Source organism: Schistocerca nitens, chromosome 7 (genome assembly GCF_023898315.1).
Source record: "Schistocerca nitens isolate TAMUIC-IGC-003100 chromosome 7, iqSchNite1.1, whole genome shotgun sequence".
In the NCBI taxonomy this organism is placed as follows: domain Eukaryota; kingdom Metazoa; phylum Arthropoda; class Insecta; order Orthoptera; family Acrididae; genus Schistocerca; species Schistocerca nitens.
The window spans coordinates 636,390,649-636,462,737 of record NC_064620.1 but is presented as its reverse complement, the minus strand read 5'-3'; the positions used below and the strand labels follow the sequence as shown (position 1 = coordinate 636,462,737).

The window sequence follows — 72,089 nt, the reverse complement described above, 5'->3', positions numbered from 1 at the left end:
CAAGTCGGCTGGAGGACGATGTACTGAATCGCGACGCGATTTGTGTGTTCCATCGTCATTAACAGGCGCTGAACGTTACAATTAACTGTCAGTTTTGCGTCGGATTCGAAAATCTAGACTCACAGGAGAAACACCATAAGGTGCCCGAGGCAGCACTAGACCCTTGGAGACAGGTCGGCCGGAGGACGATGTATTGAATCGCGACGCGATTTGTGTGTTCCATCGTCATTAACAGGCTCTGAACGTTACAATTAACTGTCAGTTTTGCGTCGGATTCGAAAATTAGACTCACAGGAGATCGACCATAAGGTGCCCGAGGCAGCAATAGACCCTTGGAGACAAGTCGGCCGGAGGACGATGTATTAAATCGCGACGCGATTTGTGTGTTCCATCGTCATTAACAGGCTCTGATCGTTACAATTAACTGTCAGTTTTGCGTCGGATTCGAAAATCTAGACCATTAGGTGCCCGGGGCCGCAATAGACCCTTGGAGACAGGTCGGCTGGAGGACGATGTATTGAATCGCGACGCAATTTGTGTGTTCCATCGTCATTAACAAGCGCTGAACCTTACAATTAACTGTCAGTTTTGCGTCGGATTCGAAAATCTAGACTCACAGAAGAACGACCATAAGGTGCCCGAGGCAGGACTAGACCCTTGGAGACAAGTCGGCTGGAGGACGATGTACTGAATCGCGACGCGATTTGTGTGTTCCATCGTCATTAACAGGCGCTGAACGTTACAATTAACTGTCAGTTTTGCGTCGGATTCGAAAATCTAGACTCACAGGAGAAACACCATAAGGTGCCCGAGGCAGCACTAGACCCTTGGAGACAGGTCGGCCGGAGGACGATGTATTGAATCGCGACGCGATTTGTGTGTTCCATCGTCATTAACAGGCTCTGAACGTTACAATTAACTGTCAGTTTTGCGTCGGATTCGAAAATTAGACTCACAGGAGATCGACCATAAGGTGCCCGAGGCAGCAATAGACCCTTGGAGACAGGTCGGCTGGAGGACGATGTATTGAATCGCGACGCAATTTGTGTGTTCCATCGTCATTAACAGGCTCTGAAGCTTACAATTAACTGTCAGTTTTGCGTCGGATTCGAAAATCTAGACTCACAGAAGAACGACCATAAGGTGCCCGAGGCAGCAATAGACCCTTGGAGACAGGTCGGCCGGAGGACGATGTATTGAATCGCGACGCAATTTCTGTGTTCCATCGTCATTAACAGGCTCTCAACCTTACAATTAACTGTCAGTTTTGCGTCGGTTTCGAAAATCTAGACTCACAGGAGAACGAACATAAGGTGTCCGAGGCAGCACTACACCCTTGGAGACAAGTCGGCTGGAGGACGATGTAATGAATCGCGACGCGATTTGCGTGTTCCATCGTCATTAACAGGCTCTGAACGTTACAATTAACTGTCAGTTTTGCGTCGGATTCGAAAATCTAGACCCACAGGAGATCGACCATAAGGTGCCCGAAGCAGCAATAGACCCTTGGAGACAGGTCGGCCGGAGGACGATGTATCGAATCGCGACGCAATTTGTGTGTTCCATCGTCATTAACAGGCTCTGAACCTTACAATTAACTGTCAGTTTTGCGTCGGATTCGAAAATCTAGACTCACAGGAGATCGACCATAAGGTGCCCGAGGCAGCAATAGACCCTTGGAGACAGGTCGGCCGGAGGACGATGTATTGAATCGCGACGCGATTTGTGTGTTCCATCGTCATTAACAGGCTCTGAACGATACAATTAACTGTCAGTTTTGCGTCGGATTCGAAAATTAGACTCACAGGAGATCGACCATAAGGTGCCCGAGGCAGTAATAGACCCTTGGAGACAGGTCGGCCGGAGGACGATGTATTGAATCGCGACGCGATTTGTGTGTTCCATCGTCATTAACAGGCTCTGAACGTTACAATTAACTGTCAGTTTTGCGTCGGATTCGAAAATCTAGACTCACAGGAGATCGACCATAAGGTACCCGAGGCAGCAATAGACCCTTGGAGACAGGTCGGCCGGAGGACGATGTATTGAATCGCGACTCAATTTGTGTGTTCCATTGTCATTAAGAGGCTCTGAACCTTACAATTAACTGTCAGTTTTGCGTCGGAATCGAAAATCTAGACTCACAGAAGAACGACCATAAGGTGCCCGAGGCAGCACTAGACCCTTGGAGACAAGTCGGCTGGAGGACGATGTATTGAGGCGCGACGCAATTTGTATGTTCCATCGTTATTAACAGGCTCTGAACGCTACAATTAACTGTCAGTTTTGCGTCGGATTCGAAAATCTAGACTCAGAGGAGAACGACCATAAGGTGCCCGAGGCAGCAATAGACCCTTGGAGACAGGTCGGCCGGAAGACGATGTATTGAATCGCGACGCAATTTGTGTGTTCCATCGTCATTAACAGGCTCAGAACCTTACTATTAACTGTCAGTTGTGCGTCGGATTCGAAAATCTAGACTCACAGGAGATCGACCATAAGGTGCCCGAGGCAGCAACAGACCCTTGGAGACAGGTCGGCCGGAGGACGATGTATTGAATCGCGACGCGATTTGTGTGTTCCATCGTCATTAATAGGCTCTGAACGTTACAATTAACTGTCAGTTTTGCGTCGGATTCGAAAAGCTAGACTCACAGGAGATCGACCATAAGGTGCCCGAGGCAGCAATAGACCCTTGGAGACAGGTCGGCCGGAGGACGATGTATTGAATCGCGACGCGATTTGTGTGTTCCATCGTCATTAACAGGCTCTGAACCTTACAATTAACTGTCAGTTTTGCGTCGGATTCGAAAATCTAGACTCACAGGAGAACGACCATAAGGTGCCCGAGGCAGCAATAGACCCTTGGAGACAGGTCGGCCGGAGGACGATGTATTGAATCGCGACGCGATTTGTGTGTTCCATCGTCATTAACAGGCTCTGAACGTTACAATTAACTGTCAGTTTTGCGTCGGATTCGAAAATTAGACTCACAGGAGATCGACCATAAGGTGCCCGAGGCAGCAATAGACCCTTGGAGACAAGTCGGCTGGAGGACGATGTATTGAATCGCGACGCAATTTGTGTGTTCCATCGTCATTAACAGGCTCTGAACCTTACAATTAACTGTCAGTTTTGCGTCGGATTCGAAAATCTAGACTCACAGAAGAAAGACCATAAGGTGCCCGAGGCAGGACTAGACCCTTGGAGACATGTCGGCTGGAGGACGATGTATTGAATCGCGACGGTGTTTGTGTGTTCGATCGTCATTAACAGGCTCTGAACGTTACAATTAACTGTCATTTTTGCGTCGGATTCGAAAATCTAGACTTACAGGAGATCGACCATAAGGTGCCCGAGGCAGCAATAGACCCTTGGAGACAGGTCGGCCGGAGGACGATGTATTGAATCGCGACGGTGTTTGTGTGTTCGATCGTCATTAACAGGCTCTGAACGTTACAATTAACTGTCATTTTTGCGTCGGATTCGAAAATCTAGACTCACAGGAGATCGACCATAAGGTGCCCGAGGCAGGAATAGACCCTTGGAGACAGGTCGGCCGGAGGACGATGTATTGAATCGCGACGCCATTTGTGTGTTCCATTGTCATTAAGAGGCTCTGAACCTTACAATTAACTGTCAGTTTTGCGTCGGATTCGAAAATCTAGACTCACAGAAGAACGACCATAAGGTGCCCGAGGCAGGACTAGACCCTTGGAGACAAGTCGGCTGGAGGACGATGTATTGAATCGCGACGCGATTTGTGTGTTCCATCGTCATTAACAGGCGCTGAACGTTACAATTAACTTTCAGTTTTGCGTCGGATTCGAAAATCTAGACTCACAGGAGAAACACCATAAGGTGCCCTAGGCAGCACTAGACCCTTGGAGACAGGTCGGCCGGAGGAAGATGTATTGAATCGCGACGCGATTTGTGTGTTCCATCGTCATTAACAGGCTCTGAACGTTACAATTAACTGTCAGTTTTGCGTCGGATTCGAAAATTAGCCTCACAGGAGATCGACCATAAGGTGCCCGAGGCAGCAATAGACCCTTGGAGACAAGTCGGCCGGAGGACGATGTATTAAATCGCGACGCGATTTGTGTGTTCCATCGTCATTAACAGGCTCTGATCGTTACAATTAACTGTCAGTTTTGCGTCGGATTCGAAAATCTAGACCATTAGGTGCCCAGGGCCGCAATAGACCCTTGGAGACAGGTCGGCTGGAGGACGATGTATTGAATCGCGACGCAATTTGTGTGTTCCATCGTCATTAACAAGCGCTGAACCTTACAATTAACTGTCAGTTTTGCGTCGGATTCGAAAATCTAGACTCACAGAAGAACGACCATAAGGTGCCCGAGGCAGGACTAGACCCTTGGAGACAAGTCGGCTGGAGGACGCTGTACTGAATCGCGACGCGATTTGTGTGTTCCATCGTCATTAACAGGCGCTGAACGTTACAATTAACTGTCAGTTTTGCGTCGGATTCGAAAATCTAGACTCACAGGAGAAACACCATAAGGTGCCCGAGGCAGCACTAGACCCTTGGAGACAGGTCGGCCGGAGGACGATGTATTGAATCGCGACGCGATTTGTGTGTTCCATCGTCATTAACAGGCTCTGAACGTTACAATTAACTGTCAGTTTTGCGTCGGATTCGAAAATTAGACTCACAGGAGATCGACCATAAGGTGTCCGAGGCAGCAATAGACCCTTGGAGACAAGTCGGCTGGAGGACGATGTATTGAATCGCGACGCAATTTGTGTGTTCCATCGTCATTAACAGGCTCTGAACCTTACAATTAACTGTCAGTTTTTGCGTCGGATTCGAAAATCTAGACTCACAGGAGATCGACCATAAGGTGCCCGAGGCAGCAATAGACCCTTGGAGACAGGTCGGCCGGAGGACGATGTATTGAATCGCGACGCAATTTGTGTGTTCCATCGTCATTAACAGGCTCTCAACCTTACAATTAACTGTCAGTTTTGCGTCGGTTTCGAAAATCTAGACTCACAGGAGAACGACCATAAGGTGCCCGAGGCAGCAATAGACCCTTGGAGACAGGTCGGCCGGAGGACGATGTATTGAATCGCGACGCGATTTGTGTGTTCCATCGTCATTAACAGGCTCTGAACCTTACAATTAACTGTCAGTTTTGCGTCGGATTCGAAAATCTAGACTTACAGGAGATCGACCATAAGGTGCCCGAGGCAGCAATAGACCCTTGGAGACAGGTCGGCCGGAGGACGATGTATTGAATCGCGACGGTGTTTGTGTGTTCGATCGTCATTAACAGGCTCTGAACGTTACAATTAACTGTCATTTTTGCGTCGGATTCGAAAATCTAGACTCACAGGAGATCGACCATAAGGTGCCCGAGGCAGGAATAGACCCTTGGAGACAGGTCGGCCGGAGGACGATGTATTGAATCGCGACGCCATTTGTGTGTTCCATTGTCATTAAGAGGCTCTGAACCTTACAATTAACTGTCAGTTTTGCGTCGGATTCGAAAATCTAGACTCACAGAAGAACGACCATAAGGTGCCCGAGGCAGGACTAGACCCTTGGAGACAAGTCGGCTGGAGGACGATGTATTGAATCGCGACGCGATTTGTGTGTTCCATCGTCATTAACAGGCGCTGAACGTTACAATTAACTGTCAGTTTTGCGTCGGATTCGAAAATCTAGACTCACAGGAGAAACACCATAAGGTGCCCTAGGCAGCACTAGACCCTTGGAGACAGGTCGGCCGGAGGAAGATGTATTGAATCGCGACGCGATTTGTGTGTTCCATCGTCATTAACAGGCTCTGAACGTTACAATTAACTGTCAGTTTTGCGTCGGATTCGAAAATTAGCCTCACAGGAGATCGACCATAAGGTGCCCGAGGCAGCAATAGACCCTTGGAGACAAGTCGGCCGGAGGACGATGTATTAAATCGCGACGCGATTTGTGTGTTCCATCGTCATTAACAGGCTCTGATCGTTACAATTAACTGTCAGTTTTGCGTCGGATTCGAAAATCTAGACCATTAGGTGCCCAGGGCCGCAATAGACCCTTGGAGACAGGTCGGCTGGAGGACGATGTATTGAATCGCGACGCAATTTGTGTGTTCCATCGTCATTAACAAGCGCTGAACCTTACAATTAACTGTCAGTTTTGCGTCGGATTCGAAAATCTAGACTCACAGAAGAACGACCATAAGGTGCCCGAGGCAGGACTAGACCCTTGGAGACAAGTCGGCTGGAGGACGCTGTACTGAATCGCGACGCGATTTGTGTGTTCCATCGTCATTAACAGGCGCTGAACGTTACAATTAACTGTCAGTTTTGCGTCGGATTCGAAAATCTAGACTCACAGGAGAAACACCATAAGGTGCCCGAGGCAGCACTAGACCCTTGGAGACAGGTCGGCCGGAGGACGATGTATTGAATCGCGACGCGATTTGTGTGTTCCATCGTCATTAACAGGCTCTGAACGTTACAATTAACTGTCAGTTTTGCGTCGGATTCGAAAATTAGACTCACAGGAGATCGACCATAAGGTGTCCGAGGCAGCAATAGACCCTTGGAGACAAGTCGGCTGGAGGACGATGTATTGAATCGCGACGCAATTTGTGTGTTCCATCGTCATTAACAGGCTCTGAACCTTACAATTAACTGTCAGTTTTTGCGTCGGATTCGAAAATCTAGACTCACAGGAGATCGACCATAAGGTGCCCGAGGCAGCAATAGACCCTTGGAGACAGGTCGGCCGGAGGACGATGTATTGAATCGCGACGCAATTTGTGTGTTCCATCGTCATTAACAGGCTCTCAACCTTACAATTAACTGTCAGTTTTGCGTCGGTTTCGAAAATCTAGACTCACAGGAGAACGACCATAAGGTGCCCGAGGCAGCAATAGACCCTTGGAGACAGGTCGGCCGGAGGACGATGTATTGAATCGCGACGCGATTTGTGTGTTCCATCGTCATTAACAGGCTCTGAACCTTACAATTAACTGTCAGTTTTGCGTCGGATTCGAAAATCTAGACTCACAGGAGATCGACCATAAGGTGCCCGAGGCAGCAATAGACCCTTGGAGACAGGTCGGCCGGAGGACGAAGTATCGAATCGCGACGCAATTTGTGTGTTCCATCGTCATTAACAGGCTCTGAACCTTACAATTAACTGTCAGTTTTGCGTCGGATTCGAAAATCTAGACTCACAGGAGATCGACCATAAGGTGCCCGAGGCAGCAATAGACCCTTGGAGACAGGTCGGCCGGAGGACGATGTATTGAATCGCGACGCGATTTGTGTGTTCCATCGTCATTAACAGGCTCTGAACGATACAATTAACTGTCAGTTTTGCGTCGGTTTCGAAAATCTAGACTCACAGGAGTTCGACCATAAGGTGCCCGAGGCAGCAATAGACCCTTGGAGACAGGTCGGCCGGAGGACGATGTATTGAATCGCGACGCAATTTTTGTGTTCCATTGTCTTTAAGAGGCTCTGAACCTTACAATTAACTGTAAGTTTTGCGTCGGATTCGAAAATCTAGACTCACAGAAGAACGACCATAAGGTGCCCGAGGCAGCAATAGACCCTTGGAGACAGGTCGGCCGGAGAACGATGTATTGAATCGCGACGCGATTTGTGTGTTCCATCGTCATTAACAGGCTCTGAACCTTACTATTAACTGTCAGTTTTGCGTCGGATTCGAAAATCTAGACTCACAGGAGAACGACCATAAGGTGACCGAGGCAGCAATAGACCCTTGGAGACAGGTCGGCCGGAGGACGATGTATTGAATCGCGACGCGATTTGTGTGTTCCATCGTCATTAACAGGCTCTGAACGTTACAATTGTCAGTTTTGCGTCGGATTCGAAAATTAGACTCACAGGAGATCGACCATAAGGTGCCCGAGGCAGCAATAGACCCTTGGAGACAGGTCGGCCGGAGGACGATGTATTGAATCGCGACGCAATTTGTGTGTTCCATCGTCATTAACAGGCTCTGAACCTTACTATTAACTGTCAGTTGTACGTCGGATTCGAAAATCTAGACTCACAGGAGATCGACCATAAGGTGCCCGAGGCAGCAACAGACCCTTGGAGACAGGTCGGCCGGAGGACGATGTATTGAATCGCGACGCGATTTGTGTGTTCCATCGTCATTAACAGGCTCTGAACGTTACAATTAACTGTCAGTTTTGCGTCGGATTCGAAAATCTAGACTCACAGGAGATCGACCATAAGGTGCCCGAGGCAGCAATAGACCCTTGGAGACAGGTCGGCTGGAGGACGATGTATTGAATCGCGACGCAATTTGTGTGTTCCATTGTCATTAAGAGGCTCTGAACCTTACAATTAACTGTAAGTTTTGCGTCGGATTCGAAAATCTAGACTCACAGAAGAACGACCATAAGGTGCCCGAGGCAGCAATAGACCCTTGGAGACAGGTCGGCCGGAGGACGATGTATTGAATCGCGACGCGATTTGTGTGTTCCATCGTCATTAACAGGCTCTGAACGTTACAATTAACTGTCAGTTTTGCGTCGGATTCGAAAATCTAGACTCACAGGAGATCGACCATAAGGTGCCCGAGGCAGCAATAGACCCTTGGAGACAGGTCGGCCGGAGGAAGATGTATTGAATCGCGACGCAATTTGTGTGTTCCATCGTCATTAACAGGCTCTGAACCTTTCAATTAACTGTCAGTTTTGCGACGGATTCGAAAATCTAGACTCACAGGAGATCGACCATAAGGTGCCCGAGGCAGCAATAGACCCTTGGAGACAGGTCGGCCGGAGGACGATGTATTGAATCGCGACGCAATTTGTGTGTTCCATCGTCATTAACAGGCTCTGAACCTTACAATTAACTGTCAGTTTTGCGTCGGATTCGAAAATCTAGACTCACAGGAGATCGACCATAAGGTGCCCGAGGCAGCAATAGACCCTTGGAGACAGGTCGGCCGGAGGACGATGTATTGAATCGCGACGGTGTTTGTGTGTTCCATCGTCATTAACAGGCTCTGAACGTTACAATTAACTGTCAGTTTTGCGTCGGATTCGAAAATCTAGACTCACAGGAGATCGACCATAAGGTGCCCGAGGCAGCAATAGACCCTTGGAGACAGGTCGGCCCGAGGACGATGTATTCAATCGCGACGCAATTAGTGTGTTCCATTGTCATTAAGAGGCTCTGAATCTTACAATTAACTGTCAGTTTTGCGTCGGATTCGAAAATCTAGACTCACAGAAGGACGACCATAAGGTGCCCGAGGCAGGACTAGACCCTTGGAGACAAGTCGGCTGGAGGACGATGTATTGAATCGCGACGCGATTTGTGTGTTCCATCGTCATTAACAGGCGCTGAACGTTACAATTAACTGTCAGTTTTGCGTCGGATTCGAAAATCTAGACTCACAGAAGAACGACCATAAGGTGCCCGAGGCAGGACTAGACCCTAGGAGACAAGTCGGCTGGAGGACGATGTACTGAATCGCGACGCGATTTGTGTGTTCCATCGTCATTAACAGGCGCTGAACGTTACAATTAACTGTCAGTTTTGCGTCGGATTCGAAAATCTAGACTCAGAGGAGAACGACCATAAGGTGCCCGAGGCAGAACTAGACCCTTGGAGACAAGTCGGCCGGAGGACGATGTATTGAATCGCGACGCGATTTGTGTGTTCCATTGGCATTAAGAGGCTCTGAACCTTACAATTAACTGTCAGTTTTGCGTCGGATTCGAAAATCTAGACTCACGGAAGAACGACCATAAGGTGCCCGAGGCAGCACTGGACCCTTGGAGACAAGTCGGCTGGAGGACGATGTATTGAATCGCGACGCAATTTGTGTGTTCCATCGTCATTAACAGGCTCTGAACGTTACAATTAACTGTCAGTTTTGCGTCGGTTTCGAAAATCTAGACTCACAGGAGAACGACCATAAGGTGCCCGAGGCAGCAATAGACCCTTGTAGACAGGTCGGCCGGAGGACGATGTATTGATTCGCGACTCAATTTGTGTGTTCCATTGTCATTAAGAGGCTCTGAACCTTACAATTAACTGTCAGTTTTGCGTCGGATTCGAAAATCTAGACTCACAGAAGAACGACCATAAGGTGCCCGAGGCAGCACTAGACCCTTGGAGGCAAGTCGGCTGGAGGACGATGTATTGAATCGCGACGCGATTTGTGTGTTCCATCGTCATTAACAGGCTCTGAACCTTACAATTAACTGTCAGTTTTGCGTCGGATTTGAAAATCTAGACTCACAGGAGAACGACCATAAGGTGCCCGAGGCAGCAATAGACCCTTTCAGACAGGTCGGCCGGAGGACGATGTATTGAATCGCGACGCAATTTGTGTGTTCCATCGTCATTAACAGGCTCTGAACCTTACAATTAACTGTCAGTTTTGCGTCGGATTCGAAAATCTAGACTCACAGGAAATCGACCATAAGGTGCCCGAGGCAGCAATAGACCCTATGAGACAGGTCGGCCGGAGGACGATGTATTGAATCGCGACGCGATTTGTGTGTTCCATCGACATTAACAGCCTCTGAACGTTACAATTAACTGTCAGTTTTGCGTCGGATTCGAAAATTAGACTCACAGGAGATCGACCATAAGGTGCCCGAGGCAGCAATAGACCCTTGGAGACAGGTCGGCCGGAGGACGATGTATTGAATCGCGACGCAATTTGTGTGTTCCATCGTCATTAACAGGCTCTGAACCTTACAATTAACTGTCAGTTTTACGTCGGATTCGAAAATCTAGACTCACAGGAGAACGACCATAAGGTACTCGAGGCAGCATTAGACCGTTGGAGACAAGTCGGCCGGAGGACGATGTATTGAATCGCGACACGATTTGTGTGTTCCATCGTCATTAACAGGCTCTGAACGTTACAATTAACTGTCAGTTTTCCGTCGGATTCGAAAATCTAGACTCACAGGAGATCGACCATAAGGTGCCCGAGGCAGCAATAGACCCTTGTAGACAGGTCGGCTGGAGGACGATGTATTGAATCGCGACGCGATTTGTGTGTTCCATTGTCATTAAGAGGCTCTGAACCTTACAATTAACTGTAAGTTTTGCGTCGGATTCGAAAATCTAGACTCACAGAAGAACGACCATAAGGTGCCCGAGGCAGCAATAGACCCTTGGAGACAGGTCGGCCGGAGGACGATGTATTGAATCGCGACGCGATTTGTGTGTTCCATCGTCATTAACAGGCTCTGAACCTTACAATTAACTGTCAGTTTTGCGTCGGATTCGAAAATCTGGACTCACAGGAGAACGACCATAAGGTGACCGAGGCAGCAATAGACCCTTGGAGACAGGTCGGCCGGAGGACGATGTATTGAATCGCGACTGTGTTTGTGTGTTCCATCGTCATTAACAGGCTCTGAACGTTACAATTAACTGTCATTTTTGCGTCGGATTCGAAAATCTAGACTCACAGGAGATCGACCATAAGGTGCCCGAGGCAGCAATAGACCCTTGGAGACAGGTCGGCCGGAGGACGTTGTATTGAATCGCGACGCAATTTGTGTGTTCCATTGTCATTAAGAGGCTCTGAACCTTACAATTAACTGTCATTTTTGCGTCGGATTCGAAAATCTAGACTCACAGAAGAACGACCATAAGGTGCCCGAGGCAGGACTAGACCCTTGGAGACAAGTCGGCTGGAGGACGATGTATTGAATCGCGACGCGATTTATGTGTTCCATCGTCATTAACAGGCGCTGAACGTTACAATTAACTGTCAGTTTTGCGTCGGATTCGAAAATCTAGACTCACAGAAGAACGAGCATAAGTTGCCCGAGGCAGGACTAGACCCTTGGAGACAAGTCGGCTGGAGGACGATGTACTGAATCGCGACGCGATTTGTGTGTTCCATCGTCATTAACAGGCGCTGAACGTTACAATTAACTGTCAGTTTTGCGTCGGATTCGAAAATCTAGACTCATAGGAGAACGACCATAAGGTGCCCGAGGCAGAACTAGACCCTTGGAGACAAGTCGGCCGGAGGACGATGTATTGAATCGCGACGCGATTTGTGTGTTCCATTGTCATTAAGAGGCTCTGAACCTTACAATTAACTGTCAGTTTTGCGACGGATTCGAAAATCTAGACTCACAGAAGAACGACCATAAGGTGCCCGAGGCAGCACTAGACCCTTGGAGACAAGTCGGCTGGAGGACGATGTATTGAATCGCGACGCAATTTGTGTGTTCCATCGTCATTAACAGGCTCTGAACGTTACAATTAACTGTCAGTTTTGCGTCGGTTTCGAAAATCTAGACTCACAGGAGAACGACCATAAGGTGCCCGAGGCAGCAATAGACCCTTGTAGACAGGTCGGCCGGAGGACGATGTATTGAATCGCGACTCAATTTGTGTGTTCCATTGTCATTAAGAGGCTCTGAACCTTACAATTAACTGTCAGTTTTGCGTCGGATTCGAAAATCTAGACTCACAGAAGAACGACCATAAGGTGCCCGAGGCAGCACTAGACCCTTGGAGACAAGTCGGCTGGAGGACGATGTATTGAATCGCGACGCGATTTGTGTGTTCCATCGTCATTAACAGGCTCTGAACCTTACAATTAACTGTCAGTTTTGCGTCGGATTTGAAAATCTAGACTCACAGGAGAACGACCATAAGGTGCCCGAGGCAGCAATAGACCCTTTCAGACAGGTCGGCCGGAGGACGATGTATTGAATCGCGACGCAATTTGTGTGTTCCATCGTCATTAACAGGCTCTGAACCCTACAATTAACTGTCAGTTTTGCGTCGGATTCGAAAATCTAGACTCACAGGAAATCGACCATAAGGTGCCCGAGGCAGCAATAGACCCTTGGAGACAGGTCGGCCGGAGGACGATGTATTGAATCGCGACGCGATTTGTGTGTTCCATCGTCATTAACAGCCTCTGAACGTTACAATTAACTGTCAGTTTTGCGTCGGATTCGAAAATTAGACTCACAGGAGATCGACCATAAGGTGCCCGAGGCAGCAATAGACCCTTGGAGACAGGTCGGCCGGAGGACGATGTATTCAATCGCGACGCAATTTGTGTGTTCCATCGTCTTTAACAGGCTCTGAACCTTACAATTAACTGTCAGTTTTACGTCGGATTCGAAAATCTAGACTCACAGGAGAACGACCATAAGGTACTCGAGGCAGCACTAGACCCTTGGAGACAAGTCGGCTGGAGGACGATGTATTGAATCGCGACGCGATTTGTGTGTTCCATCGTCATTAACAGGCTCTGAACGTTACAATTAACTGTCAGTTTTGCGTCGCATTCGAAAATGTAGGCTCACAGGAGATCGACCATAAGGTGCCCGAGGCAGCAACAGACCCTTGGAGACAGGTCGGCCGGAGGACGATGTATTGAATCGCGACGCGATTTGTGTGTTCCATCGTCATTAACAGGCTCTGAACGTTACAATTAACTGTCAGTTTTGCGTCGGATTCGAAAATCTAGACTCACAGGAGATCGACCATAAGGTGCCCGAGGCAGCAATAGACCCTTGGAGACAGGACGGCCGGAGGACGATGTATTGAATCGCGACGCAATTTGTGTGTTCCATCGTCATTAACAGGCTCTGAACCTTACTATTAACTGTCAGTTGTGCGTCGGATTCGAAAATCTAGACTCACAGGAGATCGACCATAAGGTGCCCGAGGCAGCAACAGACCCTTGGAGACAGGTCGGCCGGAGGACGATGTATTGAATCGCGACGCGATTTGTGTGTTCCATCGTCATTAACAGGCTCTGAACGTTACAATTAACTGTCAGTTTTGCGTCGGATTCGAAAATCTAGACTCACAGGAGATCGACCATAAGGTGCCCGAGGCAGCAATAGACCCTTGGAGACAGGTCGGCCGGAGGACGATGTATTGAATCGCGACGCGATTTGTGTGTTCCATCGTCATTAACAGGCTCTGAACCTTACAATTAACTGTCAGTTTTGCGTCGGATTCGAAAATCTAGACTCACAGGAGAACGACCATAAGGTGACCGAGGCAGCAATAGAACCTTGGAGACAGGTCGGCCGGAACACGATGTATTGAATCGCGACGCGATTTGTGTGTTCCATCGTCATTAACAGGCTCTGAACGTTACAATTAACTGTCAGTTTTGCGTCGGATTTGAAAATTAGACTCACAGGAGATCGACCATAAGGTGCCCGAGGCAGCAATAGTCCCTTTCAGACAGGTGGGCCGGAGGACGATCTATTGAATCGCGACGCAATTTGTGTGTTCCATTGTCATTAAGAGGCTCTGAACCTTACAATTAACTGTCAGTTTTGCGTCGGATTCGAAAATCTAGACTCACAGAAGAACGACCATAAGGTGCCCGAGGCAGGACTAGACCCTTGGAGACAAGTCGGCTGGAGGACGATGTATTGAATCGCGACGCGATTTGTGTGTTCCATCGTCATTAACAGGCTCTGAACGTTACAATTAACTGTCAGTTTTGCGTCGGATTCGAAAATCTAGACTCACAGGAGAACGACCATAAGGTGTCCGAGGCAGCACTAGACCCATGGAGACAGGTCGGCCGGAGGACGATGTATTGAATCGCGACGCAATTTGTGTGTTCCATTGTCATTAAGAGGCTCTGAACCATACAATTAACTGTCAGTTTTGCGTCGGATTCGAAAATCTAGACTCACAGGAGAATGACCATAAGGTGCCCGAGGCAGCACTAGACCCTTGGAGACAAGTCGGCTGGAGGACGATGTATTGAATCGCGACGCAATTTGTGTGTTCCATCGTCATTAACAGGCTCTGAACCTTACAATTAACTGTCAGTTTTGCGTCGGATTCGAAAATCTAGACTCACAGAAGAACGACCATAAGGTGCCCGAGGCAGCACTAGACCCTTGGAGACAAGTCGGCTGGAGGACGATGTATTGAATCGCGACGCAATTTGTGTGTTCCATCGTCATTAACAGGCGCTGAACGTTACAATTAACTGTCTGTCAGTTTTGCGTCGGATTCGAAAATCTAGACTCACAGAAGAACGACCATAAGGTGCCCGAGGCAGGACTAGACCCTTGGAGACAAGTCGGCTGGAGGACGATGTACTGAATCGCGACGAGATTTGTGTGTTCCATCGTAATTAACAGGCGCTGAACGTTACAATTAACTGTCAGTTTTGCGTCGGATTCGAAAATCTAGACTCACAGGAGAACGACCATAAGGTGCCCGAGGCAGCACTAGACCCTTGGAGACAAGTCGGCCGGAGGACTATGTATTGAATCGCGACGCGATTTGTGTGTTCCATTGTCATTAAGAGGCTCTGAACCTTACAATTAACTGTCAGTTTTGCGTCGGATTCGAAAATCTAGACTCACAGAAGAACGACCATAAGGTGCCCGAGGCAGCACTAGACACTTGGAGACAAGTCGGCTGGAGGACGATGTATTGAATCGCGACGCAATTTGTGTGTTCCATCGTCATTAACAGGCTCTGAACGTTACAATTAACTGTCAGCTTTGCGTCGGTTTCGAAAATCTAGACTCACAGGAGAACGACCATAAGGTGCCCGAGGCAGCAATAGACCCTTGTAGACAGGTCGGCCGGAGGACGATGTATTGAATCGCGACTCAATTTGTGTGTTCCATTGTCATTAAGAGGCTCTGAACCTTACAATTAACTGTCAGTTTTGCGTCGGATTCGAAAATCTAGACTCACAGAAGAACGACCATAAGGTGCCCGAGGCAGCACTAGACCCTTGGAGACAAGTCGGCTGGAGGACGATGTATTGAATCGCGACGCAATTTGTGTGTTCCATCGTCATTAACAGGCTCTGACGTTACAATTAACTGTCAGTTTTGCGTCGGATTTGAAAATCTAGACTCACAGGAGAACGACCATAAGGTGCCCGAGGCAGCAATAGACCCTTTCAGACAGGTCGGCCGGAGGACGATGTATTGAATCGCGACGCAATTTGTGTGTTCCATCGTCATTAACAGGCTCTGAACCTTACTATTAACTGTCAGTTGTGCGTCGGATTCGAAAATCTAGACTCACAGGAGATCGACCATAAGGTGCCCGAGGCAGCAACAGACCCTTGGAGACAGGTCGGCCGGAGGACGATGTATTGAATCGCGACGCGATTTGTGTGTTCCATCGTCATTAACAGGCTCTGAACGTTACAATTAACTGTCAGTTTTGCGTCGGATTCGAAAATCTAGACTCACAGGAGAACGACCATAAGGTGCCCGAGGCAGCAATAGACCCTTGGAGACAGGTCGGCCGGAGGACGATGTATTGAATCGCGACGCAATTTGTGTGTTCCATCGTCATTAACAGGCTCTGAACCTTACAATTAACTGTAAGTTTTGCGACGGAATCGAAAATCTAGCCTCACAGAAGAACGACCATAAGGTGCCCGAGGCAGCAATAGACCCTTGGAGACAGGTCGGCCGGAGGACGATGTATTGAATCGCGACGCAATTTGTTTGTTCCATCGTCATTAACAGGCTCTGAACCTTACTATTAACTGTCAGTTGTGCGTCGGATTCGAAAATCTAGACTCACAGGAGATCGACCATAAGGTGCCCGAGGCAGCAATAGACCCTTGGAGACAGGTCGGCCGGAGGACGATGTATTGAATCGCGACGCGATTTGTGTGTTCCATCGTCATTAACAGGCTCTGAACGTTACAATTAACTGTCAGTTTTGCGACGGATTCGAAAATCTAGACTCACAGGAGATCGACCATACGGTGCCCGAGGCAGCAATAGTCCCTTGGAGACAGGTTGGCCGGAGGACGATGTATTGAATCGCGACGCAATTTATGTGTTCCATCGTCATTAACAGGCTCTGAACCTTACAATTAACTGTCAGTTTTGCGTAGGATTCGAAAATCTAGATTCACAGGAGATCGACCATAAGGTGCCCGAGGCAGCAATAGACCCTTGGAGACAGGTCGGCCGGAGGACGATGTATTGAATCGCGACGGGATTTGTGTGTTCCATCGTCATTAACAGGCCCTGAACATTAGAATTAACTGTCATTTTTGCGTCGGATTCGAAAATCTAGACTCACAGGAGATCGACCATAAGGTGCCCGAGGCAGCAATAGACCCTTGGAGACAGGTCGGCCGGAGGACGATGTATTGAATCGCGACGCAATTTGTGTGTTCCATTGTCATTAAGAGGCTCTGAACCTTACAATTAACTGTCAGTTTTGCGTCGGATTCGAAAATCTAGACTCACAGAAGAACGACCATAAGGTGCCCGAGGCAGGACTAGGCCCTTGGAGACAAGTCGGCTGGAGGACGATGTATTGAATCGCGACGAGATTTGTGTGTTCCATCGTCATGAACAGGCTCTGAACGTTACAATTAACTGTCAGTTTTGCGTCGGATTCGAAAATCTAGACTCACAGGAGAACGACCATAAGGTGTCCGAGGCAGCACTAGACCCTTGGAGACAGGTCGGACGGAGGACGATGTATTGAATCGCGACGCAATTTGTGTGTTCCATTGTCATTAAGAGGCTCTGAACCTTACAATTAACTGTCAGTTTTGCGTCGGATTCGAAAATCTAGACTCACAGGAGAATGACCATAAGGTGCCCGAGGCAGCACTAGACCCTTGGAGACAAGTCGGCTGGAGGACGATGTATTGAATCGCGACGCAATTTGTGTGTTCCATCGTCATTAACAGGCTCTGAACGTTACAATTAACTGTCAGTTTTGCGTCGGTTTCGAAAATCTAGACTCACAGGAGAACGACCATAAGGTGCCCGAGGCAGCAATAGACCCTTGGAGACAGGTCGGCCGGAGGACGATGTATTGAATCGCGACGCAATTTATGTGTTCCATCGTCATTAACAGGCTCTGAACCTTACAATTAACTGTCAGTTTTGCGTAGGATTCGAAAATCTAGATTCACAGGAGATCGACCATAAGGTGCCCGAGGCAGCAATAGACCCTTGGAGACAGGTCGGCCGGAGGACGATGTATTGAATCGCGACGGGATTTGTGTGTTCCATCGTCATTAACAGGCTCTGAACTTTAGAATTAACTGTCATTTTTGCGTCGGATTCGAAAATCTAGACTCACAGGAGATCGACCATAAGGTGCCCGAGGCAGCAATAGACCCTTGGAGACAGGTCGGCCGGAGGACGATGTATTGAATCGCGACGCAATTTGTGTGTTCCATTGTCATTAAGAGGCTCTGAACCTTACAATTAACTGTCAGTTTTGCGTCGGATTCGAAAATCTAGACTCACAGAAGAACGACCATAAGGTGCCCGAGGCAGGACTAGGCCCTTGGAGACAAGTCGGCTGGAGGACGATGTATTGAATCGCGACGAGATTTGTGTGTTCCATCGTCATGAACAGGCTCTGAACGTTACAATTAACTGTCAGTTTTGCGTCGGATTCGAAAATCTAGACTCACAGGAGAACGACCATAAGGTGTCCGAGGCAGCACTAGACCCTTGGAGACAGGTCGGACGGAGGACGATGTATTGAATCGCGACGCAATTTGTGTGTTCCATCGTCATTAACAGGCTCTGAACCTTACAATTAACTGTCAGTTTAGCGTCGGATTCGAAAATCTAGACTCACAGGAGAACGACCATAAGGTGCCCGAGGCAGCACTAGACCCTTGGAGACAAGTCAGCTGGAGGATGATGTATTGAATCGCGACGTGATTTGTGTGTTCCATCGTCATTAACAGGCTCTGAACGTTACAATTAACTGTCAGTTTTGCGTCGGATTCGAAAATCTAGACTCACAGGAGATCGACCATAAGGTGCCCGAGGCAGCACTAGACCCTTGGAGACAGGTCGGCCGGAGGACGATGTATTGAATCGCGACGCGATTTGTGTGTTCCATTGTCATTAAGAGGCTCTGAACCTTACAATTAACTGTCAGTTTTCGTCGGATTCGAAAATCTAGACTCACAGAAGAACGACCATAAGGTGCCCGAGGCAGCACTAGACCCTTGGAGACAAGTCGGCTGGAGGACGATGTATTGAATCGCGACGCAATTTGTGTGTTCCATCGTCATTAACAGGCTCTCAACGTTACAATTAACTGTCAGTTTTGCGTCGGTTTCGAAAATCTAGACTCACAGGAGAACGACCATAAGGTGCCCGAGGCAGCAATAGACCCTTGTAGACAGGTCGGCCGGAGGACGATGTATTGAATCGCGACTCAATTTGTGTGTTCCATTGTCATTAAGAGGCTCTGAACCTTACAATTAACTGTCAGTTTTGCGTCGGATTCGAAAATCTAGACTCACAGAAGAACGACCATAAGGTGCCCGAGGCAGCACTAGACCCTTGGTGACAAGTCGGCTGGAGGACGATGTATTGAATCGCGACGCAATTTGTGTGTTCCATCGTCATTAACAGGCTCTGACGTTACAATTAACTGTCAGTTTTGCGTCGGATTTGAAAATCTAGACTCGCAGGAGAACGACCATAAGGTGCCCGAGGCAGCAATAGACCCTTTCAGACAGGTCGGCCGGAGGACGATGTATTGAATCGCGACGCAATTTGTGTGTTCCATCGTCATTAACAGGCTCTGAACCTTACTATTAACTGTCAGTTGTGCGTCGGATTCGAAAATCTAGACTCACAGGAGATCGACCATAAGGTGCCCGAGGCAGCAACAGACCCTTGGAGACAGGTCGGCCGGAGGACGATGTATTGAATCGCGACGCGATTTGTGTGTTCCATCGTCATTAACAGGCTCTGAACGTTACAATTAACTGTCAGTTTTGCGTCGGATTCGAAAATCTAGACTCACAGGAGAACGACCATAAGGTGCCCGAGGCAGCAATAGACCCTTGGAGACAGGTCGGCCGGAGGACGATGTATTGAATCGCGACGCAATTTGTGTGTTCCATCGTCATTAACAGTTTCTGAACCTTACAATTAACTGTAAGTTTTGCGTCGGAATCGAAAATCTAGCCTCACAGAAGAACAACCATAAGGTGCCCGAGGCAGCAATAGACCCTTGGAGACAGGTCGGCCGGAGGACGATGTATTGAATCGCGACGCAATTTGTTTGTTCCATCGTCATTAACAGGCTCTGAACCTTACTATTAACTGTCAGTTGTGCGTCGGATTCGAAAATCTAGACTCACAGGAGATAGACCATAAGGTGCCCGAGGCAGCAACAGACCCTTGGAGACAGGTCGGCCGGAGGACGATGTATTGAATCGCGACGCGATTTGTGTGTTCCATCGTCATTAACAGGCTCTGAACGTTACAATTAACTGTCAGTTTTGCGTCGGATGCGAAAATCTAGACTCACAGGAGATCGACCATAAGGTGCCCGAGGCAGCAATAGACCCTTGGAGACAGGTCGGCCGGAGGACGATGTATTGAATCGCGACGCGATTTGTGTGTTCCATTGTCATTAAGAGGCTCTGAACCTTACAATTAACTGTAAGTTTTGCGTTGGATTCGAAAATCTAGACTCACAGAAGAACGACCATAAGGTGCCCGAGGCAGCAATAGACCCTTGGAGACAGGTCGGCCGGAGGACGATGTATTGAATCGCGACGCGATTTGTGTGTTCCATCGTCATTAACAGGCTCTGAACGTTACAATTAACTGTCAGTTTTGCGACGGATTCGAAAATCTAGACTCACAGGAGATCGGCCATACGGTGCCCGAGGCAGCAATAGTCCCTTGGAGACAGGTCGGCCGGAGGACGATGTATTGAATCGCGACGCAATTTATGTGTTCCATCGTCATTAACAGGCTCTGAACCTTACAATTAACTGTCAGTTTTGCGTAGGATTCGAAAATCTAGACTCACAGCAGATCGACCATAAGGTGCCCGAGGCAGCAATAGACCCTTGGAGACAGGTCGGCCGGAGGACGATGTATTGAATCGCGACGGGATTTGTGTGTTCCATCGTCATTAACAGGCTCTGAACATTAGAATTAACTGTCATTTTTGCGTCGGATTCGAAAATCTAGACTCACAGGAGATCGACCATAAGGTGCCCGAGGCAGCAATAGACCCTTGGAGACAGGTCGGCCGGAGGACGATGTATTGAATCGCGACGCAATTTGTGTGTTCCATTGTCATTGAGAGGCTCTGAACCTTACAATTAACTGTCAGTTTTGCGTCGGATTCGAAAATCTAGACTCACAGAAGAACGACCATAAGGTGCCCGAGGCAGGACTAGGCCCTTGGAGACAAGTCGGCTGGAGGACGATGTATTGAATCGCGACGAGATTTGTGTGTTCCATAGTCATGAACAGGCTCTGAACGTTACAATTAACTGTCAGTTTTGCGTCGGATTCGAAAATCTAGACTCACAGGAGAACGACCATAAGGTGTCCGAGGCAGCACTAGACCCTTGGAGACAGGTCGGCCGGAGGACGATGTATTGAATCGCGACGCAATTTGTGTGTTCCATTGTCATTAAGAGGCTTTGATCCTTACAATTAACTGTCAGTTTTGCGTCGGATTCGAAAATCTAGACTCACAGGAGAATGACCATAAGGTGCCCGAGGCAGCACTAGACCCTTGGAGACAAGTCGGCTGGAGGACGATGTATTGAATCGCGACGCAATTTGTGTGTTCCATCGTCATTAACAGGCACTGAACGTTACAATTAACTGTCAGTTGTGCGTCGGTTTCGAAAATCTAGACTCACAGGAGAACGACCATAAGGTGCCCGAGGCAGCAATAGACCCTTTCAGACAGGTCGGCCGGAGGACGATGTATTGAATCGCGACGCAATTTGTGTGTTCCATCGTCATTAACAGGCTCTGAACCTTACAATTAACTGTCAGTTTAGCGTCGGATTCGAAAATCTAGACTCACAGGAGAACGACCATAAGGTGCCCGAGGCAGCACTAGACCCTTGGAGACAAGTCAGCTGGAGGATGATGTATTGAATCGCGACGTGATTTGTGTGTTCCATCGTCCTTAACAGGCTCTGAACGTTACAATTAACTGTCAGTTTTGCGTCGGATTCGAAAATCTAGACTCACAGGAGATCGACCATAAGGTGCTCGAGGCAGCACTAGACCCTTGGAGACAGGTCGGCCGGAGGACGATGTATTGAATCGCGACGCGATTTGTGTGTTCCATTGTCATTAAGAGGCTCTGAACCTTACGATTAACTGTCAGTTTTGCGTCGGATTCGAAAATCAAGACTCACAGGAGAACGACCATAAGGTGTCCGAGGCAGACAGGTCGGCCGGAGGACGATGTATTGAATCGCGACTCAATTTGTGTGTTCCATTGTCATTAAGAGGCTCTGAACCTTACAATTAACTGTCAGTTTTGCGTCGGATTCGAAAATTTAGACTCACAGGAGAACAAACATAAGGTGTCCGAGGCAGCACTACACCCTTGGAGATAAGTCGGCTGGAGGACGATGTATTGAATCGCGACGCAATTTGTGTGTTACATCGTCATTAACAGGCTCTGAACGTTACAATTAACTGTCAGTTTTGCGTCGGATTCGAAAATCTAGACTCAAAGGAGATCGACCATAAGGTGCCCGAGGCAGCACTAGACCCTTGGAGACAGGTCGGCCGGAGGACGATGTATTGAATCGCGACGCAATTTGTGTGTTCCATTGTCATTAAGAGGCTCTGAACCTTACGATTAACTGTCAGTTTTGCGTCGGATTCGAATATCTAGACTCACAGGAGAACGACCATAAGGTGCCCGAGGCAGCACTAGACCCTTGGAGACAAGTCGGCCGGAGGACGATGTATTGAATCGCGTCGCGATTTGTGTGTTCCATCGTCTTTAACAGGCTCTGAACGTTACAATTAACTGTCAGTTTTGCGTCGGATTCGAAAATCTAGACCATAAGGTGCCCGAGGCAGCAATATACCCTTGGAGACAGGCCGGCCGGAGGACGATGTATTGAATCGCGACGCAATTTGTGTGTTCCATCGTCATTAACAGGCTCTGAACGTTACAATTAACTGTCAGTTTTGCGTCGGATTCGAAAATCTAGACTCACAGGAGATCGACCATAAGGTGCCCGAGGAAGCAATAGACCTTGGAGACAGGTCGGCCGGAGGACGATGTATTGAATCGCGACGCAATTTGTGTGTTCCATCGTCATTAACAGGCTCTGAACCTTACAATTAACTGTCAGTTTTGCGTCGGATTCGAAAATCTAGACTCACAGGAGATCGACCATAAGGTGCCCGAGGCAGCAATAGACCCTTGGAGACAGGTCGGCCGGAGGACGATGTATTGAATCGCGACGCGATTTGTGTGTTCCATCGTCATTAACAGGCTCTGAACGTTACAATTAACTGTCAGTTTTGCGTCGGATTCGAAAATTAGACTCACAGGAGATCGACCATAAGGTGCCCGAGGCAGCAATAGACCCTTGGAGACAGGTCGGCCGGAGGACGATGTATTGAATCGCGACGCAATTTGTGTGTTCCATCGTCATTAACAGGCTCTGAACCTTACAATTAACTGTCAGTTTTGCGTCGGATTCGAAAATCTAGACTCACAGGAGATCGACCATAAGGTGCCCGAGGCAGCAATAGACCCTTGGAGACAGGTCGGCCGGAGGACGATGTATTGAATCGCGACGCAATTTGTGTGTTCCATCGTCATTAACAGGCTCTGAACCTTACAATTAACTGTCAGTTTTACGTCGGATTCGAAAATCTAGACTCACAGGAGAACGACCATAAGGTACTCGAGGCAGCACTAGACCCTTGGAGACAAGTTGGCTGGAGGACGATGTATTGAATCGCGATGCGATTTGTGTGTTCCATCGTCATTAACAGGCTCTGAACCTTACTATTAACTGTCAGTTGTGCGTCGGATTCGAAAATCTAGACTCACAGGAGATCGACCATAAGGTGCCCGAGGCAGCAACAGACCCTTGGAGACAGGTCGGCCGGAGGACGATGTATTGAATCGCGACGAGATTTGTGTGTTCCATCGTCATTAACAGGCTCTGAACGTTACAATTATCTGTCAGTTTTGCGTCGGATGCGAAAATCTAGACTCACAGGAGATCGACCAAAAGGTGCCCGAGGCAGCAATAGAGCCTTGGAGACAGGTCGGCCGGAGGACGATGTATTGAATCGCGACGCGATTTGTGTGTTCCATTGTCATTAAGAGGCTCTGAACCTTACAATTAACTGTAAGTTTTGCGTCGGATTCGAAACTCTAGACTCACAGAAGAACGACCATAAGGTGCCCGAGGCAGCAATAGACCCTTGGAGACAGGTCGGCCGGAGACGATGTATTGAATCGCGACGCGATTTGTGTGTTCCATCGTCATTAACAGGCTCTGAACCTTACAATTAACTGTCAGTTTGGCGTCGGATTCGAAAATCTAGACTCACAGGAGAACGACCATAAGGTGACCGAGGCAGCAATAGACCCTTGGAGACAGGTCGGCCGGAGGACGATGTATTGAATCGCGACGCGATTTTTGTGTTCCATCGTCATTAACAGGCTCTGAACGTTACAATTAACTGTCAGTTTTGCGTCGGATTCGAAAATTAGACTCACAGGAGATCGACCATAAGGTGCCCGAGGCAGCAATAGACCCTTGGAGACAGGTCGGCCGGAGGACGATGTATTGAATCGCGACGCAATTAGTGTGTTCCATCGTCATTAACAGGCTCTGAACCTTACAATTAACTGTCAGTTTTGCGTCGGATTCGAAAATCTAGACTCACAGGAGATCGACCATAAGGTGCCCGAGGCAGCAATAGACCCTTGGAGACAGGTCTGCCGGAGGACGATGTATTGAATCGCGACGCAATTTGTGTGTTCCATCGTCATTAACAGGCTCTGAACGTTACAATTAACTGTCAGTTTTGCGTCGGATTCGAAAATCTAGACTCACAGGAGATCGACCATAAGGTGCCCGAGGCAGCAATAGACCCTTGGAGACAGGTCGGCCGGAGGACGATGTATTGAATCGCGACGCAATTTGTGTGTACCATCGTCATTAACAGGCTCTGAAGCTTACAATTAACTGTCAGTTTTGCGTCGGATTCGAAAATCTAGACTCACAGGAGAACGACCATAAGGTGCCCGAGGCAGCACTAGACCCTTGGAGACAAGTCGGCTGGAGGACGATGTATTGAATCGCGACGTGATTTGTGTGTTCCATCGTCATTAACAGGCTCTGAACGTTACAATTAACTGTCAGTTTTGCATCGGATTCGAAAATCTAGACTCACAGGAGATCGACCATAAGGTGCCCGAGGCAGCAATAGACCCTTGGAGACAGGTCGGCCGGAGGACGATGTATTGAATCGCGACGCAATTTGTGTGTTCCATCGTCATTAACAGGCTCTGAACCTTACAATTAACTGTCAGTTTTGCGTCGGATTCGAAAATCTTGACTCACAGAAGAACGACCATAAGGTACCCGAGGCAGGACTAGACCCTTGGAGACAAGTCGGCTGGAGGACGATGTATTGAATCGCGACGCGATTTGTGTGTTCCATCGTCATTAACAGGCGCTGAACGTTACAATTAACTGTCAGTTTTGCGTCGGATTCGAAAATCTAGACTTACAGGAGAACGACCATAAGGTGTCCGAGGCAGCACTAGACCCTTGGAGACAGGTCGGCCGGAGGACGATGTATTGAATCGCGACGCAATTTGTGTGTTCCATTGTCATTAAGAGGCTCTGAAACTTACAATTAACTGTCAGTTTTGCGTCGGATTCGAAAATCTAGACTCACAGAAGAACGACCATAAGGTGCCCGAGGCAGCACTAGACCCTTGGAGACAAGTCGGCTGGAGGACGATGTATTGAATCGCGACGCAATTTGTGTGTTCCATCGTCATTAACAGGCTCTGAACGTTACAATTAACTGTCAGTTTTGCGTCGGTTTCGAAAATTAGACTCACAGGAGAACGACCATAAGGTGCCCGAGGCAGCAATAGACCCTTGGAGACAGGTCGGCCGGAGGACGATGTATTGAATCGCGACTCAATTTGTGTGTTCCATTGTCATTAAGAGGCTCTGAACCTTACAATTAATTGTCAGTTTTGCGTCGGATTCGAAAATCTAGACTCACAGAAGAACGACCATAAGGTGCCCGAGGCAGCACTAGACCCTTGGAGACAAGTCGGCTGGAGGACGATGTATTGAATCGCGACGCAATTTGTGTGTTCCATCGTCATTAACAGGCTCTGAACGTTACAATTAACTGTCAGTTTTGCGTCGGATTCGAAAATCTAGACTCACAGGAGAACGACCATAAGGTGCCCGAGGCAGCACTAGACCCTTGGAAACAAGTCGGCCGGAGGACGATGTATTGAATCGCGTCGCGATTTGTGTGTTCCATCGTCATTAACAGGCTCTGAACGTTACAATTAACTGTCAGTTTTGCGTCTGATTCGAAAATCTGGACCATAAGGTGCCCGAGGCAGCAATATACCCTTGGAGACAGGTCGGCCGGAGGACAATGTATTGAATCGCGTCGCAATTTGTGTGTTCCATCGTCATGATCAGGCTCTGAACGTTACAATTAACTGTCAAATGATAATTAAATGGACACCCTAGCTGCAAGCAGGCGTTGATACACTTCATTGGGGACATGTTGAAAATGTGTGCCCCGACCGGGACTCGAACCCGGGATCTCCTGCTTACATGGCAGACGCTCTATCCATCTGAGCCACCGCGGGCACAGAGTATAGTGCGTCTGCAGGGACTTATCCCTTGCACGCTCCCCGTGAGATCCACATTCCCAACATGTCCACACCACTACATTCGTAGTGCGCCTAATAGATGTTTGCCCATCATACTCATTACTCGTGGCAGATTAATCTACCAAGTCCCGTACGAGTTCGGGCATAGCGTGTGCGTTCGCACAAGAAGGTCAAAGGCCGGAAACTCATATTTTTTTTTTAACTATTTATGACGGTAGTATCTGTTCCCGAAAGAACAGTTACCGTCAGTGACCATGCAGCTTTGCTAGAAATCAAATGATAATTAAATGGACACCCTAGCTGCAAGCAGGCGTTGATACACTTCATTGGGGACATGTTGAAAATGGTGAGATCCACATTCCCAACATGTCCACACCACTACATTCGTAGTGCGCCTAATAGATGTTTGCCCATCATACTCATTACTCGTGGCAGATTAATCTACCAAGTCCCGTACGAGTTCGGGCATAGCGTGTGCGTTCGCACAAGAAGGTCAAAGGCCGGGAACTCATATTTTTTTTTAACTATTTAGGGTGTCCATTTAATTATCATTTGATTTCTAGCAAAGCTGCATGGTCACTGACGGTAACTGTTCTTTCGGGAACAGATACTACCGTCATAAATAGTTAAAAAAAAATATGAGTTCCCTGCCTTTGACCTTCTTGTGCGAACGCACACGCTATGCCCGAACTCGTACGGGACTTGGTAGATTAATCTGCCACGAGTAATGAGTATGATGGGCAAACATCTATTAGGCGCACTACGAATGTAGTGGTGTGGACATGTTGGGAATGTGGATCTCACGGGGAGCGTGCAAGGGATAAGTCCCTGCAGACGCACTATACTCTGTGCCCGCGGTGGCTCAGATGGATAGAGCGTCTGCCATGTAAGCAGGAGATCCCGGGTTCGAGTCCCGGTCGGGGCACACATTATCTACATGTCCCCAATGAAGTGTATCAACGCCTGCTTGCAGCTAGGGTGTCCATTTAATTATCATTTGATTTCTAGCAAAGCTGCATGGTCACTGACGGTAACTGTTCTTTCGGGAACAGATACTACCGTCATAAATAGTTAAAAAAAAATTAACTGTCAGTATTGCGTCGGATTCGAAAATCTAGACTCACAGGAGATCGACCATAAGGTGCCCGAGGCAGCAATAGACCCTTGGAGACAGGTCGGCCGGAGGACGATGTATTGAATCGCGACGCAATTTGTGTGTTCCATCGTCATTAACAGGCTCTGAACGTTACAATTAACTGTCAGTTTTGCGTCGGATTCGAAAATCTAGACTCACAGGAGATCGACCATAAGGTGCCCGAGGCAGCAATAGATCCTTGGAGACAGGTCGGCCGGAGAACGATGTATTGAATCGCGACGCAATTTGTGTGTTCCATCGTCATTAACAGGCTCTGAACCTTACAATTAACTGTCAGTTTTGCGTCGGATTCGAAAATCTTGACTCACAGGAGAACGACCATAAGGTGTCCGAGGCAGCACTACACCCTTGGAGATAAGTCGGCTAGAGGACGATGTATTGAATCGCGACGCAATTTGTGTGTTACATCGTCATTAACAGGCTCTGAACGTTACAATTAACTGTCAGTTTTGCGTCGGATTCGAAAATCTAGACTCACCGGAGATCGACCATAAGGTGCCCGAGGCAGCACTAGACCCTTGGAGACAGGTCGGCCGGAGGACGATGTATTGAATCGCGACGCGATTTGTGTGTTCCATCGTCATTAACAGGCTCTGAACGTTACAATTAACTGTCAGTTTTGCGTCGGATTCGAAAATCTAGACTCACAGGAGAACGACCATAAGGTGCCCGAGGCAGCATTAGACCCTTGGAGACAAGTCGGCCGGAGGACGATGTATTGAATCGCGTCGCGATTTGTGTGTTCCATCGTCGTTAACAGGCTCTGAACGTTACAATTAACTGTCAGTTTTGCGTCGGATTCGAAAATCTAGACCATAAGGTGCCCGAGGCAGCAATATACACTTGGAGACAGGTCGGCCGGAGGACGATGTATTGAATCGCGACGCAATTTGTGTGTTCCATCGTCATGAACAGGCTCTGAACGTTACAATTAACTGTCAGTTTTGCGTCGGATTCGAAAATCTAGACTCACAGGAGATCGACCATAAGGTGCCCGAGGCAGCAATAGACCCTTGGAGACAGGTCGGCCGGAGGACGATGTATTCAATCGCGACGCAATTTGTGTGTACCATCGTCATTAATAGGCTCTGAACCTTACAATTAACTGTCAGTTTTGCGTCGGATTCGAAAATCTAGACTCACAGGAGAACGACCATAAGGTGCCCGAGGCAGCACTAGACCCTTGGAGACAAGTCGGCTGGAGGACGATGTATTGAATCGCGACGTGATTTGTGTGTTTCATCGTCATTAACAGGCTCTGAACGTTACAATTAACTGTCAGTTTTGCGTCGGATTCGAAAATCTAGACTCACAGGAGATCGACCATAAGGTGCCCGAGGCAGCAATAGACCCTTGGAGACAAGTCGGCCGGAGGACGATGTATTGAATCGCGACGCAATTTGTGTGTTCCATCGTCATTAACAGGCTCTGAACCTTACAATTAACTGTCAGTTTTGCGTCGGATTCGAAAATCTTGACTCACAGGAGTACGACCATAAGGTGCCCGAGGCAGCACTAGACCCTTGGAGACAAGTCGGCTGGAGGACGATGTATTGAATCGCGACGCGATTTGTGTGTTCCATCGTCATTAACAGGCTCTGAACGTTACAATTAACTGTCAGTTTTGCGTCGGTTTCGAAAATTAGACTCACAGGAGAACGACCATAAGGTGCCCGAGGCAGCAATAGACCCTTGGAGACAGGTCGGCCGGAGGACGATGTATTGAATCGCGACTCAATTTGTGTGTTCCATTGTCATTAAGAGGCTCTGAACCTTACAATTAATTGTCAGTTTTGCGTCGGATTCGAAAATCTAGACTCACAGAAGAACGACCATAAGGTGCCCGAGGCAGCACTAGACCCTTGGAGACAAGTCGGCTGGAGGACGATGTATTGAATCGCGACGCAATTTGTGTGTTCCATCGTCATTAACAGGCTCTGAACGTTACAATTAACTGTCAGTTTTGCGTCGGATTCGAAAATCTAGACTCACAGGAGAACGACCATAAGGTGCCCGAGGCAGCACTAGACCCTTGGAAACAAGTCGGCCGGAGGACGATGTATTGAATCGCGTCGCGATTTGTGTGTTCCATCGTCATTAACAGGCTCTGAACGTTACAATTAACTGTCAGTTTTGCGTCTGATTCGAAAATCTGGACCATAAGGTGCCCGAGGCAGCAATATACCCTTGGAGACAGGTCGGCCGGAGGACAATGTATTGAATCGCGTCGCAATTTGTGTGTTCCATCGTCATGATCAGGCTCTGAACGTTACAATTAACTGTCAAATGATAATTAAATGGACACCCTAGCTGCAAGCAGGCGTTGATACACTTCATTGGGGACATGTTGAAAATGTGTGCCCCGACCGGGACTCGAACCCGGGATCTCCTGCTTACATGGCAGACGCTCTATCCATCTGAGCCACCGCGGGCACAGAGTATAGTGCGTCTGCAGGGACTTATCCCTTGCACGCTCCCCGTGAGATCCACATTCCCAACATGTCCACACCACTACATTCGTAGTGCGCCTAATAGATGTTTGCCCATCATACTCATTACTCGTGGCAGATTAATCTACCAAGTCCCGTACGAGTTCGGGCATAGCGTGTGCGTTCGCACAAGAAGGTCAAAGGCCGGAAACTCATATTTTTTTTTTAACTATTTATGACGGTAGTATCTGTTCCCGAAAGAACAGTTACCGTCAGTGACCATGCAGCTTTGCTAGAAATCAAATGATAATTAAATGGACACCCTAGCTGCAAGCAGGCGTTGATACACTTCATTGGGGACATGTTGAAAATGGTGAGATCCACATTCCCAACATGTCCACACCACTACATTCGTAGTGCGCCTAATAGATGTTTGCCCATCATACTCATTACTCGTGGCAGATTAATCTACCAAGTCCCGTACGAGTTCGGGCATAGCGTGTGCGTTCGCACAAGAAGGTCAAAGGCCGGGAACTCATATTTTTTTTTAACTATTTAGGGTGTCCATTTAATTATCATTTGATTTCTAGCAAAGCTGCATGGTCACTGACGGTAACTGTTCTTTCGGGAACAGATACTACCGTCATAAATAGTTAAAAAAAAATATGAGTTCCCTGCCTTTGACCTTCTTGTGCGAACGCACACGCTATGCCCGAACTCGTACGGGACTTGGTAGATTAATCTGCCACGAGTAATGAGTATGATGGGCAAACATCTATTAGGCGCACTACGAATGTAGTGGTGTGGACATGTTGGGAATGTGGATCTCACGGGGAGCGTGCAAGGGATAAGTCCCTGCAGACGCACTATACTCTGTGCCCGCGGTGGCTCAGATGGATAGAGCGTCTGCCATGTAAGCAGGAGATCCCGGGTTCGAGTCCCGGTCGGGGCACACATTATCTACATGTCCCCAATGAAGTGTATCAACGCCTGCTTGCAGCTAGGGTGTCCATTTAATTATCATTTGATTTCTAGCAAAGCTGCATGGTCACTGACGGTAACTGTTCTTTCGGGAACAGATACTACCGTCATAAATAGTTAAAAAAAAATTAACTGTCAGTATTGCGTCGGATTCGAAAATCTAGACTCACAGGAGATCGACCATAAGGTGCCCGAGGCAGCAATAGACCCTTGGAGACAGGTCGGCCGGAGGACGATGTATTGAATCGCGACGCAATTTGTGTGTTCCATCGTCATTAACAGGCTCTGAACGTTACAATTAACTGTCAGTTTTGCGTCGGATTCGAAAATCTAGACTCACAGGAGATCGACCATAAGGTGCCCGAGGCAGCAATAGATCCTTGGAGACAGGTCGGCCGGAGAACGATGTATTGAATCGCGATGCAATTTGTGTGTTCCATCGTCATTAACAGGCTCTGAACCTTACAATTAACTGTCAGTTTTGCGTCGGATTCGAAAATCTTGACTCACAGGAGAACGACCATAAGGTGTCCGAGGCAGCACTACACCCTTGGAGATAAGTCGGCTAGAGGACGATGTATTGAATCGCGACGCAATTTGTGTGTTACATCGTCATTAACAGGCTCTGAACGTTACAATTAACTGTCAGTTTTGCGTCGGATTCGAAAATCTAGACTCACCGGAGATCGACCATAAGGTGCCCGAGGCAGCACTAGACCCTTGGAGACAGGTCGGCCGGAGGACGATGTATTGAATCGCGACGCGATTTGTGTGTTCCATCGTCATTAACAGGCTCTGAACGTTACAATTAACTGTCAGTTTTGCGTCGGATTCGAAAATCTAGACTCACAGGAGAACGACCATAAGGTGCCCGAGGCAGCATTAGACCCTTGGAGACAAGTCGGCCGGAGGACGATGTATTGAATCGCGTCGCGATTTGTGTGTTCCATCGTCGTTAACAGGCTCTGAACGTTACAATTAACTGTCAGTTTTGCGTCGGATTCGAAAATCTAGACCATAAGGTGCCCGAGGCAGCAATATACACTTGGAGACAGGTCGGCCGGAGGACGATGTATTGAATCGCGACGCAATTTGTGTGTTCCATCGTCATGAACAGGCTCTGAACGTTACAATTAACTGTCAGTTTTGCGTCGGATTCGAAAATCTAGACTCACAGGAGATCGACCATAAGGTGCCCGAGGCAGCAATAGACCCTTGGAGACAGGTCGGCCGGAGGACGATGTATTCAATCGCGACGCAATTTGTGTGTACCATCGTCATTAATAGGCTCTGAACCTTACAATTAACTGTCAGTTTTGCGTCGGATTCGAAAATCTAGACTCACAGGAGAACGACCATAAGGTGCCCGAGGCAGCACTAGACCCTTGGAGACAAGTCGGCTGGAGGACGATGTATTGAATCGCGACGTGATTTGTGTGTTTCATCGTCATTAACAGGCTCTGAACGTTACAATTAACTGTCAGTTTTGCGTCGGATTCGAAAATCTAGACTCACAGGAGATCGACCATAAGGTGCCCGAGGCAGCAATAGACCCTTGGAGACAAGTCGGCCGGAGGACGATGTATTGAATCGCGACGCAATTTGTGTGTTCCATCGTCATTAACAGGCTCTGAACCTTACAATTAACTGTCAGTTTTGCGTCGGATTCGAAAATCTTGACTCACAGGAGTACGACCATAAGGTGCCCGAGGCAGCACTAGACCCTTGGAGACAAGTCGGCTGGAGGACGATGTATTGAATCGCGACGCGATTTGTGTGTTCCAATGTCATTAACAGGCTCAGAACGTTACAATTAACTGTCAGTTTTGCGTCGGATTCGAAAATCTAGACTCACAGGAGATCGACCATAAGGTGCCCCAGGCAGCAATAGACCCTTGGAGACAGGTCGGCCGGAGGACGATGTATTGAATCGCGACTCAATTTGTGTGTTCCATTGTCATTAAGAGGCTCTGAACCTTACAATTAACTGTCAGTTTTGCGTCGGATTCGAAAATCTAGACTCACAGAAGAACGACCATAAGGTGCCCGAGGCAGCACTAGACCCTTGGAGACAAGACGGCTGGAGGACGTTGTATTGAATCGCGACGCAATTTGTGTGTTCCATCGTCATTAACAGGCTCTGAACGTTACAATTAACTGTCAGTTTTGCGTCGGATTCGAAAATCCAGACTCACAGGAGAACGACCATAGGTGCCCGAGGCAGCAATAGACCCTTGGAGACAGGTCGGCCGGAGGACGATGTATTGAATCGCGACGCAATTTGTGTGTTCCATCGTCATTAACAAGCTCTGAACCTTACAATTAACTGTCAGTTGTGCGTCGGATTCGAAAATCTAGACTCACAGGAGATCGACCATAAGGTGCCCGAGGCAGCAATAGACCCTTGGAGACAAGTCGGCTGGAGGACGATGTATTGAATCGCGACGCAATTTGTGTGTTCCATCGTCATGAACAGGCTCTGAACGTTACAATTAACTGTCAGTTTTGCGTCGGATTCGAAAATCTAGACTCATTGGAGATCGACCATAAGGTGCCCGAGGCAGCAATAGACCCTTGGAGACAGGTCGGCCGGAGGACGATGTATTGAATCGCGACGCGATTTGTGTGTTCCATTGTCATTAAGAGGCTCTGAACCTTACAATTAACTGTAAGTTTTGCGTCGGATTCGAAAATTTAGACTCACAGAAGAACGACCATAAGGTGCCCGAGGCAGCACTAGACCCTTGGAGACAAGTCGGCTGGAGGACGATGTATTGAATCGCGACGCAATTTGTGTGTTCCATCGTCATTAACAGGCTCTGAACGTTACAATTAACTGTCAGTTTTGCGTCGGATTCGAAAGTCTAGACTCACAGGAGAACGACCATAAGGTGCCCGAGGCAGCAAAAGACCCTTGGAGACAGGTCGGCCTGAGGACGATGTATTGAATCGCGACGCAGTTTGTGTGTTCCATCGTCATGAACAGGCTCTGAACGTTACAATTAACTGTCAGTTTTGCGTCGGATTCGAAAATCTAGACTCACAGGAGATCGACCATAAGGTGCCCGAGGCAGCAATAGACTCTTCGAGACAGGTCGGCCGGAGGACGATGTATTGAATCGCGACGCGATTTGTGTGTTCCATCGTCATTAACAGGCTCTGAACCTTACAATTAACTGTCAGTTTTGCGTCGGATTCGAAAATCTAGACTCACAGGAGAACGACCATAAGGTGACCGAGGCAGCAATAGACCCTTGGAGACAGGTCGGCCGGAGGACGATGTATTGAATCGCGACGCGATTTGTGTGTTCCATCGTCATTAACAGGCTCTGAACGTTACAATTAACTGCAGTTTTTCGTCGGATTCGAAAATTAGACTCACAGGAGATCGACCATAAGGTGCCCGAGGCAGCAATAGACCCTTGGAGACAGGTCGGCCGGAGGACGATGTATTGAATCGCGACGCGATTTGTGTGTTCCATCGGCATTAACAGGCTCTGAACCTTACAATTAACTGTCAGTTTTGCGTCGGATTCAAAAATCTAGACTCACAGGAGATCGACCATAAGGTGCCCGAGGCAGCAATAGACCTTTGGAGACAGGTCGGCCGGAGGACGATGTATTGAATCGCGACGCAATTTGTGTGTTCCATCGTCATTAACAGGCTCTGAACCTTACAATTAACTGTCAGTTTTGCGTCGGATTCGAACATCTAGACTCACAGGAGAACGACCATAAGGTACCCGAGGCAGCACTAGACCCTTGGAGACAAGTCGGCTGGAGGACGATGTATTGAATCGCGACGCGATTTGTGTGTTCCATCGTCATTAACAGGCTCTGAACGTTACAATTAACTGTCAGTTTTGCGTCGGATTCGAAAATCGAGACTCACAGGAGATCGACCATAAGGTGCCCGAGGCAGCAATAGACCCTTGGAGACAGGTCGGCCGGAGGACGATGTATTGAATCGCGACGGGATTTGTGTGTTGCATCGTCATTAACAGGCTCTGAACGTTACAATTAACTGTCATTTTTGCGTCGGATTCGAAAATCTAGACTCACAGGAGATCGACCATAAGGTGCCCGAGGCAGCAATAGACCCATGGAGACAGGTCGCCCGGAGGACGATGTATTGAATCGCGACGCAATTGTGTGTTCCATTGTCATTAAGAGGCGCTGAACCTTACAATTAACTGTCAGTTTTGCGTCGGTTTCGAAAATCTAGACTCACAGAAGAACGACCATAAGGTGCCCGAGGCAGGACTAGACCCTTGGAGGCAAGTCGGCTGGAGGACGATGTATTGAATCGCGACGCGATTTGTGTGTTCCATCGTCATTAACAGGCTCTGAACGTTACAATTAACTGTCAGTTTTGCGTTGGATTCGAAAATCTAGACTCACAGGAGAACGACCTTAAGGTGTCCGAGGCAGCACTAGACCCTTGGAGACAAGTCGGCTGGAGGACGATGTATTGAATCGCGACGCAATTTGTGTGTAACATTGTCATTAACAGGCTCTGAACGTTACAATTAACTGTCAGTTTTGCGTCGGATTCGAAAATCTAGACTCACAGATGATCGACCATAAGGTGCCCGAGGCAGCAATAGACCCTTGGAGACAGGTCGGCCGGAGGACGATGTATTGAATCGCGACGCAGTTTGTGTGTTCCATTGTCATTATGAGGCTCTGAACCTTACGATTAACTGTCAGTTTTGCATCGGATTCGAAAATCTAGACTCACAGGAGAACGACCATAAGGTGCCCGAGGCAGCACTAGACCCTTGGAGACAAGTCGGCCGGAGGACGATGTATTGAATCGCGACGCGATTTGTGTGTTCCATCGTCATTAACAGGCTCTGAACGTTACAATTAACTGTCAGTTTTGCGTCGGATTCGAAAATCTAGACCATAAGGTGCCCGAGGCAGCAATAGACCCTTGGAGACAGGTCGGCCGGAGGACGATGTATTGAAACGCGACGCAATTTGTGTGTTCCATCGTCATTAACAGGCTCTGATCCTTACAATTAACTGTCAGTTATGCGTCGGATTCGAAAATCTAGACTCACAGGAGAACGACCATATGGTGCCCGTGGCAGCACTAGACCCTTGGAGACAAGTCGGTTGGAGGACGATGCATTGAATCGCGACGCGATTTGTGTGTTCCATCGTCATTAACAGGCTCTGAACGTTACAATTAACTGTCAGTTTTGCGCGGATTCGAAAATCTAGACTCACAGGAGATCGACCATAAGGTGCCCGAGGCAGCAATAGACCCTTGGAGACAGGTCGGCCGGAGGACGATGTATTGAATCGCGACTCAATTTGTGTTTTCCATTGTCATTAAGAGGCTCTGAACCTTACAATTAACTGTCAGTTTTGCGTCGGATTCGAAAATCTAGACTCACAGGAGAACGACCATAAGGTGCCCGCGGCAGCACTAGACACTTGGAGACAAGTCGGCTGGAGGACGATGTATTGATTCGCGACGCGATTTGTGTGTTCCATCGTCATTAACAGGCGCTGAACGTTACAATTAACTGTCAGTTTTGCGTCTGATTCGAAAATCTGGACCATAAGGTGCCCGAGGCAGCAATATACCCTTGGAGACAGGTCGGCCGGAGGACGATGTATTGAATCGCGACGCAATTTGTGTGTTCCATCGTCATGAACAGGCTCTGAACGTTACAATTAACTGTCAAATGATAATTAAATGGACACCCTAGCTGCAAGCAGGCGTTGATACACTTCATTGGGGACATGTTGATAATGTGTGCCCCGACCGGGACTCGAACCCGGGATCTCCTGCTTACATGGCAGACGCTCTATCCATCTGAGCCACCGCGGGCACAGAGTATAGTGCGTCTGCAGGGACTTATCCCTTGCACGCTCCCCGTGAGATCCACATTCCCAACATGTCCACACCACTACATTCGTAGTGCGCCTAATAGATGTTTGCCCATCATACTCATTACTCGTGGCAGATTAATCTACCAAGTCCCGTACGAGTTCGGGCATAGCGTGTGCGTTCGCACAAGAAGGTCAAAGGCCGGGAACTCATTTTTTTTTTTTAACTATTTATGACGGTAGTATCTGTTCCCGAAAGAACAGTTACCGTCAGTGACCATGCAGCTTTGCTAGAAATCAAATGATAATTAAATGGACACCCTAGCTGCAAGCAGGCGTTGATACACTTCATTGGGGACATGTTGAAAATGGTGAGATCCACATTCCCAACATGTCCACACCACTACATTCGTAGTGCGCCTAATAGATGTTTGCCCATCATACTCATTACTCGTGGCAGATTAATCTACCAAGTCCCGTACGAGTTCGGGCATAGCGTGAGCGTTCGCACAAGAAGGTCAAAGGCCGGGAACTCATATTTTTTTTTAACTATTTAGGGTGTCCATTTAATTATCATTTGATTTCTAGCAAAGCTGCATGGTCACTGATGGTAACTGTTCTTTCGGGAACAGATACTACCGTCATAAATAGTTAAAAAAAAATATGAGTTCCCGGCCTTTGACCTTCTTGTGCGAACGCACACGCTATGCCCGAACTCGTACGGGACTTGGTAGATTAATCTGCCACGAGTAATGAGTATGATGGGCAAACATCTATTAGGCGCACTACGAATGTAGTGGTGTGGACATGTTGGGAATGTGGATCTCACGGGGAGCGTGCAAGGGATAAGTCCCTGCAGACGCACTATACTCTGTGCCCGCGGTGGCTCAGATGGATAGAGCGTCTGCCATGTAAGCAGGAGATCCCGGGTTCGAGTCCCGGTCGGGGCACACATTATCTACATGTCCCCAATGAAGTGTATCAACGCCTGCTTGCAGCTAGGGTGTCCATTTAATTATCATTTGATTTCTAGCAAAGCTGCATGGTCACTGACGGTAACTGTTCTTTCGGGAACAGATACTACCGTCATAAATAGTTAAAAAAAAATTAACTGTCAGTATTGCGTCGGATTCGAAAATCTAGACTCACAGGAGATCGACCATAAGGTGCCCGAGGCAGCAATAGACCCTTGGAGACAGGTCGGCCGGAGGACGATGTATTGAATCGCGACGCAATTTGTGTGTTCCATCGTCATTAACAGGCTCTGAACGTTACAATTAACTGTCAGTTTTGCGTCGGATTCGAAAATCTAGACTCACAGGAGATCGACCATAAGGTGCCCGAGGCAGCAATAGACCCTTGGAGACAGGTCGGCCGGAGAACGATGTATTGAATCGCGACGCAATTTGTGTGTTCCATCGTCATTAACAGGCTCTGAACCTTACAATTAACTGTCAGTTTTGCGTCGGATTCGAAAATCTTGACTCACAGGAGAACGACCATAAGGTGTCCGAGGCAGCACTACACCCTTGGAGATAAGTCGGCTGGAGGACGATGTATTGAATCGCGACGCAATTTGTGTGTTACATCGTCATTAACAGGCTCTGAACGTTACAATTAACTGTCAGTTTTGCGTCGGATTCGAAAATCTAGACTCACCGGAGATAGACCATAAGGTGCCCGAGGCAGCACTAGACCCTTGGAGACAGGTCGGCCGGAGGACGATGTATTGAATCGCGACGCAATTTGTGTGTTCCATTGTCATTAAGAGGCTCTGAACCTTACGATTAACTGTCAGTTTTGCGTCGGATTCGAAAATCTAGACTCACAGGAGAACGACCATAAGGTGCCCGAGGCAGCACTAGACCCTTGGAGACAAGTCGGCCGGAGGACGATGTATTGAATCGCGTCGCGATTTGTGTGTTCCATCGTCGTTAACAGGCTCTGAACGTTACAATTAACTGTCAGTTTTGCGTCGGATTCGAAAATCTAGACCATAAGGTGCCCGAGGCAGCAATATACACTTGGAGACAGGTCGGCCGGAGGACGATGTATTGAATCGCGACGCAATTTGTGTGTTCCATCGTCATTAACAGGCTCTGAACGTTACAATTAACTGTCAGTTTTGCGTCGGATTCGAAAATCTAGATTCACAGGAGAACGACCATAGGTGCCCGAGGCAGCAATAGACCCTTGGAGACAGGTCGGCCGGAGGACGATGTATTTAATCGCGACGCAATTTGTGTGTTCCATCGTCATTAACAAGCTCTGAACCTTACAATTAACTGTCAGTTGTGCGTCGGATTCGAAAATCTAGACTCACAGGAGATCGACCATAAGGTGCCCGAGGCAGCAATAGACCCTTGGAGACAAGTCGGCTGGAGGACGATGTATTGAATCGCGACGCAATTTGTGTGTTCCATCGTCATGAACAGGCTCTGAACGTTACAATTAACTGTCAGTTTTGCGTCGGATTCGAAAATCTAGACTCATTGGAGATCGACCATAAGGTGCCCGAGGCAGGAATAGACCCTTGGAGACAGGTCGGCCGGAGGACGATGTATTGAATCGCGACGCGATTTGTGTGTTCCATTGTCATTAAGAGGCTCTGAACCTTACAATTAACTGTAACTTTTGCGTCGGATTCGAAAATCCAGACTCACAGAAGAACGACCATAAGGTGCCCGAGGCAGCACTAGACCCTTGGAGACAAGTCGGCTGGAGGACGATGTATTGAATCGCGACGCAATTTGTGTGTTCCATCGTCATTAACAGGCTCTGAACGTTACAATTAACTGTCAGTTTTGCGTCGGATTCGAAAGTCTATACTCACAGGAGAACGACCATAAGGTGCCCGAGGCAGCAATAGACCCTTGGAGACAGGTCGGCCGGAGGACGATGTATTGAATCGCGACGCAGTTTGTGTGTTCCATCGTCATGAACAGGCTCTGAACGTTAGAATTAACTGTCAGTTTTGTGTCGGATTCGAAAATCTAGACTCACAGGAGATCGACCATAAGGTGCCCGAGGCACCAATAGACTCTTCGAGACAGGTCGGCCGGAGGACGATGTATTGAATCGCGACGCGATTTGTGTGTTCCATCGTCATTAACAGGCTCTGAACCTTACAATTAACTGTCAGTTTTGCGTCGGATTCGAAAATCTAGACTCACAGGAGATCGACCATAAGGTGACCGAGGCAGCAATAGACCCTTGGAGACAGGTCGGCCGGAGGACGATGTATTGAATCGCGACGCGATTTGTGTGTTCCATCGTCATTAACAGCCTCTGAACGTTACAATTAACTGTCAGTTTTTCGTCGGATTCGAAAATTAGACTCACAGGAAATCGACCATAAGGTGCCCGAGGCAGCAATTGACCCTTGGAGACAGGTCGGCCGGAGGACGGTGTATTGAATCGCGACGCGATTTGTGTGTTCCATCGTCATTAACAGGCTCTGAACCTTACAATTAACTGTCAGTTTTGCGTCGGATTCGAAAATCTAGACTCACAGGAGATCGACCATAAGGTGCCCGAGGCAGCAATAGACCCTTGGAGACAGGTCGGCCGGAGGACGATGTATTGAATCGCGACGCAATTTGTGTGTTCCATCGTCATTAACAGGCTCTGAACCTTACAATTAACTGTCAGTTTTGCGTCGGATTCGAACATCTAGACTCACAGGAGAACGACCATAGGGTACCCGAGGCAGCACTAGACCCTTGGAGACAAGTCGGCTGGAGGACGATGTATTGAATCGCGACGCGATTTGTGTGTTCCATCGTCATTAACAGGCTCTGAACGTTACAATTAACTGTCAGTTTTGCGTCGGATTCGAAAATCGAGACTCACAGGAGATCGACCATAAGGTGCCCGAGGCAGCAATAGACCCTTGGAGACAGGTCGGCCGGAGGACGATGTATTGAATCGCGACGGGATTCGTGTGTTGCATCGTCATTAACAGGCTCTGAACGTTACAATTAACTGTCATTTTTGCGTCGGATTCGAAAATCTAGACTCACAGGAGATCGACCATAAGGTGCCCGAGGCAGCAATAGACCCTTGGAGACAGGTCGCCCGGAGGACGATGTATTGAATCGCGACGCAATTTGTGTGTTCCATTGTCATTAAGAGGCGCTGAACCTTACAATTAACTGTCAGTTTTGCGTCGGTTTCGAAAATCTAGACTCTCAGAAGAACGACCATAAGGTGCCCGAGGCAGGACTAGACCCTTGGAGACAAGTCGGCTGGAGGACGATGTATTGAATCGCGACGCGATTTGTGTGTTCCATCGCCATTAACAGGCGCTGGACGTTACAATTAACTGTCAGTTTTGCGTCGGATTCGAAAATCTAGACTCACAGGAGAACGACCTTAAGGTGTCCGAGGCAGCACTAGACCCTTGGAGACAAGTCGGCTGGAGGACGATGTATTGAATCGCGACGCAGTTTGTGTGTTCCATTGTCATTATGAGGCTCTGAACCTTACGATTAACTGTCAGTTTTGCGTCGGATTCGAAAATCTAGACTCACAGGAGAACGATCATAAGGTGCCCGAGGCAGCACTAGACCCTTGGAGACAAGTCGGCCGGAGGACGATGTATTGAATCGCGACGCGATTTGTGTGTTCCATCGTCATTAACAGGCTCTGAACGTTACAATTAACTGTCAGTTTTGCGTCGGATTCGAAAATCTAGACTCATTGGAGATCGACCATAAGGTGCCCGAGGCAGCAATAGACCCTTGGAGACAGGTCGGCCGGAGGACGATGTATTGAATCGCGACGCGATTTGTGTGTTCCATTGTCATTAAGAGGCTCTGAACCTTACAATTAACTGTAAGTTTTGCGTCGGATTCGAAAATCTAGACTCACAGAAGAACGACCATAAGGTGCCCGAGGCAGCACTAGACCCTTGGAGACAACTCGGCTGGAGGACGATGTATTGAATCGCGACGCAATTTGTGTGTTCCATCGTCATTAACAGGCTCTGAACGTTACAATTAACTGTCAGTTTTGCGTCGGATTCGAAAGTCTAGACTAACAGGAGAACGACCATAAGGTGCCCGAGGCAGCAATAGACCCTTGGAGACAGGTCGGCCGGAGGACGATGTATTGAATCGCGACGCAGTTTGTGTGTTCCATCGTCATGAACAGGCTCTGAACGTTACAATTAACTGTCAGTTTTGCGTCGGATTCGAAAATCTAGACTCACAGGAGATCGATCATAAGGTGCCCGAGGCAGCAATAGACTCTTCGAGACAGGTCGGCCGGAGGACGATGTATTGAATCGCGACGCGATTTGTGTGTTCCATCGTCATTAACAGGCTCTGAACCTTACAATTAACTGTCAGTTTTGCGTCGGATTCGAAAATCTAGACTCACAGGAGATCGACCATAAGGTGACCGAGGCAGCAATAGACCCTTGGAGACAGGTCGGCCGGAGGACGATGTATTGAATCGCGACGCAATTTGTGTGTTCCATCGTCATTAACAGGCTCTGAACCTTACAATTAACTGTCAGTTTTGCGTCGGATTCGAACATCTAGACTCACAGGAGAACGACCATAAGGTACCCGAGGCAGCACTAGACCCTTGGAGACAAGTCGGCTGGAGGACGATGTATTGAATCGCGACGCGATTTGTGTGTTCCATCGTCATTAACAGGCTCTGAACGTTACAATTAACTGTCAGTTTTGCGTCGGATTCGAAAATCGAGACTCACAGGAGATCGACCATAAGGTGCCCGAGGCAGCAATAGACCCTTGGAGACAGGTCGGCCGGAGGACGATGTATTGAATCGCGACGGGATTCGTGTGTTGCATCGTCATTAACAGGCTCTGAACGTTACAATTAACTGTCATTTTTGCGTCGGATTCGAAAATCTAGACTCACAGGAGATCGACCATAAGGTGCCCGAGGCAGCAATAGACCCTTGGAGACAGGTCGCCCGGAGGACGATGTATTGAATCGCGACGCAATTTGTGTGTTCCATTGTCATTAAGAGGCGCTGAACCTTACAATTAACTGTCAGTTTTGCGTCGGTTTCGAAAATCTAGACTCACAGAAGAACGACCATAAGGTGCCCGTGGCAGGACTAGACCCTTGGAGACAAGTCGGCTGGAGGACGATGTATTGAATCGCGACGCGATTTGTGTGTTCCATCGCCATTAACAGGCGCTGAACGTTACAATTAACTGTCACTTTTGCGTCGGATTGGAAAATCTAGACTCACAGGAGAACGACCTTAAGGTGTCCGAGGCAGCACTAGACCCTTGGAGACAAGTCGGCTGGAGGACGATGTATTGAATCGCGACGCAGTTTGTGTGTTCCATTGTCATTATGAGGCTCTGAACCTTACGATTAACTGTCAGTTTTGCGTCGGATTCGAAAATCTAGACTCACAGGAGAACGACCATAAGGTGCCCGAGGCAGCACTAGACCCTTGGAGACAAGTCGGCCGGAGGACGATGTATTGAATCGCGACGCGATTTGTGTGTTCCATCGTCATTAACAGGCTCTGAACGTTACAATTAACTGTCAGTTTTGCGTCGGATTCGAAAATCTAGACCGTAAGGTGCCCGAGGCAGCAATAGACCCTTGGAGACAGGTCGGCCGGAGGACGATGTATTGAAACGCGACGCAATTTGTGTGTTCCATCGTCATTAACAGGCTCTGATCTTTACAATTAACTGTCAGTTTTGCGTCGGATTCGAAAATCTAGACTCACAGGAGAACGACCATATGGTGCCCGTGGCAGCACTAGACCCTTGGAGACAAGTCGGTTGGAGGACGATGTATTGAATCGCGACGCGATTTGTGTGTTCCATCGTCATTAACAGGCTCTGAACGTTACAATTAACTGTCAGTTTTGCGTCGGATTCGAAAATCTAGACTCACAGGAGATCGACCATAAGGTGCCCGAGGCAGCGATAGACCCTTGGAGACAGGTCGGCCGGAGGACGATGTATTGAATCGCGACTCAATTTGTGTGTTCCATTGTCATTAAGAGGCTCTGAACCTTAAATTAACTGTCAGTTTTGCGTCGGATTCGAAAATCTAGACTCACAGAGGAACGACCATAAGGTGCCCGAGGCAGCACTAGACCCTTGGAGACAAGTCGGCTGGAGGACGATGTATTGAATCGCGACGCGATTTGTGTGTTCCATCGTCATTAACAGGCTCTGAACGTTACAATTAACTGTCAGTTTTGCGTCGGATTCGAAAATCTAGACTCACAGGAGATCGACCATAAGGTGCCCGAGGCAGCGATAGACCCTTGGAGACAGGTCGGCCGGAGGACGATGTATTGAATCGCGACTCAATTTGTGTGTTCCATTGTCATTAAGAGGCTCTGAACCTTAAATTAACTGTCAGTTTTGCGTCGGATTCGAAAATCTAGACTCACAGAGGAACGACCATAAGGTGCCCGAGGCAGCACTAGACCCTTGGAGACAAGTCGGCTGGAGGACGATGTATTGAATCGCGACGCGATTTGTGTGTTCCATCGTCATGAACAGGCTCTGAACGTTACAATTAACTGTCAGTTTTGCGTCGGATTCGAAAATCTAGACTCACAGAAGAACGACCATAAGGTGCCCGAGGCAGCAACAGACCCTTGGAGACAGGTCGGCCGGAGGACGATGTATTGAATCGCGACTCAATTTGTGTGTTCCATTGTCATTAAGAGGCTCTGAACCTTACAATTAACTGTCAGTTTTGCGTCGGATTCGAAAATCTAGACTCACAGAAGAACGACCATAAGGTGCCCGAGGCAGCACTAGACCCTTGGAGACAAGTCGGCTGGAGGACGATGTATTGAATCGCGACGCAATTTGTGTGTTCCATCGTCATTAACAGGCTCTGAACGTTACAATTAACTGTCAGTTTTGCGTCGGATTCGAAAATCTAGACTCACAGAGGAACGACCATAAGGTGCCCGAGGCAGCACTAGACCCTTGGAGACAAGTCGGCTGGAGGACGATGTATTGAATCGCGACGCGATTTGTGTGTTCCATCGTCATTAACAGGCTCTGAACGTTACAATTAACTGTCAGTTTTGCGTCGGATTCGAAAATCTAGACTCACAGGAGATCGACCATAAGGTGCCCGAGGCAGCGATAGACCCTTGGAGACAGGTCGGCCGGAGGACGATGTATTGAATCGCGACTCAATTTGTGTGTTCCATTGTCATTAAGAGGCTCTGAACCTTAAATTAACTGTCAGTTTTGCGTCGGATTCGAAAATCTAGACTCACAGAGGAACGACCATAAGGTGCCCGAGGCAGCACTAGACCCTTGGAGACAAGTCGGCTGGAGGACGATGTATTGAATCGCGACGCGATTTGTGTGTTCCATCGTCATGAACAGGCTCTGAACGTTACAATTAACTGTCAGTTTTGCGTCGGATTCGAAAATCTAGACTCACAGAAGAACGACCATAAGGTGCCCGAGGCAGCAACAGACCCTTGGAGACAGGTCGGCCGGAGGACGATGTATTGAATCGCGACTCAATTTGTGTGTTCCATTGTCATTAAGAGGCTCTGAACCTTACAATTAACTGTCAGTTTTGCGTCGGATTCGAAAATCTAGACTCACAGAAGAACGACCATAAGGTGCCCGAGGCAGCACTAGACCCTTGGAGACAAGTCGGCTGGAGGACGATGTATTGAATCGCGACGCAATTTGTGTGTTCCATCGTCATTAACAGGCTCTGAACGTTACAATTAACTGTCAGTTTTGCGTCGGATTCGAAAATCTAGACTCCCAGGAGAACGACCATAAGGTGCCCGAGGCAGCAATAGACCCTTGGAGACAGGTCGGCCGGAGGACGATGTATTGAATCGCGACGCAATTTGTGTGTTCCATCGTCATTAACAGGCTCTGAACCTTACAATTAACTGTCAGTTTTGCGTCGGATTCGAAAATCTAGACTCAGAGGAGATCGACCATAAGGTGCCCGAGGCAGCAATAGACCCTTGGAGACAGGTCGGCCGGAGGACGATTTATTGAATCGCGACGCGATTTGTGTGTTCCATCGTCATTAACAGGCTCTGAACGTTACAATTAACTGACAGTTTTGCGTCGGATTGGAAAATCTAGACTCACAGGAGATCGACCATAAGGTGCCCGAGGCAGCAATAGACCCTTGGAGACAGGTCGGCCGGAGGACGATGTATTGAATCGCGACGGGATTTGTGTGTTCCATCGTCATTAACAGGCTCTGAACGTTACAATTAACTGTCAGTTTTGCGTCGGATTCGAAAATCTAGACTCACAGGAGATCGACCATAAGGTGCCCGACGCAGCAATAGACCCTTGGATACAGGTCGGCCGGAGGACGATGTATTGAATCGCGACGCGATTTGTGTGTTCCATTGTCATTAAGAGGCACTGTACCTTACAATTAACTGTCAGTTTTGCGTCGGATTCGATAATCTAGACTCACAGGAGAACGACCATAAGGTGCCCGAGGCAGCAATAGACCCTTGGAGACAGGTCGGCCGGAGGACGATGTATTGAATCGCGACGCAATTTGTGTGTTCCATCGTCATTAACAAGCTCTGAACCTTACATTTAACTGTCAGTTGTGCGTCGGATTCGAAAATCTAGACTCACAGGAGATCGACCATAAGGTGCCCGAGGCAGCAATAGACCCTTGGAGACAGGTCGGCCGGAGGACGATGTATTGAATCGCGACGCGATTTGTGTGTTCCATCGTCATTAACAGGCTCTGAACGTTACAATTAACTGTCAGTTTTGCGTCGGATTCGAAAATCTAGACTCACAGGAGATCGACCATAAGGTGCCCGAGGCAGCAATAGACCCTTGGAGACAGGTCGGCCGGAGGATGATGTATTGAATCGCGACGCGATTTGTGTGTTCCATTGTCATTAAGAGGCTCTGAACCTTACAATTAACTGTCAGTTTTGCGTCGGATTCGAAAATCTAGACTCACAGGAGAACGACCATAAGGTGTCCGAGGCAGCACTAGACCCTTGGAGACAAGTCGGCTGGAGGACGATGTATTGAATCGCGACGCAATTTGTGTGTTCCATCGTCATGAACAGGCTCTGAACGTTACAATTAACTGTCAGTTTTGCGTCGGATTCGAAAATCTAGACTCACAGGAGATCGACCATAAGGTGCCCGAGGCAGCAATAGACCCTTGGAGACAGGTCGGCCGGAGGACGATGTATTGAATCGCGACGCGATTTGTGTGTTCCAATGTCATTAAGAGGCTCTGAACCTTACAATTAACTGTAAGTTTTGCGTCGGATTCGAAAATCTAGACTCACAGAAGAACGACCATAAGGTGCCCGAGGCAGCACTAGACCCTTGGAGACAAGTCGGCTGGAGGACGATGTATTGAATCGCGACGCAATTTGTGTGTTCCATCGTCATTAACAGGCTCTGAACGTTACAACTAACTGTCAGTTTTGCGTCGGATTCGAAAGACTAGACTCACAGGAGAACGACCATAAGGTGCCCGAGGCAGCAATAGACCCTTGGAGACAGGTCGGCCGGAGGACGATGTATTGAATCGCGACGCAGTTTGTGTGTTCAATCGTCATGAACAGGCTCTGAACGTTACAATTAACTGTCAGTTTTGCGTCGGATTCGAAAATCTAGCCTCACAGGAGATCGACCATAAGGTGCCCGAGGCAGCAATAGACTCTTCGAGACAGGTCGGCCGGAGGACGATGTATTGAATCGCGACGGGATTTGTGTGTTCCATCGTCATTAACAGGCTCTGAACCTTACAATTAACTGTCAGTTTTGCGTCGGATTCGAAAATCTAGACTCACAGGAGAACGACCATAAGATGCCCGAGGCAGCAATAGACCCTTGGAGACAGGTCGGCCGGAGGACGATGTATTGAATCGCGACGCGATTTGTGTGTTCCATCGTCATTAACAGGCTCTGAACGTTACAATTAACTTTCAGTTTTGCGTCGGATTCGAAAATTAGACTCACAGGAGGTTGACCATAAGGTGCCCGAGGCAGCAATAGACCCTTGGAGACAGGTCGGCCGGAGGACGATGTATTGAATCGCGACGCAATTTGTGTGTTCCATCGTCATTAACAGGCTCTGAACGTTACAATTAACTGTCAGTTTTGCGTCGGATTCGAAAATCTAGACTCACAGAAGAACGACCATAAGGTGCCCGAGGCAGGACTAGACCCTTGGAGACAAGTCGGCTGGAGGACGATGTATTGAATCGCGGCGCGATTTGTGTGTTCCATCGTCATTAACAGGCGCTGAACGTTACAATTAACTGTCAGTTTTGCGTCGGATTCGAAAATCTAGACTCACAGGAGAACGACCTTAAGGTGTCCGAGGCAGCACTAGACCCTTGGAGACAAGTCGCCTGGAGGACGATGTATTGAATCGCGACGCAATTTGTGTGTTCCATTGTCATTAAGAGTCTCTGAACCTTACAATTAACTGTCAGTTTTGCGTCGGATTCGAAAATCTAGACTCACTGGAGATCGACCATAAGGTGCCCGAGGCAGCACTAGACCCTTGGAGACAAGTCGGCTGGGGGACGACGTATTGAATCGCGACGCGATTTGTGTGTCCCAGCGTCATTAACAGGCTCTGAACGTTATAATTAACTGTCAGTTTTGCGTCGGATTCGAAAATCTAGACTCACAGGAAAACGACCATAAGGTGCCCGAGGCAGCAATATACCCTTGGAGACAGGTCGGCCGGAGGACGATGTATTGAATCGCGACGCAATTTGTGTGTTCCATCGTCATTAACAGGCTCTGAACCTTACAATTAACTGTCAGTTTTGCGTCGGATTCGAAAATCTAGACTCACAGGAGATCGACCATAAGGTGCCCGAGGCAGCAATAGACCCTTGGAGACAGGTCGGCCGGAGGACGATGTACTGAATCGCGACTCAATTTGTGTGTTCCATTGTCATTAAGAGGCTCTGAACCTTACAATTAACTGTCAGTTTTGCGTCGGATTCGAAAATCTAGACTCACAGAAGAACGACCATAAGGTGCCCGAGGCAGCACTAGACCCTTGGAGACAAGTCGGCTGGAGGACGATGTATTGAATCGCGACGCAATTTGTGTGTTCCATCGTCATTAACAGGCTCTGAACGTTACAATTATCTGTCAGTTTTGCGTCGGATTCGAAAATCTAGACTCACAGGAGATCGACCATAAGGTGCCCGAGGCAGCAATAGACCCTTGGAGACAGGTCGGCCGGAGGACGATGTATTGAATCGCGACGCAATTTGTGTGTTCCATTGTCATTAAGAGGCTCTGAACCTTACGATTAACTGTCAGTTTTGTGTCGGATTCGAAAATCTAGACTCACAGGAGAACGACCTTAAGGTGTCCAAGGCAGCACTAGACCCTTGGAGACAAGTCGGCTGGAGGACGATGTACTGAATCGCGACGCAATTTGTGTGTTCCATTGTCATTAAGAGGCTCTGAACCTTACAATTAACTGTCAGTTTTGCGTCGGATTCGAAAATCTAGACTCACAGGAGATCGACCATAAGGTGCCCGAGGCAGCAATAGACCCTTGGAGACAGGTCGGCCGGAGGACGATGTATTGAATCGCGACGCGATTTGTGTGTTCCATCGTCATTAACAGGCTCTGAACCTTACAATTAACTGACAGTTTTGCGTCGGATTGGAAAATCTAGACTCACAGGATATCGACCATAAGGTGCCCGAGGCAGCACTAGACCCTTGGAGACAAGTCGGCTGGATGACGACGTATTGAATCGCGACGCGATTTGTGTGTCCCAGCGTCATTAACAGGCTCTGAACGTTATAATTAACTGTCAGTTTTGCGTCGGATTCGAAAATCTAGACTCACAGGAAAACGACCATAAGGTGCCCGAGGCAGCAATAGACCCTTGGAGACAGGTCGGCCGGAGGACGATGTATTGAATCGCGACGCAATTTGTGTGTTCCAGCGTCATTAACAGGCTCTGAACCTTACAATTAACTGTCAGTTTTGCGTCGGATTCGAAAATCTAGACTCACAGGAGATCGACCATAAGGTGCCCGAGGCAGCAATAGACCCTTGGAGACAGGTCGGCCGGAGGACGATGTATTGAATCGCGACGCAATTTGTGTGTTCCATTGTCATTAAAAGGCTCTGAACCTTACGATTAACTGTCAGTTTTGCGTCGGATTCGAAAATCTAGACTCACAGGAGAACGACCATAAGGTGCCCGAGGCAGCACTAGACCCTTGGAGACAGGTCGGCTGGAGGACGATGTATTGAATCGCGACGCCATTTGTGTGTTCCATCGTCATTAACAGGCTCTGAACGTTACAATTAACTGTCAGTTTTGCGTCGGATTCGAAAATCTAGACTCACAGGAGATCGACCATAAGGTGCCCGAGGCAGCAATAGACCCTTGGAGACAGGTCGGCCGGAGGACGATGTATTGAATCGCGACGCAATTTGTGTGTTCCTTTGTCATTAAGAGGCTCTGAACCTTACAATTAACACTCAGTTTTGCGTCGGATTCGAAAATCTAGACTCACAGAAGAACGACCATAAGGTGCCCGAGGCAGCACTAGACCCTTGGAGACAAGTCGGCTGGAGGACGACGTATTGAATCGCGACGCGATTTGTGTGTTCCAGCGTCATTAACAGGCTCTGAACGTTCTAATTAACTGTCAGTTTTGCGTCGGATTCGAAAATCTAGACTCACAGGAAAACGACCATAAGGTGCCCGAGGCAGCAATAGACCCTTGGAGACAGGTCGGCCGGAGGACGATGTATTGAATCGCGACGCAATTTGTGTGTTCCATTGTCATTAAGAGGCTCTGAACTTTACAATTAACAGTCAGTTTTGCGTCGGATTCGAAAATCTAGACTCACAGAAGAACGACCATAAGGTGCCCGAGGCAGCACTAGACCCTTGGAGACAAGTCGGCTGGAGGACGATGTATTGATTCGCGACGCAATTTGTGTATTCCATCGTCATTAACAGGCTCTGGACGTTACAATTAACTGTCAGTTTTGCGTCGGATTCGAAAATCTAGGCTCACAGGAGATCGACCATAAGGTGCCCGAGGCAGCAATAGACCCTTGGAGACAGGTCGGCCGGAGGACGATGTATTGAATCGCGACGCAATTTGTGTGTTCCATTGTCATTAAGAGGCTCTGAACCTTACGATTAACTGTCAGTTTTGCGTGGGATTCGAAAATCTAGACTCGCAGGAGCACGACCATAAGGTGCCCGAGGCAGCACTAGACCCTTGGAGACAGGCGGCTGGAAGACGATGTATTGAATCGCGACGCGATTTGTGTGTTCCATCGTCATTAACAGGCTCTGAACGTTACAATTAACTGTCAGTTTTGCGTCGGATTCGAAAATCTAGACTCACAGGAGATCGACCATAAGGTGCCCGAGGCAGCAGTAGACCCTTGGAGACAAGTCGGCTGGAGGACGATGAATTGAATCGCGACGCGATTTGTGTGTCCCATCGTCATTAACAGGCTCTGAAAGTTACAATTAACTGTCAGTTTTGCGTCGGATTCGAAAATCTAGACTCACAGGAGATCGACCATAAGGTGCCCGAGGCAGCAATAGACCCTTGGAGACAGGTCGGCCGGAGGACTATGTATTGAATCGCGACGCAATTTGTGTGTTCCATTGTCATTAAGAGGCTCTGAACCTTACAATTAACAGTCAGTTTTGCGTCTGATTCGAAAATCTAGACTCACAGAAGAACGACCACAAGGTGCCCGAGGCAGCACTAGATCCTTGGAGACAAGTCGGCTGGAGGACGACGTATTGAATCGCGACGCGATTTGTGTGTTCCAGCGTCATTAACAGGCTGTGAACGTTATAATTAACTGTCAGTTTTGCGTCGGATTCGAAAATCTAGACTCACAGGAAAACGACCATAAGGTGCCCGAGGCAGCAATAGACCCTTGGAGACAGGTCAGCCGGAGGACGATGTATTGAATCGCGACTCAATTTGTGTGTATCATTGTAATTAAGAGGCTCTGAACCTTACAATTAACTGTCAGTTTTGCGTCGGATTCGAAAATCTAGACTCACAGAAGAACGACCATAAGGTGCCCGAGGCAGCACTAGACCCTTGGAGACAACTCGGCTGGAGGACGATGTATTGAATCGCGACGCGATTTTTGTGTTCCAGCGTCATTAACAGGCTCTGAACGTTACAATTAACTGTCAGTTTTGCGTCGGATTCGAAAATCTAGACTCACAGGAGATCGACCACAAGGTGCCCGAGGCAGCAATAGACCCTTGGAGACAGGTCGGCCGGAGGACGATGTATTGAATCGCGACGCAATTTGTGTGCTCCATTGTCATTAAGAGGCTCTGAACCTTACGATTAACTGTCAGTTTTGCGTCGGATTCGAAAATCTAGACTCACAGGAGAACGACCATAAGCTGCCCGAGGCAGCACTAGACCCTTGGAGACAAGTGGGCCGGAGGACGATGTATTGAATCGCGACGCGATTTGTGTGTTCCATCGTCATTAACAGGCTCTGAACGTTACAATTAACTGTCAGTTTTGCGTCGGATTCGAAAATCTAGACTCACAGGAGATCGACCATAAGGTGCCCGAGGCAGCAATAAACCCTTGGAGACAGGTCGGCCGGAGGACGATGTATTGAATCGCGACGCAGTTTGTGTGTTCCATTGTCATTAAGAGGCTCTGAACCTTACAATTAACAGTCAGTTTTGCGTCGGATTCGAAAATCTAGACTCACAGAAGAACGACCATAAGGTGCCCGAGGCAGCACTAGACCCTTGGAGACAAGTCGGCTGGAGGACGACGTATTGAATCGCGACGCGATTTGTGTGTCCCAGCGTCATTAACAGGCTCTGAACGTTATAATTAACTGTCAGTTTTGCGTCGGATTCGAAAATCTAGACTCACAGGAAAACGACCATAAGGTGCCCGAGGCAGCAATAGACCCTGGGAGACAGGTCGGCCGGAGGACGATGTATTGAATCGCGACGCAATTTGTGTGTTCCATCGTCATTAACAGGCTCTGAACCTTACAATTAACTGTCAGTTTTGCGTCGGATTCGAAAATCTAGACTCACAGGAGATCGACCATAAGGTGCCCGAGGTAGCAATAGACCCTTGGAGACAGGTCGGCCGGAGGACGATGTACTGAATCGCGACTCAATTTGTGTGTTCCATTGTCATTAAGAGGCTCTGAACCTTACAATTAACTGTCAGTTTTGCGTCGGATTCGAAAATCTAGACTCACAGAAGAACGACCATAAGGTGCCCGAGGCAGCACTAGACCCTTGTAGACAAGTCGGCTGGTGGACGATGTATTGAATCGCAACGCAATTTGTGTGTTCCATCGTCATTAACAGGCTCTGAACGTTACAATTAACTGTCAGTTTTGCGTCGGATTCGAAAATCTAGACTCACAGGAGATCGACCATAAGGTGCCCGAGGCAGCAATAGACCCTTGGAGACAGGTCGGCCGGAGGACGATGTATTGAATCGCGACGCAATTTGTGTGTTCCATTGTCATTAAGAGGCTCTGAACGTTACAATTAACTGTCAGTTTTGCGTCGGATTCGAAAATCTAGACTCACAGGAGAACGACCATAAGGTGACCGAGGCAGCACTAGACCCTTGGAGACAGGTCGGCTGGAGGACGATGTATTGAATCGCGACGCGATTTGTGTGTTCCATCGTCATTAACAGGCTCTGAACGTTACAATTAACTGTCAGTTTTGCGTCGGATTCGAAAATCTAGACTCACAGGAGATCGACCATAAGGTGCCCGAGGCAGCAATAGACCCTTGGAGACAGGTCGGCCGGAGGACGATGTATTGAATCGCGACGCAATTTGTGTGTTCCATTGTCATTAAGAGGCTCTGAACCTTACAATTAACACTCAGTTTTGCGTCGGATTCGAAAATCTAGACTCACAGAAGAACGACCATAAGGTGCCCGAGGCAGCACTAGACCCTTGGAGACAAGTCGGCTGGAGGACGACGTATTGAATCGCGACGCGATTTGTGTGTTCCAGCGTCATTAACAGGCTCTGAACGTTCTAATTAACTGTCAGTTTTGCGTCGGATTCGAAAATCTAGACTCACAGGAAAACGACCTTAAGGTGCCCGAGGCAGCAATAGACCCTTGGAGACAGGTCGGCCGGAGGACGATGTATTGAATCGCGACGCAATTTGTGTGTTCCATCGTCATTAACAGGCTCTGAACCTTACAATTAACTGTCAGTTTTGCGTCGAATTCGAAAATCTAGACTCACAGGAGATCGACCATAAGGTGCCCGAGGCAGCAATAGACCCTTGGAGACAGGTCGCCCGGAAGACGATGTATTGAATCGCGACTCAATTTGTGTGTTCCATTGTCATTAAGAGGATCTGAACGTTACAATTAACTGTCAGTTTTGCGTCGGATTCGAAAATCTAGACTCACAGAAGAACGATCATAAGGTGCCCGAGGCAGCACTAGACCCTTGGAGACAAGTCGGCTTTAGGACGATGTGTTGAATCGCGACGCAATTTGTGTGTTCCATCGTCATTAACAGGCTCTGAACGTTACAATTAACTGTCAGTTTTGCGTCGGATTCGAAAATCTAGACTCACAGGAGAACGACCATAAGGTGCCCGAGGCAGCAATAAACCCTTGGAGACAGGTCGGCCGGAGGACGATGTATTGAATCGCGACTCAATTTGTGTGTTCCATTGTCATTAAGAGGCTCTGAACCTTACAATTAACTGTCAGTTTTGCGTCGGATTCGAAAATCTAGACTCACAGAAGAACGACCATAAGGTGCCCGAGGCAGCACTAGACCCTTGGAGACAAGTCGGCTGGAGGACGATGTATTGAATCGCGACGCAATTTGTGTGTTCCATCGTCATTAACAGGCTCTGAACGTTACAATTAACTGTCAGTTTTGCGTCGGATTCGAAAATCTAGACTCACAGGAGATCGACCATAAGGTGCCCGAGGCAGCAATAGATCCTTGGAGACTGGTCGGCCGGAGGACGATGTATTGAATCGCGACGCGATTTGTGTGTTCCATCGTCATTAAACGGCTCTGAACGTTACAATTAACTGTCAGTTTTGCGTCGGATTCGAAAATCTAGACTCACAGGAGAACGACCATAAGGTGCCCGAGGCAGCACTAGACTCTTGGAGACAAGTCGGCTGGAGGACGATGTATTGAATCGCGACGCGATTTGTGTGTTCCATCGTCGTTAACAGGCTCTGAACGTTACAATTAACTGTCAGTTTTGCGTCGGATTCGAAAATCTAGACTCACAGGAGATCGACCATAAGGTGCCCGAGGCAGCAATAGACCCTTGGAGACAGGTCGGCCGGAGGATGATGTATTGAATCGCGACGCGATTTGTGTGTTCCATCGTCATTAACAGGCTATGAACGTTACAATTAACTGTCAGTTTTGCGTCGGATTCGAAAATCTAGACTCACAGGAAATCGACCATAAGGTGCCCGAGGCAGCAGTAGACCCTTGGAGACTAGTCGGCTGGAGGACGATGAATTGAATCGCGACGCGATTTGTGTGTTCCATCGTCATTAACAGGCTCTGAACGTTACAATTAACTGTCAGTTTTGCGTCGGATTCGAAAATCTAGACTCACAGGAGATCGACTATAAGGTGCCCAAGGCGCAATAGACCCTTGGAGACAGGTCGGCCGGAGGACTATGTATTGAATCGCGACGCAATTTGTGTGTTCCATTGTCATTAAGAGGCTCTGAACCTTACAATTAACAGTCAGTTTTGCGTCTGATTCGAAAATCTAGACTCACAGAAGAACGACCATAAGGTGCCCGAGGCAGCACTAGACCCTTGGAGACAGGTCGGCCGGAGGACGATGTATTGAATCGCGACGCAATTTGTGTGTTCCATTGTCATTAAAAGGCTCTGAACCTTACGATTAACTGTCAGTTTTGCGTCGGATTCGAAAATCTAGACTCACAGGAGAACGACCATAAGGTGCCCGAGGCAGCACTAGACCCTTGGAGACAGGTCGGCTGGAGGACGATGTATTGAATCGCGACGCCATTTGTGTGTTCCATCGTCATTAACAGGCTCTGAACGTTACAATTAACTGTCAGTTTTGCGTCGGATTCGAAAATCTAGACTCACAGGAGATCGACCATAAGGTGCCCGAGGCAGCAATAGACCCTTGGAGACAGGTCGGCCGGAGGACGATGTATTGAATCGCGACGCAATTTGTGTGTTCCTTTGTCATTAAGAGGCTCTGAACCTTACAATTAACACTCAGTTTTGCGTCGGATTCGAAAATCTAGACTCACAGAAGAACGACCATAAGGTGCCCGAGGCAGCACTAGACCCTTGGAGACAAGTCGGCTGGAGGACGACGTATTGAATCGCGACGCGATTTGTGTGTTCCAGCGTCATTAACAGGCTCTGAACGTTCTAATTAACTGTCAGTTTTGCGTCGGATTCGAAAATCTAGACTCACAGGAAAACGACCATAAGGTGCCCGAGGCAGCAATAGACCCTTGGAGACAGGTCGGCCGGAGGACGATGTATTGAATCGCGACGCAATTTGTGTGTTCCATTGTCATTAAGAGGCTCTGAACTTTACAATTAACAGTCAGTTTTGCGTCGGATTCGAAAATCTAGACTCACAGAAGAACGACCATAAGGTGCCCGAGGCAGCACTAGACCCTTGGAGACAAGTCGGCTGGAGGACGATGTATTGATTCGCGACGCAATTTGTGTATTCCATCGTCATTAACAGGCTCTGGACGTTACAATTAACTGTCAGTTTTGCGTCGGATTCGAAAATCTAGGCTCACAGGAGATCGACCATAAGGTGCCCGAGGCAGCAATAGACCCTTGGAGACAGGTCGGCCGGAGGACGATGTATTGAATCGCGACGCAATTTGTGTGTTCCATTGTCATTAAGAGGCTCTGAACCTTACGATTAACTGTCAGTTTTGCGTCGGATTCGAAAATCTAGACTCGCAGGAGCACGACCATAAGGTGCCCGAGGCAGCACTAGACCCTTGGAGACAGGCGGCTGGAAGACGATGTATTGAATCGCGACGCGATTTGTGTGTTCCATCGTCATTAACAGGCTCTGAACGTTACAATTAACTGTCAGTTTTGCGTCGGATTCGAAAATCTAGACTCACAGGAGATCGACCATAAGGTGCCCGAGGCAGCAGTAGACCCTTGGAGACAAGTCGGCTGGAGGACGATGAATTGAATCGCGACGCGATTTGTGTGTCCCATCGTCATTAACAGGCTCTGAAAGTTACAATTAACTGTCAGTTTTGCGTCGGATTCGAAAATCTAGACTCACAGGAGATCGACCATAAGGTGCCCGAGGCAGCAATAGACCCTTGGAGACAGGTCGGCCGGAGGACTATGTATTGAATCGCGACGCAATTTGTGTGTTCCATTGTCATTAAGAGGCTCTGAACCTTACAATTAACAGTCAGTTTTGCGTCTGATTCGAAAATCTAGACTCACAGAAGAACGACCACAAGGTGCCCGAGGCAGCACTAGATCCTTGGAGACAAGTCGGCTGGAGGACGACGTATTGAATCGCGACGCGATTTGTGTGTTCCAGCGTCATTAACAGGCTGTGAACGTTATAATTAACTGTCAGTTTTGCGTCGGATTCGAAAATCTAGACTCACAGGAAAACGACCATAAGGTGCCCGAGGCAGCAATAGACCCTTGGAGACAGGTCAGCCGGAGGACGATGTATTGAATCGCGACTCAATTTGTGTGTATCATTGTCATTAAGAGGCTCTGAACCTTACAATTAACTGTCAGTTTTGCGTCGGATTCGAAAATCTAGACTCACAGAAGAACGACCATAAGGTGCCCGAGGCAGCACTAGACCCTTGGAGACAACTCGGCTGGAGGACGATGTATTGAATCGCGACGCGATTTTTGTGTTCCAGCGTCATTAACAGGCTCTGAACGTTACAATTAACTGTCAGTTTTGCGTCGGATTCGAAAATCTAGACTCACAGGAGATCGACCACAAGGTGCCCGAGGCAGCAATAGACCCTTGGAGACAGGTCGGCCGGAGGACGATGTATTGAATCGCGACGCAATTTGTGTGCTCCATTGTCATTAAGAGGCTCTGAACCTTACGATTAACTGTCAGTTTTGCGTCGGATTCGAAAATCTAGACTCACAGAAGAACGACCATAAGGTGCCCGAGGCAGCACTAGACCCTTGGAGACAAGTGGGCCGGAGGACGATGTATTGAATCGCGACGCGATTTGTGTGTTCCATCGTCATTAACAGGCTCTGAACGTTACAATTAACTGTCAGTTTTGCGTCGGATTCGAAAATCTAGACTCACAGGAGATCGACCATAAGGTGCCCGAGGCAGCAATAAACCCTTGGAGACAGGTCGGCCGGAGGACGATGTATTGAATCGCGACGCAGTTTGTGTGTTCCATTGTCATTAAGAGGCTCTGAACCTTACAATTAACAGTCAGTTTTGCGTCGGATTCGAAAATCTAGACTCACAGAAGAACGACCATAAGGTGCCCGAGGCAGCACTAGACCCTTGGAGACAAGTCGGCTGGAGGACGACGTATTGAATCGCGACGCGATTTGTGTGTCCCAGCGTCATTAACAGGCTCTGAACGTTATAATTAACTGTCAGTTTTGCGTCGGATTCGAAAATCTAGACTCACAGGAAAACGACCATAAGGTGCCCGAGGCAGCAATAGACCCTTGGAGACAGGTCGGCCGGAGGACGATGTATTGAATCGCGACGCAATTTGTGTGTTCCATCGTCATTAACAGGCTCTGAACCTTACAATTAACTGTCAGTTTTGCGTCGGATTCGAAAATCTAGACTCACAGGAGATCGACCATAAGGTGCCCGAGGTAGCAATAGACCCTTGGAGACAGGTCGGCCGGAGGACGATGTACTGAATCGCGACTCAATTTGTGTGTTCCATTGTCATTAAGAGGCTCTGAACCTTACAATTAACTGTCAGTTTTGCGTCGGATTCGAAAATCTAGACTCACAGAAGAACGACCATAAGGTGCCCGAGGCAGCACTAGACCCTTGTAGACAAGTCGGCTGGAGGACGATGTATTGAATCGCAACGCAATTTGTGTGTTCCATCGTCATTAACAGGCTCTGAACGTTACAATTAACTGTCAGTTTTGCGTCGGATTCGAAAATCTAGACTCACAGGAGATCGACCATAAGGTGCCCGAGGCAGCAATAGACCCTTGGAGACAGGTCGGCCGGAGGACGATGTATTGAATCGCGACGCAATTTGTGTGTTCCATTGTCATTAAGAGGCTCTGAACGTTACAATTAACTGTCAGTTTTGCGTCGGATTCGAAAATCTAGACTCACAGGAGAACGACCATAAGGTGACCGAGGCAGCACTAGACCCTTGGAGACAGGTCGGCTGGAGGACGATGTATTGAATCGCGACGCGATTTGTGTGTTCCATCGTCATTAACAGGCTCTGAACGTTACAATTAACTGTCAGTTTTGCGTCGGATTCGAAAATCTAGACTCACAGGAGATCGACCATAAGGTGCCCGAGGCAGCAATAGACCCTTGGAGACAGGTCGGCCGGAGGACGATGTATTGAATCGCGACGCAATTTGTGTGTTCCATTGTCATTAAGAGGCTCTGAACCTTACAATTAACACTCAGTTTTGCGTCGGATTCGAAAATCTAGACTCACAGAAGAACGACCATAAGGTGCCCGAGGCAGCACTAGACCCTTGGAGACAAGTCGGCTGGAGGACGACGTATTGAATCGCGACGCGATTTGTGTGTTCCAGCGTCATTAACAGGCTCTGAACGTTCTAATTAACTGTCAGTTTTGCGTCGGATTCGAAAATCTAGACTCACAGGAAAACGACCTTAAGGTGCCCGAGGCAGCAATAGACCCTTGGAGACAGGTCGGCCGGAGGACGATGTATTGAATCGCGACGCAATTTGTGTATTCCATCGTCATTAACAGGCTCTGAACCTTACAATTAACTGTCAGTTTTGCGTCGAATTCGAAAATCTAGACTCACAGGAGATCGACCATAAGGTGCCCGAGGCAGCAATAGACCCTTGGAGACAGGTCGCCCGGAAGACGATGTATTGAATCGCGACTCAATTTGTGTGTTCCATTGTCATTAAGAGGATCTGAACGTTACAATTAACTGTCAGTTTTGCGTCGGATTCGAAAATCTAGACTCACAGAAGAACGATCATAAGGTGCCCGAGGCAGCACTAGACCCTTGGAGACAAGTCGGCTTTAGGACGATGTGTTGAATCGCGACGCAATTTGTGTGTTCCATCGTCATTAACAGGCTCTGAACGTTACAATTAACTGTCAGTTTTGCGTCGGATTCGAAAATCTAGACTCACAGGAGAACGACCATAAGGTGCCCGAGGCAGCAATAAACCCTTGGAGACAGGTCGGCCGGAGGACGATGTATTGAATCGCGACTCAATTTGTGTGTTCCATTGTCATTAAGAGGCTCTGAACCTTACAATTAACTGTCAGTTTTGCGTCGGATTCGAAAATCTAGACTCACAGAAGAACGACCATAAGGTGCCCGAGGCAGCACTAGACCCTTGGAGACAAGTCGGCTGGAGGACGATGTATTGAATCGCGACGCAATTTGTGTGTTCCATCGTCATTAACAGGCTCTGAACGTTACAATTAACTGTCAGTTTTGCGTCGGATTCGAAAATCTAGACTCACAGGAGATCGACCATAAGGTGCCCGAGGCAGCAATAGATCCTTGGAGACTGGTCGGCCGGAGGACGATGTATTGAATCGCGACGCGATTTGTGTGTTCCATCGTCATTAAACGGCTCTGAACGTTACAATTAACTGTCAGTTTTGCGTCGGATTCGAAAATCTAGACTCACAGGAGAACGACCATAAGGTGCCCGAGGCAGCACTAGACCCTTGGAGACAAGTCGGCTGGAGGACGATGTATTGAATCGCGACGCGATTTGTGTGTTCCATCGTCGTTAACAGGCTCTGAACGTTACAATTAACTGTCAGTTTTGCGTCGGATTCGAAAATCTAGACTCACAGGAGATCGACCATAAGGTGCCCGAGGCAGCAATAGACCCTTGGAGACAGGTCGGCCGGAGGACGATGTATTGAATCGCGACGCGATTTGTGTGTTCCATCGTCATTAACAGGCTATGAACGTTACAATTAACTGTCAGTTTTGCGTCGGATTCGAAAATCTAGACTCACAGGAAATCGACCATAAGGTGCCCGAGGCAGCAGTAGACCCTTGGAGACTAGTCGGCTGGAGGACGATGAATTGAATCGCGACGCGATTTGTGTGTTCCATCGTCATTAACAGGCTCTGAACGTTACAATTAACTGTCAGTTTTGCGTCGGATTCGAAAATCTAGACTCACAGGAGATCGACTATAAGGTGCCCAAGGCGCAATAGACCCTTGGAGACAGGTCGGCCGGAGGACTATGTATTGAATCGCGACGCAATTTGTGTGTTCCATTGTCATTAAGAGGCTCTGAACCTTACAATTAACAGTCAGTTTTGCGTCTGATTCGAAAATCTAGACTCACAGAAGAACGACCATAAGGTGCCCGAGGCAGCACTAGATCCTTGGAGACAAGTCGGCTGGAGGACGACGTATTGAATCGCGACGCGATTTGTGTGTTCCATCGTCATTAACAGGCTATGAACGTTATAATTAACTGTCAGTTTTGCGTCGGATTCGAAAATCTAGACTCACAGGAAAACGACCATAAGGTGCCCGAGGCAGCAATAGACCCTTGGAGACGGGTCAGCCGGAGGACGATGTATTGAATCGCGACTCAATTTGTGTGTTCCATTGTCATTAAGAGGCTCTGAACCTTACAATTAACTGTCAGTTTTGCGTCGGATTCGACAATCTAGACTCACAGAAGAACGACCATAAGGTGCCCGAGGCAGCACTAGACCCTTGGAGACAACTCGGCTGGAGGACGATGTATTGAATCGCGACGCGATTTGTGTGTTCCAGCGTCATTAAAAGGCTCTGAACGTTACAATTAACTGTCAGTTTTGCGTCGGATTCGAAAATCTAGACTCACAGGAGATCGACCACAATGTGCCCGAGGCAGCAATAGACCCTTGGAGACAGGTCGGCCGGAGGACGATGTATTGAATCGCGACGCAATTTGTGTGCTCCATTGTCATTAAGAGGATCTGAACGTTACGATTAACTGTCAGTTTTGCGTGGGATTCGAAAATCTAGACTCACAGGAGAACGACCATAAGGTGCCCGAGGCAGCACTAGACCCTTGGAGACAAGTGGGCCGGAGGACGATGTATTGAATCGCGACGCGATTTGTGTGTTCCATCGTCATTAATAGGCTCTGAACGTTACAATTAACTGTCAGTTTTGCGTCGGATTCGAAAATCTAGACCATAAGGTTGCCGAGGCAGCAATAGACCCTTGGAGACCGGTCGGCCGGAGGACGCTGTATTGAATCGCGACGCAATTTGTGTGTTCCATCGTCATTAACAGGCTCTGAACCTTACAATTAACTGTCAGTTTTGCGTCGGATTCGAAAATCTAGACTCACAGGAGAACGACCATAAGGCGCCCGAGGCAGCACTAGACCCTTGGAGACAAGTCGGCTGGAGGACGATGTATTGAATCGCGACGCGATTTGTGTGTTCCATCGTCATTAACAGGCTCTGAACGTTACAATTAACTGTCAGTTTTGCGTCGGATTCGAAAATCTAGACTCACAGGAGATCGACCATAAGGTGCCCGAGGCAGCAATAGACCCTTGGAGACAGGTCGGCCGGAGGACGATGTATTGAATCGCGACGCAATTTGTGTGTTCCATTGTCATTAAGAGGCTCTGAACCTTACGATTAACTGTCAGTTTTGCGTGGGATTCGAAAATCTAGACTCACAGGAGAACGACCATAAGGTGCCCGAGGCAGCACTAGACCCTTGGAGACAGGTCGGCTGGAGGACGATGTATTGAATCGCGACGCGATTTGTGTGTTCCATCGTCATTAACAGGCTCTGAACATTACAATTAACTGTCAGTTTTGCGTCGGATTCGAAAATCTAGACTCACAGGTGATCGACCATAAGGTGCCCGAGGCAGCAGTAGACCCTTGGAGACAAGTCGGCTGGAGGACGATGAATTGAATCGCGACGCGATTTGTGTGTTCCATCGTCATTAACAGGCTCTGAACGTTACAATTAACTGTCAGTTTTGCGTCGGATTCGAAAATCTAGACTCACAGGAGATCGACCATAAGGTGCCCCAGGCAGCAATAGACCCTTGGAGACAGGTCGGCCGGAGGACTATGTATTGAATCGCGACGCAATTTGTGTGTTCCATTGTCATTAAGAGGCTCTGAACCTTACAATTAACAGTCAGTTTTGCGTCTGATTCGAAAATCTAGACTCACAGAAGAACGACCATAATGTGCCCGAGGCAGCTCTAGATCCTTGGAGACAAGTCGGCTGGAGGACGACGTATTGAATCGCGACGCGATTTGTGTGTTCCAGCGTCATTAACAGGCTGTGAACGTTATAATTAACTGTCAGTTTTGCGTCGGATTCGAAAATCTAGACTCACAGGAAAACGACCATAAGGTGCCCGAGGCAGCAATAGACCCTTGGAGACAGGTCAGCCGGAGGACGATGTATTGAATCGCGACGCAATTTGTGTGTTCCATCGTCATTAACAGGCTCTGAACCTTACAATTAACTGTCAGTTTTGCGTCGGATTCGAAAATCTAGACTCACAGGAGATCGACCATAAGGTGCCCGAGGCAGCAATAGACCCTTGGAGACAGGTCGGCCGGAGGACGATGTATTGAATCGCGATTCAATTTGTGTGTTCCATTGTCATTAAGAGGCTCTGAACCTTACAATTAACTGTCAGTTATGCGTCGGATTCGAAAATCTAGACTCACAGAAGAACGACCATAAGGTGCCCGAGGCAGCACTAGGCCCTTGGAGACAAGTCGGCTGGAGGACGATGTATTGAATCGCGACGAAATTTGTGTGTTCCATCGTCATTAACAGGCTCTGAACGTTACAATTAACTGTCAGTTTTGCGTCGGATTCGAAAATCTAGACTCACACGAGAATGACCATAAGGTGCCAGAGGCAGCAATAGACCCTTGGAGACAGGTCGGCTGGAGGACGATGTATTGAATCGCGACTCAATTTGTGTGTTCCATTGTCATTAAGAGGCTCTGAACCTTACAATTAACTGTCAGTTTTGCGTCGGATTCGAAAATCTAGACTCACAGAAGAACGACCATAAGGTGCCCGAGGCAGCACTAGACCCTTGGAGACAAGTCGGCTGGAGGACGATGTATTGAATCGCGACGCGATTTGTGTGTTCCAGCGTCATTAACAGGCTCTGAACGTTACAATTAACTGTCAGTTTTGCGTCGGATTCGAAAATCTAGACTCACAGGAGATCGACCATAAGGTGCCGAGGCAGCAATAGACCCTTGGAGACAGGTCGGCCGGAGGACTATGTATTGAATCGCGACGCAATTTGTGTGTTCCATTGTCATTAAGAGGCTCTGAACCTTACAATTAACAGTCAGTTTTGCGTCTGATTCGAAAATCTAGACTCACAGAAGAACGACCATAAGGTGCCCGAGGCAGCTCTAGATCCTTGGAGACAAGTCGGCTGGAGGACGACGTATTGAATCGCGACGCGATTTGTGTGTTCCAGCGTCATTAACAGGATGTGAACGTTATAATTAACTGTCAGTTTTGCGTCGGATTCGAAAATCTAGACTCACAGGAAAACGACCATAAGGTGCCCGGGGCAGCAATAGACCCTTGGAGACAGGTCAGCCGGAGAACGATGTATTGAATCGCGACTCAATTTGTTTGTTCCATTGTCATTAAGAGGCTCTGAACCTTACAATTAACTGTCAGTTTTGCGTCGGATTCGAAAATCTAGACTCACAGAAGAACGACCATAAGGTGCCCGAGGCAGCACTAGACCCTTGGAGACAACTCGGCTGGAGGACGATGTATTGAATCGCGACGCGATTTGTGTGTTCCAGCGTTATTAACAGGCTCTGAACGTTACAATTAACTGTCAGTTTTGCGTCGGATTCGAAAATCTGGACTCACAGGAGATCGACCACAAGGTGCCCGAGGCAGCAATAGACCCTTGGAGACAGGTCGGCCGGAGGACGATGTATTGAATCGCGACGCAATTTGTGTGCTCCATTGTCATTAAGAGGCTCTGAACCTTACGATTAACTGTCAGTTTTGCGTCGGATTCGAAAATCTAGACTCACAGGAGAACGACCATAAGGTGCCCGAGGCAGCACTAGACCCTTGGAGACAAGTGGGCCGGAGGACGATGTATTGAATCGCGACGCAATTTGTGTGTTCCATCGTCATTTACAGGCTCTGAACGTTACAATTAACTGTCAGTTTTGCGTCGGATTCGAAAATCTAGACCATAAGGCTGCCGAGGCAGCTATAGACCCTTGGAGACAGGTCGGCCGGAGGACGCTGTATTGAATCGCGACGCAATTTGTGTGTTCCATCGTCATTAACAGGCTCTGAACCTTACAATTAACTGTCAGTTTTGCGTCGGATTCGAAAATCTAGACTCACAGGAGAACGACCATAAGGTGCCCGAGGCAGCAATAGACCCTTGGAGACAGGTCGGCCGGAGGACGATGTATTGAATCGCGACGCAATTTGTGTGTTCCATCGTCATTAACAGGCTCTGAACCTTACAATTAACTGTCAGTTTTGCGTCGGATTCGAAAATCTAGACTCACAGGAGATCGACCATAAGGTGCCCGAGGCAGCAATAGACCCTTGGAGACAGGTCGGCCGGAGGACGATGTATTGAATCGCGACTCAATTTGTGTGTTCCATTGTCATTAAGAGGCCTGAACCTTACAATTAACTGTCAGTTATGCGTCGGATTCGAAAATCTAGACTCACAGAAGAACGACCATAAGGTGCCCGAGGCAGCACTAGACCCTTGGAGACAAGTCGGCTGGAGGACGATGTATTGAATCGCGACGCAATTTGTGTGTTCCATCGTCATTAACAGGCTCTGAACGTTACAATTAACTGTCTGTTTTGCGTCGGATTCAAAAATCTAGACTCACACGAGAATGACCATAAGGTGCCAGAGGCAGCAATAGACCCTTGGAGACAGGTCGGCTGGAGGACGATGTATTGAATCGCGACTCAATTTGTGTGTTCCATTGTCATTAAGAGGCTCTGAACCTTACAATTAACTGTCAATATTGCGTGGGATTCGAAAATCTAGACTCACAGAAAACGACCATAAGGTGCCCGAGGCAGCACTAGACCCTTGGAGACAAGTCGGCTGGAGGACGATGTATTGAATCGCGACGCGATTTGTGTGTTCCAGCGTCATTAACAGGCTCTGAACGTTACAATTAACTGTCAGTTTTGCGTCGGATTCGAAAATCTAGACTCACAGGAGATCGACCATAAGGTGCCGAGGCAGCAATAGACCCTTGGAGACAGGTCGGCCGGAGGACTATGTATTGAATCGCGACGCAATTTGTGTGTTCCATTGTCATTAAGAGGCTCTGAACCTTACAATTAACAGTCAGTTTTGCGTCTGATTCGAAAATCTAGACTCACAGAAGAACGACCATAAGGTGCCCGAGGCAGCTCTAGATCCTTGGAGACAAGTCGGCTGGAGGACGACGTATTGAATCGCGACGCGATTTGTGTGTTCCAGCGTCATTAACAGGATGTGAACGTTATAATTAACTGTCAGTTTTGCGTCGGATTCGAAAATCTAGACTCACAGGAAAACGACCATAAGGTGCCCGGGGCAGCAATAGACCCTTGGAGACAGGTCAGCCGGAGGACGATGTATTGAATCGCGACTCAATTTGTGTGTTCCATTGTCATTAAGAGGCTCTGAACCTTACAATTAACTGTCAGTTTTGCGTCGGATTCGAAAATCTAGACTCACAGAAGTACGACCATAAGGTGCCCGAGGCAGCACTAGACCCTTGGAGACAACTCGGCTGGAGGACGATGTATTGAATCGCGACGCGATTTGTGTGTTCCAGCGTTATTAACAGGCTCTGAACGTTACAATTAACTGTCAGTTTAGCGTCGGATTCGAAAATCTGGACTCACAGGAGATCGACCACAAGGTGCCCGAGGCAGCAATAGACCCTTGGAGACAGGTCGGCCGGAGGACGATGTATTGAATCGCGACGCAATTTGTGTGCTCCATTGTCATTAAGAGGCTCTGAACCTTACGATTAACTGTCAGTTTTGCGTCGGATTCGAAAATCTAGACTCACAGGAGAACGACCATAAGGTGCCCGAGGCAGCACTAGACCCTTGGAGACAAGTGGGCCGGAGGACGATGTATTGAATCGCGACGCGATTTGTGTGTTCCATCGTCATTTACAGGCTCTGAACGTTACAATTAACTGTCAGTTTTGCGTCGGATTCGAAAATCTAGACCATAAGGCTGCCGAGGCAGCTATAGACCCTTGGAGACAGGTCGGCCGGAGGACGCTGTATTGAATCGCGACGCAATTTGTGTGTTCCATCGTCATTAACAGGCTCTGAACCTTACAATTAACTGTCAGTTTTGCGTCGGATTCGAAAATCTAGACTCACAGGAGAACGACCATAAGGTGCCCGAGGCAGCACTAGACCCTTGGAGACAAGTCGGCTGGAGGACGATGTATTGAATCGCGACGCAATTTGTGTGTTCCATCGTCATTAACAGGCTCTGAACGTTACAATTAACTGTCAGTTTTGCGTCGGATTCGAAAATCTAGACTCACAGGAGATCGACCATAAGGTGCCCGAGGCAGCAATAGACCCTTGGAGACTGGTCGGCCGGAGGACGATGTATTGAATCGCGACGCAATTTGTGTGTTCCATTGTCATTAAGAGGCTCTGAACCTTACAATTAACTGTCAGTTTTGCGTCGGATTCGAAAATCTAGACTCACAGAAGAACGACCATAAGGTGCCCGAGGCAGCACTAGACCCTTGGAGACAAGTCGGCTGGAGGACGATGTATTGATTCGCGACGCAATTTGTGTGTTCCATCGTCATTAACAGGCTCTGAACGTTACAATTAACTGTCAGTTTTGCGTCGGATTCGAAAATCTAGGCTCACAGGAGATCGACCATAAGGTGCCCGAGGCAGCAATAGACCCTTGGAGAGAGTTCGGCCGGAGGACGATGTATTGAATCGCGACGCAATTTGTGTGTTCCATTGTCATTAAGAGGCTCTGAACCTTACGATTAACTGTCAATATTGCGTGGGATTCGAAAATCTAGACTCACAGGAAAACGACCATAAGGTGCCCGAGGCAGCACTAGACCCTTGGAGACAGGTCGGCTGGAGGACGATGTATTGAATCGCGACGCGATTTGTGTGTTCCATCGTCATTAACAGGCTCTGAACGTTACAATTAACTGTCAGTTTTGCGTCGGATTCGAAAATCTAGACTCACAGGAGATCGACCATAAGGTGCCCGAGGCAGCAGTAGACCCTTGGAGACAAGTCGGCTGGAGGACGATGAATTGAATCGCGACGCGATTTGTCTGTTCCATCGTCATTAACAGGCTCTGAACGTTACAATTAACTGTCGGTTTTGCGTCGGATTCGAAAATCTAGACTCACAGGAGATCGACCATAAGGTGCCCGAGGCAGCAATAGACCCTTGGAGACAGGTCGGCCGGAGGACTATGTATTGAATCGCGACGCAATTTGTGTGTTCCATTGTCATTAAGAGGCTCTGAACCTTACAATTAACAGTCAGTTTTGCGTCTGATTCGAAAATCTAGACTCACAGAAGAACGACCATAAGGTGCCCGAGGCAGCTCTAGATCCTTGGAGACAAGTCGGCTGGAGGACGACGTATTGAATCGCGACGCGATTTGTGTGTTCCAGCGTCATTAACAGGCTGTGAACGTTATAATTAACTGTCAGTTTTGCGTCGGATTCGAAAATCTAGACTCACAGGAAAACGACCATAAGGGGCACGAGGCAGCAATAGACCCTTGGAGACAGGTCAGCCGGAGGACGATGTATTGAATCGCGACGCAATTTGTGTGTTCCATCGTCATTAACAGGCTCTGAACGTTACAATTAACTGTCAGTTTTGCGTCGGATTCGAAAATCTAGACTCACACGAGAATGACCATAAGGTGCCAGAGGCAGCAATAGACCCTTCGAGACAGGTCGGCTGGAGGACGATGTATTGAATCGCGACTCAATTTGTGTGTTCCATTGTCATTAAGAGGCTCTGAACCTTACAATTAACTGTCAGTTTTGCGTTGGATTCGAAAATCTAGACTCACAGAAGAACGACCATAAGGTGCCCGAGGCAGCACTAGACCCTTGGAGACAACTCGGCTGGAGGACGATGTATTGAATCGCGACGCGATTTGTGTGTTCCAGCGTCATTAACAGGCTCTGAACCTTACAATTAACTGTCAGTTTTGCGTCGGATTTGAAAATCTAGACCATAAGGTTGCCGAGGCAGCAATAGACCCTTGGAGACAGGTCGGCCGGAGGACGCTGTATTGAATCGCGACGCAATTTGTGTGTTCCATCGTCATTAACAGGCTCTGAACCTTACAATTAACTGTCAGTTTTGCGTCGGATTCGAAAATCTAGACTCACAGGAGAACGACCATAAGGTGCCCGAGGCAGCACTAGACCCTTGGAGACAAGTCGGTTGGAAGACGATGTATTGAATCGCGACGCGATTTGTGTGTTCCATCGTCATTAACAGGCTCTGAACGTTACAATTAACTGTCAGTTTTGCGTCGGATTCGAAAATCTAGACTCACAGGAGATCGACCATAAGGTGCCCGAGGCAGCAATAGACCCTTGGAGACAGGTCGGCCGGAGGACGATATATTAAATCGCGACTCAATTTGTGTGTTCCATTGTCATTAAGAGGCTCTGAACCTTACAATTAACTGTCAGTTTTGCGTCGGATTCGAAAATCTAGACTCACAGAAGAACGACCATAAGGTGCCCGAGGTAGCACTAGACCCTTGGAGACAAGTCGGCTGTCGGACGATGTATTGAATCATACGCAATTTGTGTGTTCCATCGTCATTAACAGGCTCTGAACGTTACAATTAACTGTCAGTTTTGCGTCGGATTCGAAAATCTAGACTCACAGGAGAACGACCATAAGGTGCCCGAGGCAGCAATAGACCCTTGGAGACAGGTCGGCCGGAGGACGATGTAGTGAATCGCGACGCAATTTGTGTGTTCCATCGTCATTAACAGGCTCTGAACGTTACAATTAACTGTCAGTTTTGCGTCGGATTCGAAAATCTAGACTCACAGGAGATCGACCATAAGGTGCCCGAGGCAGCAATAGACCCTTGGAGACAGGTCGGCCGGAGGACTATGTATTGAATCGCGACGCAATTTGTGTGTTCCATTGTCATTAAGAGGCTCTGAACCTTACAATTAACTGTCAGTTTTGCGTCTGATTCGAAAATCTAGACTCACAGAAGAACGACCATAAGGTGCCCGAGGCAGCACTAGATCCTTGGAGACAAGTCGGCTGGAGGACGACGTATTGAATCGCGACGCGATTTGTGTGTTCCAGCGTCATTAACAGGCTGTGAACGTTATAATTAACTGTCAGTTTTGCGTCGGATTCGAAAATCTAGACTCACAGGAAAACGACCATAAGGTGCCCGAGGCAGCAATAGACCCTTGGAGACAGGTCAGCCGGAGGACGATGTATTGAATCGCGACGCAATTTGTGTGTTCCATCGTCATTAACAGGCTCTGAACCTTACAATTAACTGTCAGTTTTGCGTCGGATTCGAAAATCTAGACTCACAGGAGATCGACCATAAGGTGCCCGAGGCAGCAATAGACCCTTGGAGACAGGTCGGCCGGAGGACGATGTGTTGAATCGCGACTCAATTTGTGTGTTCCATTGGCATTAAGGGGCTCTGAACCTTACAATTAACTGTCAGTTATGCGTCGGATTCGAAAATCTAGACTCACAGAAGAACAACCATAAGGTGCCCGAGGCAGCACTAGACCCTTGGAGACAAGTCGGCTGGAGGACGATGTATTGAATCGCGACGCAATTTGTGTGTTCCATCGTCATTAACAGGCTCTGAACGTTACAATTAACTGTCAGTTTTGCGTCGGATTCGAAAATCTAGACTCACACGAGAATGACCATAAGGTGCCAGAGGCAGCAATAGACCCTTGGAGACAGGTCGGCTGGAGGACGATGTATTGAATCGCGACTCAATTTGTGTGTTCCATTGTCATTAAGAGGCTCTGAACCTTACAATTAACTGTCAGTTTTGCGTCGGATTCGAAAATCTAGACTCACAGAAGAACGACCATAAGGTGCCCGAGGCAGCACTATACCCTTGGAGACAACTCGGCTGGAGGACGATTTATTGAATCGCGACGCGATTTGTGTGTTCCAGCGTCATTAACAGGCTCTGAGCGTTACAATTAACTGTCAGTTTTGCGTCGGATTCGAAAATCTAGACTCACAGGAGATCGACCACAAGGTGCCCGAGGCAGCAATAGACCCTTGGAGACAAGTGGGCCGGAGGACGATGTATTGAATCGCGACGCGATTTGTGTGTTCCATCGTCATTAACAGGCTCTGAACGTTACAATTAACTGTCAGTTTTGCGTCGGATTCGAAAATCTAGACTCACAGGAGATCGACCATAAGGTGCCCGAGGCAGCAATAGACCCTTGGAGACAGGTCGGCCGGAGGACGATGTATTAAATCGCGACTCAATTTGTGTGTTCCATTGTCATTAAGAGGCTCTGAACCTTACAATTAACTGTCAGTTTTGCGTCGGATTCGAAAATCTAGACTCACAGAAGAACGACCATAAGGTGCCCGAGGCAGCACTAGACCCTTGGAGACAAGTCGGCTGTCGGACGATGTATTGAATCACGACGCAATTTGTGTGTTCCATCGTCATTAACAGGCTCTGAACGTTACAATTAA

General features: G+C 48.2%; 6 non-coding genes across 6 annotated transcripts; 3 read left to right on the top strand and 3 right to left on the bottom strand.

Annotated features, from left to right (window-relative positions):
• Positions 1 to 26,575: 26,575 nt before the first annotated feature.
• Positions 26,576 to 26,650, bottom strand: Trnat-ugu (transfer RNA threonine (anticodon UGU)). Its single transcript has one exon. It is a non-coding gene; the product is annotated as a tRNA-Thr (tRNA).
• An 873-nt stretch (positions 26,651 to 27,523) lies between these two features.
• Trnat-ugu (transfer RNA threonine (anticodon UGU)) lies at positions 27,524 to 27,598 on the top strand. Its single transcript has one exon. It is a non-coding gene; the product is annotated as a tRNA-Thr (tRNA).
• A 2,589-nt stretch (positions 27,599 to 30,187) lies between these two features.
• Trnat-ugu (transfer RNA threonine (anticodon UGU)) lies at positions 30,188 to 30,262 on the bottom strand. Its single transcript has one exon. It is a non-coding gene; the product is annotated as a tRNA-Thr (tRNA).
• Positions 30,263 to 31,135: 873 nt separating this feature from the next.
• On the top strand, positions 31,136 to 31,210 carry Trnat-ugu (transfer RNA threonine (anticodon UGU)). The gene has a single exon. It is a non-coding gene; the product is annotated as a tRNA-Thr (tRNA).
• Positions 31,211 to 37,010: 5,800 nt separating this feature from the next.
• On the bottom strand, positions 37,011 to 37,085 carry Trnat-ugu (transfer RNA threonine (anticodon UGU)). The gene has a single exon. It is a non-coding gene; the product is annotated as a tRNA-Thr (tRNA).
• An 873-nt stretch (positions 37,086 to 37,958) lies between these two features.
• Trnat-ugu (transfer RNA threonine (anticodon UGU)) lies at positions 37,959 to 38,033 on the top strand. Its single transcript has one exon. It is a non-coding gene; the product is annotated as a tRNA-Thr (tRNA).
• Positions 38,034 to 72,089: the final 34,056 nt, after the last annotated feature.